The sequence below is a fragment of the Homo sapiens genome, chromosome 8 (assembly GCF_000001405.40).
Source record: "Homo sapiens chromosome 8, GRCh38.p14 Primary Assembly".
Taxonomy (NCBI): Eukaryota; Metazoa; Chordata; class Mammalia; order Primates; family Hominidae; genus Homo; species Homo sapiens.
Genome location: NC_000008.11, coordinates 46,802,668 through 46,874,756, shown reverse-complemented (window position 1 = coordinate 46,874,756; position 72,089 = coordinate 46,802,668). Strand labels below are relative to the sequence as shown.

The following is a 72,089-nucleotide window of genomic DNA, read 5'->3' as shown; positions in this document are numbered from 1 at the left end:
CCTCAAAGATGAGGAGATTGTGTCATATCACTGGGCCTCATACCCAGGTGTTGAGACTTTTTGGCTCAAATTCCTTTCCATGGGTGCATTGTTACATATTGCTAGGTAATAATCATAATAGTGTGACTCTTCTGCCTGGGCCCTGTCAATAGGGGATATTATCACACATCTCTTGGCCTCTAAGCTAGGTGATGTGTTTCTCCAGCCTGTGCCCTGCCCCTAGAAGGCATTTTGAAATATCGCTGAAACTAGTGTCTAGGTAATGTAACTCTTCTCTCCTGCCTGCGTCCTGCTTACTGAAGGAATTGTGACATACGGCTGAATGCAAAACCTAGGTGGTATGTTTCTTCTCTCTAGTAAAGAGTTTATATCTGTGCTGCATTCTGTTTCATTACTTTGGTGTTCTACCTTTATAACAGTACCAAAGTGCTTTGATTACTGAAGGTTTATTTATGTTTGTAAATTGTTAAATGTAATGTTTCCAATATTTTTTTTCTTTTTAAAGATTGTGAGGTTTTTCATGTTCCGTTGAAAAAGAGCATGCTCAAAAGTGTGTTGTTATCTGGGCATAGTGGCTCATGCCTGTAATCTCAGCATTTTGGGAGGCCAAGGAGGGTGCATGGCAAGGTCAGGAGACTGAGACCAACCTGGCCAATATGGTGAAACCTCATCTCTCCTACAATACAAAAACTTAGATTGGCATGGTGGTGCATGCCTGTAGTCCCAGCTACTCAGGAGGCTGAGGCAGGGGAATCACTTGAACCTGGTGTGCTGTTTAATTTTTGCATTTTGAATTTTTCAGCTTTTCTTCTGTTACTGATTTCTATTTCCATTCCTTATGGGTTATAAAAATTGTCTGTAAAATTTCAATTAAAATATTGTTAAGGCTTCTTTTGTGGTGTCACAGGTGGTCCATCTAGGAAAACGTTTTATGAGCTATTGAAAATAATGTGTATTCTGTTGTCTGTATACATTTGTTAGGTGTAATTATTGTACAGTGCATTCAAGTTTCTTGTTCCTGTATTGATATTCTATTGTGCTTTATTTATTACTGAAAGTGGGATATTGATGTATCCTTCCATTATTATATTGCTGTCTATTTTTGCCTCAGTTCTGTCAATGTTTGCTTTATGTGTTTGGGAAAAATGTCATATATTTGTAGGTTCTCAGTAAATGAACCCTCTTACTATAATTGAATATCCTACTTTTTCTTTTGTGAATTTTGACTTAAAGTAAATTACATGAAATAGGACTGTTTTAAATTATTGCCTCTTCTTCTCTCATCTGGTTAACGCTTGCATGGAAAGTATTTCTCATCCTACCATTTTCCATCTATATTTTTTATTAGATATGAAGTGAGTCTCTTGAAAACATGACATAGTTAGATCTTGATATAGGTCATGATATAGTTAGACTGTTATTTTCATTTTGAAGGATACTTTTGCTGGATATAGTATTCTTGCTTAGACTTTCTTTTTCGGTGTTTTAACTATGCCTTTCTACTCCTTTCTTGCCTGAAAGAATTATGTTCATACATTTACTGGTAACCTTGCAGAAGCTTGCACACAAATAACGCATCTCTTTTTTCTTCCTGCTTTCCACATTCTCTACTTCTCTGTGACTTTCAATACATTGCTTACATTGTGTCTTATTAGAAATCTCTTTGTGTTAATCTTAGTTGAAATTTGCTGAGCTCTTGATTTTCTTATATTTTTTTACTAATGTTGAAGTGCATATTATTCTTTTTTGTACTTATACTCCACAATTTTTATTTCTTTTTGTGGTTTTTATTTTATGGTTTGGTTTCATTTTTGTTATTTCATTTTGTTTTCTTTATTTCCATTTTACTCATTGAGCATCACTGAGATGGTAACTTTGGATTTTTAGGGTAATTTTTTTTTAATATGTATAGACTTTAATTCAAAATGTCTCAGGTAATTTTTAAATCTCCTTTTTTTATAATTGATTTCTGGATATTCATATTTATCTTTGATTGAGCCATATTTTCTTTATGTTTTGTATATGTTGTAATCTTAGGTTGCAATTTGTATAATAAAAAGCCACATATCAAAATCTTTATTAAGTGGCTTTTGTCTGTGGGAATATTATGCCAATTTTTTAGGCTAGAGATTCTTACAGTCTCTCAAGCCTGTTCTCTGGATGTTTTCTCTGGATTTGTGTATTTTTTAGTTAAAAAAAAGATTCCAAATGTTTTTTATTTTTCTTTTTCTCTTTCTTTTTTTTTTTTTTTTGAGTTGGAGTTTCACTCTTGTTGCCAAGGCTGGAGTGCAATGGCACAATCTTGGCCCACTGCAACCTCTAACTCCCAAGTTCAAGCAATTCTCCTGCCTCAGCCTCCCAAGTAGCTGGGATTACAGGCACCTGCCTCTACGCATGTAAAGTCATGATAGGATAAAGAATGGCTGTGGTGGGTAACTATGGAACACTTTTAATATACTACTATGTGGTTCTTGGCATTTTGCTCACTTAGGGTCCTGCAAAGGTTTATCTGGTTCTTAGACTTTTCACAAAGGCATTTTTATCAGTATATTTCTGTTAAGTTTATATGTCTATAAAGGAATTAGAGCCTGTGGTATTTTACTGTCACCTTCCTAATATGCTTTGTATAATTATATACTTGTAAAGTGTATTCACCTGAGTCCAGTGAAGGAGAAATTTTGTTGTTCTGTATTTCTTCAGCTGGCTTTTTCAGTTTACTGCAAAGATATTGCTGGAGTATGACATACAAGATTCATTTCAAAAAGCAATTCTGGTAAAATATGGAAGCTGTGACCTTAATAGTTTACATTTAAAGAATGACTACCAAAGTGTGAGTAATTGCAAGGGACAGAAAAGCAGTTATAATGGCCTTCCTCAATATTTGTCAACTACCCATAACAAAACCTGTCAATGTAATAAATATGTCAAAGCTTTTGAGTTGTGCTCAACCTTCCCTGAATGTAAGAAAATTTTTAGCAGAGAGAAATGCTACAAATGTGAAGAATGTGGCTAAGACTGTAGGTTGTTCTCAGATTTTACTATACAGAAGAGAATTCATACTGCAGACTGATGCTACAAATGTGAAGAATGTGGCAGTCTTTACAAATTTCTCAAACATAACTGAACATAAGAGAGTTAATCCTGGACAGAAACCCTACAAATGTGAAGAATGTGGCAAAACTTTACCCTCTCCTCAACCCTTATTAAACACAGGAGACATCATCCTGGAGACAGATCCTACAAATGTGAAGATTGTGACAAAGCCTTTAAGTGCTTCTCAAACATTACTAATCATAAGAGAATTCATACTGCAGAGAAAGCCTACAAATGTGAAGAATGTAACAAAGCCTATAGGTGGTTCTCAGACCTTACTAAACATAAGATAATTCATAGTGGAGAGAAACCCTACAAATGTAATGAATGTGGAAAAGCTTTTACATGGTTCTTGGCCCTTAGTAAACATAAGAGAATTCATACTGGAGAGAAACCTAACATCTGTGAAGAATGTGGCAAAGCCTTTACCCACTCCTCAACCCTTATTAACCAGAAGGGAATTCATATGGAAGAGAGACATTAAAAATGCAAAGAATGTGGCAAAACCTTTAAGTGCTTCTCAGACCTCACTAATCATAAGAGATTTCACAATGGAGAGAAACTCAGCAAATATGAAGAATGTGGCAAAGCATTGAGCTCATTCTCACACCTCATCAGACATCAGAGAATTCATACTGGAAAGAAGCTCCACAAGGGTTTAAAATGTGGAAAAGCCTTTAACAAGTCCTCATATTGTGTTCAACATCAGAGACTTAATACTGAACAAATGCAATATAAAGGTAATGACTGTTGAAGAACATTTAACTTAACATCTTGGGGGGTCTCTAAGAACTTGCTTTATAATCTGGATGCTTTTGTGTTGGGTGCATATATAGACTTTTACTATTATGGAATGCCCTTCTTTGTCTTTTTTAAAAAATCTATGTTGATTTAAAGTCTGTTTTGCCAGAAACTAGGATTGCAACCCCTGTTTTTTTCTGTTTTATATTTGCTTGGTAGGTTTTTTCTTTTTCCCTTTATTTTGAACTTATTTGAGGTGGGTGTCTCGATTACTGCCTACCATTAGATCTTGATTCTTTATTCAGCTTGCCACTCTTTTAACTGGGGCATTCAGCCCATTTACATTTAAGGTTAGTATTCAGATGTGTGGATTTGATTCTGTCACTACAAGTAATCTTAGCTGGCTACTTTGCGCAGTTGTTTACATGGTTGCTTTATAGTGTCTACAGTTGTACTTCACTGTCGTTTTGTAGTGAGTGGTAATAGTCTTTTTCTTATTTAATGCTTTCTTCAGAAGCTCTTGTGAGGCAGGTCTTGTGGTAACAGATCTCTTCAGTGTTTGCTAATCTGAATAGAATTATATTTATTTTTTAGTTGTGAAGCTTACTTTGGTCAGATATGACATTCTGGGTTGAAATTCTTTTTTTAAGAATGTTGAATATTGGCCCCTAATCTCTTTTGACTTGTCGGATTTCAGCTGAAAGGTTTGTTGTTTGTCTGATGGGCTATTTTTAGAGGTGACCTCCCCTTTCTCTCTAGCTGCCTTTAACACATTTTTTTCTTCCATTTTGACCTTGGAGAATCTCATGATTATATATCTTGGGGATGAACTTTTCATGGGGTATCTTACTGGGGTTCTCCACATTTCCTGCACTTGAATGTTGGCCTCTGTATCTAGGTTGGGAAAGTTCTCATGGATGATATCCTGAAATATGTATTTCAAGTTGTTTTCATTCTCCTCATCACTTTCAGGCACTCTCTTTAATCACAGATTTGGTTTCTTTACATAATCCCTTATTTAATAGAGGTTTTGTTCATTCCTGTCTATTCTTTTTTCACTATTCTTGTCTGTCTTATTTCAGAAATCCAGGCTTGAAGCTGTGAGATTCTTTCCTCTGCTTGGCCTATTCTGCTGTTAATACTTGTGATTACATTAAAAAGTTTTTGTATTGTGTTTTTCAGATCTATCAGGTTGGCCACATTTTTCTCCAGACTGGCTGTTTTTTTCTGACAGTTCCTGCAATTTTTTCCCTTCCTTGAATTGGGTTGCAACTTACTTTTGTAGCTCAATGAAGTTTATTTCTATCCATATTCTGAATTCTACTTCTGACATATTAGGTCTTGCTGGAAACATAATTTGGTCATTTGGGTTAAAGAAGTTACTCTGGCTTTTTGGGTTTTAAACATTTTTGCACTGATTTAATCTCATCTTTGTGGGCATATCTTTGAGGTTGCTGACCTTTGAATGGGGTTTTGGTTTTTTTTCATCCTATTCGATGCTCTTGAATATTTGATTGTGGTATAAGGTGGATTCAGCCAACTTGCTTTGTTCCTGGGAGATTTTTTTGTGTGTGGTGGTGGGGAAGCAATGCTCAGCTCACTACTCAGAGGCTGCATACTCTGGGGGACTTGTATTGAGCCCCAACTGTCTTCCATGGCTCCTTGATATTTGGAGTCTGCCACTGTGTAAGACTAAAGTGCCACCACTGCAGCAGAGTGCTAGTGGATATGGGGTTTCTGCCTGTCTTTGGGCATTCACCTCAGTGGCAGGAGCAAAGCAGCTGGGAGGGGAGTGGGGATACATGCTGGAGACTGTGCATTGTTGCACTAAAGGTGGTGTTGGCTTGGGGCAGGATGCTGGCTAGTGAAGATTTTGATGCTTTTTATGCCCTCCCAAGAAGGTGTCTGGAAGGATACCCCATTCTCCATAAAGTGTTAGGAAAAAGGTAGGGGTGGGGCTTTCTGGCTCTCTGCCCACCAAAGCTTCATCTCCATTGGCAGTCACTGAGGGTGGCAGGGGCATACTGCATTCCCATTTGCTGGTGGGGCAAGCAAATCCAAACCCTCCTTTGCAGACATGTGCCAGCAAAGTAATGTGGGGAGTTGCCATGATGCCAGGGCTTCCCCTTCAGTATGGGGAGGAAACATATGGGCTGGTGCAGTCATAGGGACTGCCTTGCTGGAGCACTTCAGGGATCAGGTGCGGCCCACCAGTGCAGATGCTATGGTATGGGCTCCCAGGGTACCTGAGACTGCCCTGTCAGCATCTGTAGCCAGACTGGGTCCCTGGGAGAGGCCAACAGACAAAGGAGTGCTCAGTTGGACCAGGTTCTTCTGATTTGCAAGACCATCCTGCAGAAATTAGGTCCAACAGTTCCCCTAGTGCTGAAGTCTCTTATGGGAGAAAGTTGAGCCTAGAGAAATGGCCATCACAGGCCACACTTAACTACAGATTCTCTTGTGCCAAACCCTCTGGGCACCACATGAGCTGGCTTGCTGCCCCACCTTTTTGCTTGTCTTCTGGGGGTTGCATCTCAGGGAGATGTAGGTCAGCAATCCCTCAGTGCAGTCAGCTCAGGAAGGAAGATCTGTGCTTTTGGCCAATTTAGGCATTCACTGTCTGGTGAGGAGCAATGGGTAGTTTGTGGGACCCATGGAGGATGGACTGGCCTCATCTCCTTGGGTAAACTGCACCTTGTTTGAGGTGTGAATAAGGCACTTAGGGTTTTGGATTTATCATTAGTCTGAGCATAGCAAGGACAGTTCTACTGCAGAGGCAGTGGCAGAAATATTTTCAGTTTCCCCTGGAAGCTCTGTCCAGGGAGTTGCTAAGTTTCTACTGGCTCAATACCTCTGGCCCAGGCCTGGAGAACCTGCCCAGTGAGAATATATGCGAGCAGGCACTCATGTAACAGTCTGGCCACTTTTCTGAAGGGCTGCTATAGTTTGCTAGGTGTCAACTGCAGTCTCTAGTCACCTCAGATTTTCCAGTACCTAAAGTGATCACCAGCAAATGCTGCAAAACAGCAGCAATGGCAGCATGCCCTTTTCCCTGGTAACTCCATCCTAGGGAGGTATAGGCTTGTTTCCAGGTCAAAAGCTCCTGTAGGAAGTAGCTGGAAACCCCTGTTGAAAGGTCTTACCCAGTGAAGAGAACATGATTAGGGATCCACTTAAGAAAGCAGCCTAGCCACATTTTTGTAGGACAGGTGTGCTGTGCAGAAGTACCACTTGCATCCCCAATTTATTTGGATTCTCCAAAGCCAGAAGGCTGGAACAGCTAAGTCACGAAAACAGCAAAAATGGCAGCTCCCTCTTGCTCTAGAAACTATATCCCAAAGAGGTTTCAAAATTCCATTGACCAAAGATGGAAAGGTGGTAACGGGACACCCTGGTTAAGAAGTATTTTTGAGTGAGCAGGAATGAGATTGGGAACCTGCTTTAACAGGCAGTCTGACCATGTCTTTTTAGAGCATGTGTACTGTGCTAGGAGATCCTTTCTGCCCCCAGTCAACTTGGACTCTTCAAAGCCTGAAGAAAGAGGAATAGGAAATTCCTCTTTCCTATGTACAGGTGTGTAACCTCCTGCTTTGCTGGACTTGTAGCTACGTTTTTGGAGAAGCCTGGAAAGCCAGAGTATCTAAGGCTCTTGAGTCTCTGCACAGGCCCGAGTGGCTGCTCTGCTGAGACTCCATGTAGCTCTGTGTGTTCAACTGAAGGCCTTGATGAAGTGGGTTCATGAGGGTATCTCCTCACCTGAGAGTTGCAAAGATCTGTGGGAGAATCATGGGTTCCCAGGGCCCACATGCACTCACTGCTTTACTGGGTGGGGAGGTTCCCTTGGCTCCATGTTGTTCCCAGGTGGCCTGTTGTCCTGCCTTGTTTTACTTCATTCTCCATAACTTAAGTTGTTTTTTAAATTAGTCCCAATGCAAGTAGCTGGATGTTTCATTTGAAGGTGCTGTATTTATGCATACTTTGCATTCCTCTTTATGAGAACTAGGGAGTCTAGCTGCTTCCAGTCAGCAATCTTGATCACTTTCCTCTAAAAGGAATCTACTTTTTTATATTGAAAGAGTTTAATATATTTTCAAACTCAAATATTGGCATAATTTACCTCTTGCATTTGATGCTATGTCTTCATTTCTAGAATTTATGGGAAAGAACATGGTCAATGCTTGTTGCACCAGAGTTATGAGAGGTTCTTCTACATTAGATGGACAGATTTACATACTTTCCTATAGAAGATTTAGAAAACTGAAATCTAAGATACCTGAAGACATTCTAAGTGGAAAGGCCACTTAGTGGTTGGTTTACAACAGTATCATAAGTGACAGGATGATAGGAGAGTGGAAAGTGATCAGCATAATATTCTGCATATAGTAAGAGAAACAATTTAAATTTTATAAGGAAAATAAATAATTTTTTTCTCCTAATATTTTGGCAACTATAAAAACATGCTTACAATGTTACTTTCATAGATACTATGACTATTAAGTGTGTTAATTTTTAAGATAAAATATTTGAGAATTATATTGCTCAACACGGCCAATAAAATGTTTTTAAGTTGCCTATTTAAAAAAATCTGTCAATTTTGATTGCATACCTAGCTATTTTTTTTAACATTGAGGATAAGCTGTAAAATAATTCATACAAATAATATAAACTATAATTTGTATATAAACTATAATTAAGTAAATAATTACTTAAATTATTTATTTAAGAAATCTAATTACATTTTAAATACATTTCTCTCACTTGTTAGTATTTGTGTAGCATATTATTTTTAAGATTTTGCCTCTAAAACAGGTAATAATTTGAACAAGAAAAACCCACAATTTGATGATTGGCATGAAAATAAATTTCAGGAAAATAAAAAGTTTTTAAGATTACCTAATTAAAATAATGTAAGGGATAAAAATGTTAATATTTATTTTCTACACATTATTGGGCAAAAGTAACCCTGAGATAGTAATGTGCACAAAATACTATTAATTGTATTCTTGAGACTGGCACTTAGAGAAACTCCACCACAGGCCCAGGATTCCCTAGACATTTCTTCTAGGAGAACATCCAATGGAAATTAAGCAGAAGGCCATGTCCACAAATATAAATGGATGTTCACTTCCTAGAGACCAATGGGTGGTGGTTGCAGAAAGAGTAGGGACTTCTTGGTGCTCCAGGAAGGCTCTATTCAGCACCACACTAGAAAAGGGGCCTGGAGCTCCACTGCATCCTCCTACCTGCAGGGGCCTCAGAGGGCCCTGGGAGAGTCCAGCCTCGGTGCTCTGTCCTTTCCCTGGCCCTTGAGTCCTGCCTCACCTGCTAGCTTTTTCCACAAACAATTCAGTATGGCAATGCCCAATGCAGCCCCACTAGAGGAAGGCAATCAAGAGTGTCAAGGCCCACACCCAACTTTGCACATTTAGTGACTTATTAACTAGTCAGTAAGTTAGAGCAGAATGTGCTGCTGTGACCCCCTGAGATCACATTTTAGGAGGAAACCTGGGTGGCACCTGCCTGAGGCTGTGCATTGGAGGAAGGATGGACAGGCCACCTGGGCTTCAGTGAGCATGTGCCCCTGGCCACCCCGGGGAGACATGGGCTTGGCAAGAGCAGGCAATAAGGGTGTCATACAGCAGATACGCTGAGCTGTCAGGTGGGCACAAAGGGGTAGGCATGGGGGGTCCCTGAGAGGGAGAACCTTCTCAGGGCCCTGAACCCAGCCCAGAGATGCCCCAGGATCTTGAAGCCCAGACTGTACCTAGAGCTGCATGGTGGGCACGGTGCAGTGGCCTATTAAAAGTGGGGTGAGTAGCCAGTCAATGAGGGGCTCTCATTGCCTATTTTCTGATCAGCAAATTGATCCCCCAAAGCCCCAAGCCAGGAAGGGCAAAAGCACTGGACTGAGGCATCATTTTTTTTTTCCACTGGCTCCCATAAGCCTCAGACCTCTTTGGGCTTGCTTGAGACCTCCTTGGGCTTGTCTTGAGGAAGAAGATCCCTCTTCCTTGCAAGCATAGGCACAGAAGCAACCAGACATGTGTGGAAGGCCAACCAACAGCCACATTTTTAGGCCCACCTGGGCCTCCTCACTCCTCTGGCATGTGAAAGCCAACTGGCATTCCGGAGTCCAGAATTCACATTTAGTTCCAGAACTAAGGAGTTCAGCACCTGGGACAGAGCAGAAGTGGGCCTGTTAATTCCTTGGCATAAGGTCCAAATCAGAGAACTGGCCTGACTGTGCTGCTGCAGCAAGGCAGTGGGTGTCCTGTTCGAAGCAGGTCCCACTCTCTTCCTGCCTTCAATTATTTCACTTGCAGCTTGTCATTTGTACCAGCTCTTTGTCTACCCCCACCAACATCCTGTGGTTTTTGAAATTCCTCTGAAGACTGCATGAGCCAAGCATTAAGGGTCACAGTGTTCTAGCCTACTCGATTTCACCTGTGAGCAGAAACAAGGCAGGAGAGTCTCATCATCTGGATTCTGGGCTCAGGATACATTATAATCTCCTTTGCAGACAGGGCCATGTCAGAAGAGTCACATCACCTCGGTACAGCCTCAAGTAATATGACACCATGTCCACTGCAGACAGGGTTGAAGAAAAAGGGGAGAGTCACAACACCTAGGTGCTGGGCTCAACAATATGTAATAATCCCCTCTTTTGGCAGACTCCAGAATAAAGAGGAGAGTTGCATTTACTAGGTTTTGCACTCAGTGATATGTCACAATTCCTTTTGTGGGCAGGACCTAAGCAGGAGAGGAGAGTCACATTTCGTAGATGCTACATCCAGCGATGTCACAATGTTCCTTGGGGGCAAAGCACAGTAAAAATAGACCAGTCACCTAGCTGACAGGCCAGATATATGTGATAATATCCCTTGTTGGAAGGTCCCAGGCAGAAGAATCACATTATCGTGATTCTGACCTAACGATATGTCACAATGTACACTTGGTATACAATTAAAGGAAGTTTTAACACCTGGGTACTAGGCCCAGTGACATGACACAATCTCCTCATCTTTGAGGGTGACACCTTTAACTGTTAGCTTGGTGTGTATGAAAGTCACAATTTCACTTGTGTGCTAGGCAATTGTATGAAGTCCTCTACAGCATCCGAGGGCTTTATGCAGCATGTATGAGAGTTGCAAGCTACTCTGAGGCCCCAGGCTCATATGGAGTCACAATTTTATATATTGACTTAAGCCTAGGTATGACAGTCAACATCTCTTATTTGGGCTGAGTTCAGGAATGAGACACATTTTATGCCTGTGAGCTGGCTCCAAAAATGAGTCAAGATCACACCTGTGGCCCGATGCACATATGAGAGTCAAAATTCCATCTTTGTACTGTTTTCACCTATTAGACTTACGAGGTATTGCAGCAGTGGGCTTTGTAAATGTGGGATGGTGAGAAATTTTACTTTCACCTGGGTGTGTAATTGAGAGTCACCATCTTAACTTTTTGCTGGGCCTTTTTATGGAACTCTCTGTGCCACCCAAGTAGTTTATATAACATGAATTAATGTTGTAAACTTCTGTAAGCTTTGCACAAATACGCAACCCAGGATTTTAACTACTACCTTAAGCCTAGAGATAAGAGGCAAAATATCTTCTATTGGCCTAATCCCAATATAAGTCAGACCATCAGGCCTGTGAACTGAAGCAAGGTATATATCATAATCCCATTTGTGGGCAAAAAATTAGGAAAAAGAGCAACATCACTTTAGGTGATCTGGCAAGCAACATGTCACCACGCCTTTCTAGGCAGAACCTAGGTAGGAGGGTCACAATAACTGGGTGCTGGACCCAGAAATATGACACAATTTCACATGTGGAAAAACTTAACCAAGGGATGAGAGCCAAAACACCTACAGAATGTGCTGAAGATATGTCAAAAATACTCTCTGTGGCTCTGGTACAGACAGACAGGATGATAGCCTTATCAGGGTGCTGGGCCCAACAGTATGCAATAATTCCCTTTATTCAGGACTCTTTCAGAAGAGTAATATCATCTGGGTGCAAAAGGTCGCAATTTCCCTTTGTGGGCATGGTTCAGAAAACAGAGTAGGGTCACATGACCTAAATGCTGGGCTCAGCAATATGTCACAATCTCACCATTTTAAAGACCAAGGCAGGAGAAGAGAATCATATCACTTAGGACCTGAGATCAAAGATATGTCCCCATGTACCAAGTAGGCAGAGCTCAGGTAGACAAGGAGAGTCATATCACCTAGGTGCTTCCCTAGAAATATGTCACAATTTAATTTGTGGGCAGAAAAAACAGGCAGAAGGGCCACATCACATGGGTTCTGGGTAATGAGATATGTCACAAGGCTCTCTTAGGACAGCACCCAGGCAAGAGAGTTACATCACCTAGGCATAGGTTCTTTGCTTATGTCACAATGCTCCATGTGAGTAGAGCCCAAGGAGGGAGTCACTTCACCTAGGAGATAGGCTCAGAGATTTGTCACATTGTTCTCTATGAAGCATAGCCCTGGCAAAAGAGTACCATCACCTGTGTGCCTGGCCTAGAAATATGTCACTGTCCAGACTGGCAGGGCCCAAGCAGGAGAGCCACATCACCTAGGTGATAGGTCCAGAGATATCTCAAAATGCTCTCCTTGCATGGCTCTGGCAAAAGAGTAACATCAGCTGTGTGCCTGGTCTTGCAATATGTCACAATCTTTCCTTTATTCATGGCCCGTTCCAGAGAGGAGAGTTACATCACCTATGAGATGGACAGAGAGATATGTCACAATAATTTTGGTGGGCATGGAGAAGGCGAGAATGTAACATCACCTGGGTGATAGATCCAGTGATATGTCACAATTCTTACTGAGATAAAAGCTCAGGCAGGAGAGTCACATCACTTTGAGGTTGGCCTAGGTAGATATCACAATTTTATATATGGAGTGGAAACATTCTTCAAAGTCAAATTACACAGGTGCTTGGAAAAGATTTATATCACAATCATACTGTCAGAAAATTCCAAAAATGAGATTTACAATACCACACCGATCTTGTTTTCATGAGTGACAGTTCGCTTCATCCATGTGAGATGATGACAGTCCTTACTGTCAGTTGGGTGTGCGTATAAGACTCAGAATTTTGCCCATGTGCTGAGCCCTACTTTGACTCTGTCTGTATAACCTAAAGACTTTGTAAAATATGTGAGTGCTGTAATCTTTTGTGACCTTTGTACAAGAAGGTGATCCAGAACATCACACATGTCCCTCAACCTAGCTATTAGAGTCAAAATATCCTCTATTTGCTGAGTCCACATGTAAGAGTCATTATCATGCCTGTGAGCTGTGCCTAGGTATATGTTACAATTCCTTCTGTGGTTATGAAGCAGGCAGAACACCACATCACCTAAATGCTGGGCTAGAAATATTCCAATATTCTCTTTGTAGGCAGGGTTCTGTCAGAAATGTCACATAACTTGTGTGCTTGGTCCTGGACTTGCCCCTTGGGGGCCGTGTCCAGGAAGGAGAGAAGAGTCATATCAACTAAATGATGGGCCCCAAAATATGTCACATTGTCTCCTGTGACAGAGCCCAGGCAAGAGAGTCATATCATTTGGATGCAGTGTTTTGAAATGCTACAATTACCAAAGGAAGCAGGGTATAGGCAGGAGAGAAGTCATGTAACCTAGATGATGGGTCCAGAAATATGTCACAATCTCACCTGAGGACATTGCTAAGATAGCACAGTCAAATCACCAAGGTGCTTGGCCCGGGTATTTGTCAGAATCTGATTTGTGGGCTATACCTAGGCAGAATTATTAAATCACTCAGGATTTGGGCAAAGGTATAGGTCACAATTACACTTGTGGAAAGGTTTAAGAAGAGTCACCATCCTGCACATGTCCTGGCTCCAGTCACATGAGTTGTAATTAGGCTTTTGTTATGGTCTCAGGTATATGGAACAATATCACCTGTGGCCAGAGTGAAGGCAAGAAATTCACATCACTTACATGGGTGCGCGTCCGTGAGATGTCACAATCCAACTTGTGGGCAGCACCCTGGCAGAAGTGTCACATCACCTGGATGCTGGTTTCAGTGATCCCCTTTGTGTGGGCAGGATTTTGGCAAAAGAGGAGGCTGCCTTTACCTAGGCAATTGGCCTAAATATATGTCATAATGGCCATTATATGCAGTACCAAGGCTGGAGAGTGACCTTACATTGGTGCTGGGCCCAGCAATATGTCACAATCTCCCTGTGGTCAGGGCACAGGCAAAAATGAAGAAACATCACCTAGGTGCTGAGCTGAGTGATATGTTACAATGCTTCCTGTTGGCAGAACCCAGAAAGGAAAATCACATCACCTGGGTGAAGTACACAGTTATGTGTCACAATGCCCTGTAACTGCAGGGCCAAGGCAGTATAAGGGAGTCACATAACTTATGTGATGGACCTAGATATAAGACACAATTCTCTTTGTAGGCTGGTTTCAGGCAAATAACTCACATCACCTGGGTGATGGTCCCAGTGACATATAAAAGTGCCCTTTGTAGGCAGAACCAAGGATTGTGTTTTATATTGCTTAGCTGCTTGGTCCACATATTGCACAATTTCATCTGTTGTCTGAGCCTAGAAAAGAGAGTGAAATTATTCATGTTCTGACAAAGTTACCTGTCCCATTCACACTCTCAAAAATGCTCAGAAATAAGTTTCACATCCCATACAAGTCCTGGTTTCTTGTATGTGAGTCAACACTTTCTATGAGTTGGGTCAAAAGAGAGGAGACATAGTCTCAACAATGAGCCAGATTCATGTGTAAGAGCCCCAATCCCCCTTGAAGATTGTGTTCTAGTCAGGGAGTCACAGCACCACAGTGTGCTGAATCATGGTTCAAATGTTACCAACCCACCTGTGAATTAGATCCATATATGAGAGTAATTATTTCAACCTTCGACTGCTTTTTATGTGTGAGATTTAGTACCTCATTCCTAGGCCCTGTACATGTGAGAGAATGACAATCTTGTCTGCTAGGTTTGTATACAAGAGTCACATTCTCTTTTCATTGCTGGCCTCTGTTACAACACTCTTTGTACCATTAAGGCTTTATATGATATACCTGAGTGTCATAATCCTTCATGAACTTTATACAGGTGAAAAATCCAGGACTATATTCATGGTCCTTAGACTGGCTGTGAGAGTCAAAGTGTCTCTACTGGCTGGGTCCAGGTATGAGAATTATTATTGTGCATGTGTGCTTAACCCAGGTATATTCACAATCTCACCTATGAGCAGGGACAAGACAGGAGAGTCATATCCACTGCATACTGAGTCAGTGATACAGTATAATCTAATTTGTAGGCTGGGCCAAGTCAGAAGAGTCACACCACCTGGGTACAGCCTCAAATAATATGTCACCAAGCAAACTATAGACAAGGAAGAAGAAATAGAGAAGAGTCACACTATCTAGGTGGTGGGCTCTGCAATATGTACCAACCCCTTCTCTTTGCAGAGTCTAGAATATGAAGGAGAGTCACATCACCTAGGTTTTGCAATCAGCTCTATGTCACAGCTCTATGTCTTTGATGAGCAGGAACCAGGCAGGAGAGAAGAGACACATTACCTAGATGTTAAGTCAAACAATATTTCACAATGTCTTCTGGGAGCAGGACAGAAGCCAGAGAGACAAATCACCTAGCTTATAGGCCCAAGGATATGTGATAATATCCCCTGTTGACAGGGTCCAGGCAGAAGAGTCACATTATTATGATTCAAAACCAGCGATATGTCACAATGCAGTCACCGGAAGGAATTTAAGCCAAAAAGTCTCAACATCTGGGTACTTGGCATAGTAATATGCCATTTTTTTTGTCTTTGAGGGTGACAGTGGGCTTTGGACATGTGGGATGGTCACAACTTTTGCTTTCACCTGGGTGTGTAATCAAGAGTCCCAATCTGAACTTTTTGCTGGTCTCTGTCATGAAACTCTCTGTACCACCCAAGCAGTTTAAACATTATGAGTTAGTGTTGTAAAGTTCTGTGAGTTTGATAAAAATATGCAACTTGGGACCTTACCTATTGCCCTAAGCGTAGAGATGAAAGGCAAAATATCTCCTATTGGCTGAATCCCAGTATAAGTCTGACCATCTATGTCATAGTCCCATTTGTGGGCAAAAAACTAGGCAGGAGGTTAACATCACTTGGGTGCTGTGCCAACCAATATGTCACAATGACTTCTGTAGGCAGGGTATAGGAATTACAGTCACATTAACTGGGTGCTGGACTCACCAATGTGACACCATTCCACATGTGGAAAAAAACCCAGCCAAGTTATGAGAGCCAAAACACCCATATAATGGACCCAGGTTATGTCAAAATACCTTCTTTGGCTCCAGCACAGGCATGAGAGTCAGAGTATCAGGATGCTGGGTCCAGCTATATGCCATAATTCTCTCTATATGCAGGACCCAGGCAAAACAGTAACACTATCTGTGTGCTGGACCCTGCAATAGGTCAAAATTTCTGTTTGTGGGCATGGTTTGAGAAAAAAAGGAATCAAATAACCTGAGTGCTGGGCTCAGCAATATGCCATAATCCCCCAATTGTAAAGATCAGGCAGAAGAAGAGAGTCACTTCACTTAGGTCATGGGCTCAGAGATATATCCCAATGTCCCCAGTAGGCAGGGCCCAGGCAGAAAAGGAGAGTCATCTCACAAAGGTGCTTCCCTAGTTATATGTCACAATCTAAGATGTGGGCAGAAACCAGGCAGAAGAGCCACATTTCTTGGGTATAGCCTCAAGTAATTTGTCACCATACCCTATGTAGAAAGGTTTAAAGAAAAAAAGAGAATCACACCACCTGGGTGCTGGCTCAGCAATATGTAGTAATTCCCTCTCTTGGCAGAGTCCAGGACAGAGAGGAGAATCATGTCACCTAGGTTCTGCACTCAGTGGTATCTCACAATTTCTTCAGTGGCAGGATCTCCTTCAGACAGGAGAGGAGAGCCACATTACATAGATGCTATATTTAGTGATATGTCACAGTGTCCCCTGTGGGCAGGGCACTGGCAGCAGAGATATATCAACTAGCCAATATGCCTGGACATATATGAAAATATCCCCTGTTTGCAGGGCCCAGGCAGAAGAGTCACATTATCATGATTCTGACCCAGTGATATGTAACAATGCGCTTACGGAAAGAAATTTAAACCAAAAAGTCTCAACACCAGGGTACTAGGTGAAGGGATATGACACAATCTCCTCATTGTGAAGGGTGACACCATTAATGGTTAGCTCATTGTGTATATGAGTGTCACAATATCATGTGTGTGCTGGCCATTGTATGACAGTCTCTACAACATCCGAGAACTTGATACAACATGCATGAGAGTTGGAAACCTCTCTGAGGCCTACATGCTTATATGGACTCATGATCTTACATATTGCCCTAATCCCAGGTATGACAGTCAACAGCTCTCCAATAGGCTGGTTTCAGAGATGAGACCATTATTAGCCTGTGAGCTGGGTCAGAAAATGAGCCACCATCCCACCTGTGGGCACATTCACTTATGAAAGTCACAATTCCAACTTTGTGCTGTATTCACTTATTAGACTCAGGACCTCAACAATGGGCATTGTAAGTGTAGGAAGGTAACAACTTTTACTGTCAACTGAGTGTGTAGTCGAGAGTCACAATCTTAACATTTTGCTGGGCTCCGTTATGAAACTCTGTACCACCCAATAAGTTTTTATGATATGAGTTAGTGTTGTAAACTTCAGTGAGCTTTGTATAAATATGCAATGAAGGACCTTACCTATTGACCTAAACCTAGTGGTGAGAGGCATAATATCTCCTATTGGCTGAACCCCAATAGAAGCTTGATCATCATGCCTTTGAACTGAAGCAAGGTATTTGTCATAATCCCATTTGTGGGCAGAAAACTAGGCAGAAGATTAACATCACTTAGGTGCTGTGACAAGCAATATGTCATGATGCCCTCTCTAAGCAGCGCCTAGGAAAGAGGGTCATATTAACTGGGGGCTGAAGCCAGCAATATGATACAACCACATGAGGAAGAAACCCAGTAAAGTGATGAGAGCTAAAACACCTACAAAATGGGACAAATTTATGTCAAAATACCTTCTGTAGCTCAGGCACAAGCAGGAGAGTCACATAATTAGGGTGCTGGGTCAAGCATTATGCCAAAATTCCACCTTCATGCATGACCTAGTCAGAAGAGTAACATCATCCAGGTGCTGGGCCTTAAAATATGGCAAAAGTCCTATTCGTGGCCGTTGTTCAGCAACAAGACAAGAGTCACATTACCTAAGTGCTGGGCTCATCAATATGTCACAATCATCCCATTGTAAAGGCCCAGACAGAAGAAGAGAGTCACATCACTTAGGTCATGGGCTCAGAGATATGGCCCAATGTCACCAGTAGGCAGGGCTCAGGCACAAAAAGAGAGTCCTATCCCCTAGGTGCTTCTTTACATATATGTCACAATTTATTATGTGGGCAGAAACCAGGCTGAGAGCCACATCACCTGGTCCTGGGTACTGAGATATTCACAAGTCCCCCTTAGAAAAGGATTCAGGCAAGAGAGTTACATCACCTAGGTGCAGGTTCTACCCTCATGTCACAATGCTCCATGTGGGCAGAGCCAAGCAGGAAGTCACATCAGCTAGGTGATGGACCCAGAGATATGTCACAAAGCCTTTCTGAAAGCATGGCCCTGGCAAAAGAGTACCATCACTTTTGTGCCTGGCCTAGCAATATGTCACTACCCAAGTGGGCAGGTCCCAAGCAGAAGAGCCATATCACCTACATGATAGGAACTGTGATATGTCAAAATGCCCTCTTTTTGGCCTGGCCCCGGCAAAAGAATATCATCACCTGTGTGCCTGGCCTGGGAATACATCACTATTTTGCCCTGTGTACAGAGCTATTCCATAGAGGAGAGCTACATCTTCTAACTGATGGACACAGTGATATGTCACAGTTATGTCTGTGGGCATGGTGCAGGCTAAAATGTAACATCACCTGGATGCTGGATCCAGTGATGTCACAATTCTTACTGAGAGCATGGTCCAGACAGAGAAGTCACAACACTTCAAGGTTGGCATAGGTAGATATAAAAATCCCATATGTAGAATAGAACCAGTCTGAAGAGTGAAATCACGCAGGTGCTTGGCATTGATTTATATCACAGTCACAATGGAATAAAATTCTAGGTTTTAGATGTACAATACCACACATGTCCTGTTTTCATGTAGGACAGTTGCCTTCATCCATTTGTGATTGTGAAAGTCTTTACTGTCAGGTAGGTGTGCATATGACTGTCACAATTTCCTCTGTGTGTTTGGCCCTGTTACGACACTCCCTATACAACCCAAAGGTGTTACAAAATAATTGTGAGTGTTGCAATCTTCTGTGACCTTCTTACCAGAAGGAGATCCTGGACATCACTCATGTTCCTAAACCTAGTTATAAGAGTCAAAATTTCTCCTATTTGCTGGGTCCACATACAAGACTCATTATCATGCCTGTTTGCGGTGCCTAGATATATTTCACCTTCTCCTCTGTGGTTACTGAACAGGCAGAACAACCACATTACTTAAATTCTAAGCCAGAAATATTCCAAAATTCTCTTTGTAGGCAAGGCCCTAACAGAAAATTCACAAAACTTGGTTGCTAGCTCTAGCTCTATGGCATAATGCCCCTTGTGGAGAGTGTCCAGGCAGGAGAGGAGAGTCATATCACCTAAATGATAGACCTAGAGATATGTCACAATGCCTTCTGTTGAAACGGCCCAGGCAAGAAACTCATGTCATTTGGATGCAGTGCTTAGAAATGCAACACTCTTCACTGGAAGCAGGGTTCAGGCAGGAGAAGAGAGTCACATAACCTAGATGATGGGTCCAGAGATATGTTATGATCCCTTCTGAGGACACTGTTAAGACATGAGAGTCAAATCACCAAGGTTCTTGACTCAGGTATATGTCCAAATATTATCTGTGGGCTATAACTAGGCTGGATTATTAAATCACTTTGGAGCTGGAAAAGGTATATGTGACAATAACACCTGTGGAAAGGTTCAGGGATGAGAGTTACCATCCTGCACATGTCCTGGCTCTAGGTAAAAGAGTCATTATTAGGCCATTGATCTGGTCTCAGGTATATTGCACAACATCACCTGTGGGTGGGGAGAAGAAAGGAAAGTCACATCACCTGAGTGGGTGCTGGTCCAGTGAAATGTCACAAGACTCTGGAAAAAGAGTCATATCACCTGGATGCTGGTTTCAGTGATATATCTAAATCCTCCCCATGGGCAGGGCTTAGGCAGGAGAGGAGACAAACTTTACCTAGGCAATTGGCCTGTATATATGTCACAAGGGTCCCTGTGTGCAGGATCAAGGCAGGAGAGTGACTTCATCTTGGTCCTGGGTTCAGCAATATGCCTCAATCTCTGTGCTGGTCAGGGCCCAGGCTAGAGAGAAGAAACACAATCTAGGTGCTGAGCCAAGTGATATGTTAAAGCTTCCTATTGACAGACTGGCCCCCCGCCAAAAAAAAAAGGGTCACATCACCTGGTTGCTCTACCCAATTTTGTGTCACGATTCACCATAAGTGCAGGGCCAAGGCAGTAGAAGGAAGTCACATCACTTATGTAATGGAGCTAGATAAAAGCCACAATGCTTTTGTAGGCAGGGTTCAGGCCAATATTTCACATCAGCTGGGCGCTGGTCTCAGTGATATGTAAAAGTGCCCTCGATTCCATTGCCAAATGAGGTGTTATACATTGCTTGGTTGCTTGGTGTACATATGTCACAATTTCAACTGTGCTCTGGGCCTAGAAAGAAGAGTCAAAACACTCAGACGCTGGGCAAAGTCATACTTCTCAATCACACACTCAAAAATGTTCAGAAATAAGTTTCACAGTCCAACAAAAGTCCTGGCTTCAGGTATGAGAGATAACACCTCCTATGAGTTGGGTCAAAATACAGGAGTCGCAATCTCAACAATAGGCAAGATCCATGTATAAAAGCCCCAATGCCCCTTGAAGATTGTGTTCCAGTAGGGGAGTAAAAGCAATACAGATTTGCTGAATCATGGTTCAAACGTCACCAAACCACCTGTGGATCAGATTAATGTATGAGAGTAACAACTTCACGCTTCAACTGCTTATGTGTGTGAGATTAAGTACCTCGTTCATAGGCTCTGCTCATATATGAGAATGACTATCATGTCAGTTGGATGTGCATCTAAGAATCACAATAGCACCTGGTTGCTGGTGCCTGTTATGACACTCTTTGTACCACTCAAGCTTTATATGATATGCCTGAGTAGCACACTTTTCTGTGAATTCTTACAGGTGGGAGAGCTAGGACTTTACCCATGGCCATAAGAATGGCTATGTGAGTCAAAATATATCCCCTGGCTGGGTCTAGTTATGTGAGTTATTATTGTGCATATGAGCTGAATCCAGGTATATGTCACAATTTCACTTTTGGACAGAGACAAGACAGAAAAGTCACATCATCTGGGTTGTGAGCCAGGGATACATTATAATCTTCTCTGTAGGCAGGACCCAGTCAGAAGAGTCATATCACCTGGGTACAGTCTCAAATAACAAGTCATCATGCCCATTGAACACAGGGTTGAAAAAATAGTGAATAGTCCCACCCCCTAGGTGCAGGGTCTGTCCTGCAGACCCTGACTCAATGACTGATAAATGAAGATACTGACACACAGATATTCTGCTTTGCCAGTTCTACTGAGCATCTGGGTCACTTACAGACTCCAAGCAGAGTGCTGTAAACATTTGCAGCCCTGACCAGCCAGTGAGACTCACATTTATTCAGGAATGTTTACTTGACAAAGGCTTGAGTCAATACTAAAGGGCAATTGGCATTGTGGACCTCCCAAGTAGTAGAAAGCAATTAAGCACCTATGGTGAAACAAACGTGAGTCTTAGGAAAACAAGTTAGTTAGATAAACTACTCTACATTCCTTGGTACTCACTTTAAGCTATTTACTTAAGGTAAGGATCAGGTTGCCTTCAGCCATAACCCTTACTAAAGCTATGCAAACTTCTCGGCCTTCCAGGAAGGCTTCTGGATATTACTATAACTATCTTTAATATTTTTCACACAAGCCTGATTGAACCCCCATGACTAGGTGCTGGGCTCAGCAATATGTTATAATGCTCTCTCTTGGCAGAGTCCAGGACAAACAGGGGAGTCATATCACCTAGGTTTTGCACTCAGTGTTATGTCACAATTTCTTCAGTGGGCAGGATCCAGGCAGGAGAGGAGAGTCACATTACCTAGATGCTATACCTAGCGATATGTCACAGTGTTACTTGTGGGCAGGGCACTGGCAGGAGAAACACATCATTTAGCTATTAGGCTCAGAGATATGTGATAATATCCCCTATTGACAGGGCCCAGGCAGAAGTGTCACATTATTATGATTCTGACCCAGCAACATGTAAAAATGCACCCATGAAAAGGAATTCCAGCCAAAAAATCTCAACAGCTGGGTACTAGGCCCAGTGATATGACACAATCTCTTCATCTTTAAGGGTGACAACTTTAACTTTTAGCTGAGTGTGTATTTTAGAGTCACAATCTCACTTGTGTGTTGGGCCAAAGTATTACACTCTCTACAACATCCAAGGGCATTATAAAGCCTGCGTGAGAGTTGCAAACCTCTCTGAGGCCTAAAAGCTCATATGGACTCACAGTCGTACATATTGCCTAAACCCAGGTTTGATAGTCAACATCTCACCTACAGGCAGGATTAAGGGAGAAGACCCATTATTGTAACTGTGGGCTGGGTCCAGAAATGAGTCACCATCCCACCTGTGTCCAGATCCACATATAAAAGTCACAATTAAAACTTTGAACTGTATTCCCTTGTTAGACTCAGGACCTCAACAGTGGGCTGCGTAAATGTGGGATGGTGACAACTTTTAATTTCACCTGGGTGTGTAATGAAGAGTTTCAATCTGAATGTTTGGCTGCCCCTGTTGAATCTCTCTACCAAGAAAGAGTTTATGCAATATAAGTTAGTGTTGTAAGCTTCTGTGAGCTTGGTACAAACATGGAACTCAGGACCTTACCTATCGACCTAAGCTTAAAGATGAGAGGCAAAATATTTTCTATTGGCTGAATCCCAGTATAAGTATAATCATCATGAGTTGGAACTGAAACATGGTATATGTCATAATTCCATTTGTGGGCAAAAAACTAGGCAGTAGGGTAACATCACTTAGGTGCTGTGCCAGGCGATATGTCACAATGCCTTCTCTAGGCAAGGCATAGGAAATTGGGTCACATTAACTGGATGCTGGGCCCAGCAATATGACACCATCCCACATGTGGAAAAAACACAGCCAAGTTATGAGAGCCAAAACACCTACATAATGGGCCCAAGATATGTCAAAATATTTTCGGCGGCTCCAGCACAGGCAGGAGAGTTACAACATAAGGGTGCTGGGCCCAGCAATATGTAATATGCCGTAATTTCTGCTTTATGCAGATCCCAGGCAGAAGAGTAACATCATCTGGGTGCTGGGCTCTGCAATAGGTCAAAATTCCTTTTTGGTGGGCATGATTTGGGAAAAAGAGGAGAGTCACATATTCTGAGTGCTTAGCAATGTGTCAAAATCTTCTTATTGTGAAGGCCCAGGCAGAAAAAGAGAGTCACATCACTTAAATCACGGGCACAGAGATGTCCCAATGTCCCCAGTAGGCAGGGCTCAGGCAGAAGAGGAGAGTCATATCACCCAGCTGCTTTCCTAGGAATATGTCACAGTGTAACATGTGGGAAGAAATGAGGCAGAAGAGCCACATCACTTGGGTGCTGGGTCCTGAGATATGTCAAAAGGCTCTCTTAGGACAGCACCCAGACAAGAGAGTTACATCAACTAGGTACAGGTTCTCTGTTTATGTCACAATGCTCCATGTGGGTAGGGCCCAAGGAGGGAGTCACTTGACTTAGGTGATAGGCCCAGAGATATATCATAATGTCCTCTATGAAGCATAGCCCTGGCAAAAGAGTACCCTCACCTGTGTGCCTGGCCTAGAAATATGTCACACTCCAGGTTGGCAGGGCCCAAGCAGGAGAGTCACTTACCCTAGGTCATAGGCCCAGAGATATGTCACAATGACCTATTTTGTCCATGACTCTGGCAAAAAAGTACCCTTACCTGTGTGCCTGGGCTTGCAATATGTCACTATCCTTCCTTTGTGTGGGGCCCATTCCAGAGAAGAGGGTTATATCACCTATATGTGGATACAGAAAGAGGTCACAATAATTTTAGTGGGCATGGCACAGGCAAGAATGTAACGTCAGCTGTGTGCTAGATCCAGTGATATGTCACAATTCTTACTGAGAGAAGGGCCCAGGCAGGAGAGTCACATCACCTTGAGATTGGCCTAGGTAGACATCACAATCCCATATATGTGCTGGAAAAACTCTGTAGGGTCAAATTACACAGTTGCTTGGAAAAAATTTGTATCACAATCGTACTGTCAGAAAATTCCAAAGATGAGATTCACAATACCACACTTGTTCTGTTTTCATGTGTCACAGTTGGCTTCATCCATGTGAAATGATGACAATCCTTACTGTCAGCTGGGTCTGGATACATGACTAACAATTTCACGTGTGTGCTGAGCCCTGCTTTGGCTCTGTCTGTATTACCGAAAGACTTTGTAAAATATGTGTGAGTGTTGTAATCTTTTGTGACCTTTGTACAGGAATGTGATCCAAGACATCATGCATGTATGTAAATCTGGTTATAAAAGTCAAAATATCCTCTATTGGCTGAATCCATATATAAGAGTCATTATCATGCCTGTGAGCTGTGCCTAGGCATATGTTACAATCCCCTCTGTGGTTATGAAGCAGGCAGGACAGCCACATCACCTAAATGCTGGGCCAGAAATATTCCAAAATCCTCTTTTTAGGCAGACCTGTCAGAAACGTCACATAACTTGTGTGCTAGGTCCAGCGCTGTGGCACAATGTCCCTTGTGGGCAGTGTCCAAGCAGGAGAGGAGAGTCTTATCCCCTAAATGATGGGCCCCAAAATATGTCACAATGCCTCCTGTTGACAGGGCCCAGGCAAGACAGTCATATCATTTGGATGCAGTGCTCAGAAATGCTGTAGTTACCAAGGAATCAGGGCACAGGCAGGAGGGGAGAGTCATGTAACCTAGAAAATGGGTCCAGAAATATGTTACAATCCCTCCAGAGGACATTGTTAAGATAACGCGGTCAAATCATCAAGGTGCTTGGCTCTGTTATTTGTCAAATTCTCATTTGTGGGCGATACCTAGGCAGAATAATTAATTCAGGAGCTGGGCAGAGGTATATGTCACAATTACACTTGTGGAAAAGTTGAACGATAAGACTCACCATCCTGTGCATATCGGGGCTCCAGACATACGTCTTGTTATTAGGCTTTTGATACGGTCTCAGTTATATGGCACAACATCACCTGTGGCCAGTGAGAAGGCATGAAAGTCACATGACCTACATGGTTGCGGGTCCAGTGAGATGTCACAATCCACCTAGTACGCAGGACCCTGGCAGAAGAGTCACATCACCTGAATGCTGATTTCAGTGACATATCAAAACCCCCTCTGTGGGCAGGACTTTGGCAAGAGAGGAAACTCACTTCACCTAGGCAATTGGCCTAGATACATGTCACAATGGCGCTTATGTGAAGTACCACGGCTGGAGAGTGACCTCACATTTTTGTTGGGCCCAGCAATAGATCACAATCTCCCTGTTATCAGGGCCCAGGCAAAAGCAAAGAAACATCACCTTGGTACTGAGCCAAGCGATTTATTACAATGCTTCCTTTTGGCAGAACCCAAAAAGGAGAATCACATCGTCTGTGTGCAGTACCTTGTTATGTGTCACAATGCACTGTAAGTGCAGGGCCAAGGCAGTAGAAGGGACTGACATCACTTACATGACGGGCCTAGGTATACGACACAACTCTCTTTGTAGACAGGTTTCAGGAAGATAATTAACATCACCTGGTTGATGGTCCCAGTGATATATAAAAGTGCCCTTTGTAGACAGAGCCAAGGAAGGTGTTATATATTGTTTAGGTGTTTGTTCCACATATTGCACAATTTCATCTGTGGTCTGGGCCTAAAAAAGAGTGTCAGATTATTCATGTGCTGGCAAAGTTACCTGTCCCAATCACACTTTCAGAAATGTTCAGAAATAATTTTCACATCCCACAAAAGTTCTGGTTTCATGTATGTGAGTCAACTCTTTCTATGAGTTGGGTCTGAGTAGAGGAGTCACGATCTCATCAATGGGCAAGATCCATGTATAAGATCCAAAATCCCACTTGAAGATTGTGTTCCAGTAGGGCAGTCACAGCATCACAGGTGTGCTGAATCATGGTTCAAATGTTACCAAACCACGTGTGAATCAGATCCATGTATGAGAGTAATTATTTCAACCTTCGACTGCTTTTTATTTGTGAGATTTAGACCCTATTCCTAGGTCCTGTTCATGTGTGAGAATGGTAATCGTGTCAGCTAGTTGTGCACACAAGAGTCACATTCTTATGTCATTGCTGGTCCCTGTTATGACAGTCTGTACCATTAAGGCTTTATATGCTATACCTGAGTGTTATAATCCTTTGTGAACTTTATACAAGTGAAAAACCCAGGACTTCACCAATGGCCGTGAGACTGACCATAAGAGTCAAAAATCTCTACTGGCTGGGTCCAGGTATGAGAGTTATTGTGCATGTGTGCTTAACCCAGGTATATGTCACAATTTTATGTGTGAGCAGGGACAAGACAGGAGAGTCACATTACCTGGGTATAGACTCAAATAGTAGGTCACCAAGCTGGCTATATACGGGGTAGAAGAAAAAGATGAGAGTCACTCCACCTAGGTGCTGGGCTCTGCAATATGTAATAATCCCCTCTCTTGGCAGAGTCTAGAATATGAAGGACAGTCACATCATTTAGGGTTTGCAATCAGCGGTAAGTCACAATTTCTTTGGTGAGCAGGACCCAGGCAGGAATGTAGAGTCACATTACCTAGATGTTAAGCCAAACAACATGTCACAATGTCCTCTGGGGACAGGGCACAGGCAGGAGACACAAATTACCTAGCTTATAAACCCAGAGATAAGTGATAATATCCATTGTTGGCAGAGACCTATCACCTACATGCTTCCCTAGGTATATGACACAATCTAACATGTGAAGAGAGCTACAACAAATAGGTGCAGGTTCTACCCATATGTCACATTGCTCCATGTGGGCAGGGTTCAAGCAGGGAATCACATCACCTAGGTGATAGTTCCAAAGACTTGTCACAATGTCCTCCTTGAGGCATGGCCCTGACAAAAGAGTACCATCACTTGTGAGCCTAGCCTAGTAATATGTCACTATTCAGGTAATTAGGACCCAAGCAGGAGAGCAACATCACCTAAGTGATAGGCCCAGAGATTTGTCACAATGCCCTCTTTAGGACACGGCCCTAGCAAAAGAGTACTGTTACCCGTGTGCCTGGCCCAGCCATATGTCACTATCTCCCACTGTGTGCAGGGCACATTCTATGAGGAGAGTTATGTCACCTTAGTGTTTGACACAGTGATATGTCACAGTGATTTCTGTGAGCATGGCTCAGGCAAAAATGTAACATGCCCTGGGTGCTGGATCTAGTGATATTTCATGATTCTCACTGAGAGCAGGGCCCAGGCAGGAGAGTCACATCACCTAGAAGTTGGCCCAGGTAGATATCACAATAACATATGCCAGCTCTAACCAGTCTGGAGAGTCAAATCACACAAGTGTTCAGCAACAATTTATATCACAATCACACTGGCAGAAAATTCCCAGGATGAGATGTACAATACCACAAATGTTCTGTTTTTATGAGTAACAGTTGGCTTCATATATGTGAGACAGTAACAGTTCTTACTGTTGGCTGGGTGTGCATATGAGACTCACAATTTCACCTTCCTGCTGGGTTCTGTTATGACACTCTGTGTACAAGCCAATGGCTTTATAAAATATCTGAGGCTGTTATAATGTTCTGTGACTTTTTTTTTTTTTTACCGGAAAGAGATTTAATCACTCGTGTTTCTAAAGCAAGTTATGAGAGTCAAAATTACTCCTATTTGTGGGGTTCACATATAAGAGTCGTTATCATGCCTGTGAGCTGTGCTAAGGTGTGTGTCACAATTTACTCTGTAGTAATGAAACAGGTATGACAGCCATGTCACCTAAATGCTGAGCCAGAATTTTCCAATATTCTCCTTGCAGGCAAGTTCCTGGCAGAAAAGTCACATAACTTTGGGGCTACGTCCAACTGTATGGCAAAATGCTCCTTGTGGGCAATATCCAGACAGAAGAGGAGACTCATATCACCCAGAGATATGTCACAATATCTCCTGTTGAAAGGACCAGGCAAGAGAGTCTTATCATTTGGATGCAGAGCTTGGAAATGCTACAGTCCCCAGTGGAAGCAGGGTCCAGGCAGGAGAGGAGAGTCAGGTAACCTAGAAAATGGGTCCAGAAACATGTTACAATCCTTCCTGAGGATATTGTTAAGACAGGAGAGTCAAATCACCAAGGGTCTCACTTGAGGTAAATGTCCAGACTTCATGTGTGGGCTACCCTAGGCAGGATTATTAAATCACTCAGGAGCTAGGAAAAGATATATGTCACAATAACACTGGTGGAAATTTCCAAGAATGGGGACACTATCTTGCATATGACCTGGCTCCAGGTTTAAGAGTCATGATTAGTCCTCTTATCTGGTCTCAGGTATATGGCACAATATCACCTGTGGGCAGAGAGCAAGCAGGAAGGTCACGTCACCTGGGTGGGTGCTTGTCCAGTGAGATGTCACAATCTTTCTTGTGGGCAGGACCCTGGAAGAAGAGTCACATCAACTGGATGCTGGTTTTTGTGATACATCAAAATTCCCCCTGGACAGGGCTTAGGAAGGTGAGGAGACTCACTTCACTTAAGCAATTGGCCTAGATGTGTGTCACAATGGCTGCTATGTGCAGGACCAAGGTATGAAAGTGACCTCGCCTTGGTACTGGGTTTAGCAATATGTCACAATCTCCCTTGTGGTCAGGGCAAGGCAAGAGAGGAGAAACATCATGTAGGTGCTCAGCCAAGCAACGTGTTACAAAGCTTCCTGTTGGCAGGACCCAAAACAGAGTGTCACATCACCTGGGTGCAGTACCAAGTTATGTGTAACCATGCACCATAAGTACATGGCCGAGGCTGTAGAAGGGAGTCACATCACTTACATGATGAACCTAGATATAAGCCACAGTGCTTTTTATAGGCAGGGAACAGGCAAAGAATTCACATCACTTGGGTGCTGGTCCCAGGTGATACATAAAAGTGCCCTTTGTAGGCAGGCCCAGTCACCTTTGCTTAGGTGTATAGTCCAAGTATGTTACAATTTCATTTGTGGTCATGGCCTAAAAAAGAGTCAAATTATTCAAGGGGATGGGCTAACTTTTACGTCCTAATCACACACTAGAAAATATTCAGAAATAAGTTTCACAGTCCCACACGAGTCCTGGCTTTGTGTATGTGAGTAACACCTCCTATGAGTGCGGTCAAAGAGAAGAGTTACAATCTCATCAATGGGCAAAATCCATGTATAAGATGCCCAATCCCACTGCAAGATTGTGTTCCAGTAGGGGAGTCACAGCCTCACAGGTGTGCTGAATTATGCATCACCAATACACCCATGGGTCAGATCCGTGTATGAGAGGAACAATTTCAATCTTTGAGAACTGTTTTTTTTTGTTTTTGTTTTTTTGTTTTTTTTAGTCAGATTCTCCCTCTGTCACTCAGGCTGGAGTGCAGTGGCACAATCTTGGCTCACTGTAACCCTTGCCTCCTGGGTTCAAGTGATTCTTCTGCCTCAGCCTCCCAAGTAGCTAGGACTACAGGCAAATGCAATGATGCCTAGCCAATTATTGTGTTTTTAGTAGAGATTGGGTTTCACCATATTTGTCATGCTGGCCTTGAACTCCTGACCTCAGATGATCCACCCACCTCAGCCTCCCAAAATGCTGGGATTACAGGCATGAGCCACAGTGCCTAGCCTTCAACTGCTCTTCTGTGTGACATTTAGTACCTTATTTGTATGTGTTCTTGTGAAAATGACAATCGTGTCAGCTAGATGTCCATCCAAGAGTCATGATCTCACCTGGTTGCTGTTCCCTGGTATGACATGCTGTACCACTCAGACTTTATATGGTATGCCTGAGTGTCATAATCATCTGTGAACTTTATACAATTATGAGACCTATTACTTTACTTATTGCCATAAGACTGGCTATGACAGTCAAAATATCTCTCCTTATATCACAATTTCACCCATGGGCAGAAATAAGGCAGAAGAGTCTCATTATCTGGATTCTGAGCTAAGATCCATTATAATCTCCTTTGCAGCCAGGGCCAAGTCAGAAGAGTCACATAACCTGGGTACAGCCTCAAGTAATATGGCACCATGTCCACTGCAGACAGGGTTGAAGAAAAAGGGGAGAGTCACACCACCTAGGTGCTGGGCTCAACAATATGTAATAATCCCTTCTTTTGGCAGACTCCAGAATAAAGAGCAGATTGCATTACCTAGGTTTTGCACTCAGTGGTATGTCACAATTCCTTTAGTGGGCAGGGCCTAGGCAGGAGAGGAGAGTACATTTCCTAGATGCTACGTCCAGCAATGTCACAATGTTCCTTGTGGGCAAAGCACAGGAAAAATAGAAAAATCACCTAGCTGATAGGTTCAGAAGTATGTGATAATATCCCTTTTTGACAGGGCCCAGGCAGAAGAGTCACTTTATTATGATTCTGACCCAACGATATGTCACAATGCACACTTGCGATACAATTAAAGGAAAAGTTTTAACACCTGGGTACTAGGCCCAGTGACATGACACAGTCTCCTCATCTTTGATGGTGACACCTTTAACTGATAGCTTGGTGTTTATATGAGAGTCACAATGTCATGCATATTAGGTAATTGCATGAAACCCTCTACAACATCCGAGGGCTTTATACGGCATGCATCAGAGTTGCAAACCACTCTGAGGCCCACACGTTCATATGGAGTCAAAATTTTATACATTGACTTAAACCTAGGTATGACAGTCAACATCTCTCATTTGGGCCAAGTTCAGGAATGAGACACATTTTATGCCTGTGAGATGGATCCAAAAATGAGTCACAATCGCACCTGTGGCCCGATGCACATATGAGAGTCAAAATTCCATCTTTGTACTGTTTTCACCTATTAGACTCAGTACTGCAACAGTGGGCTTTGTAAATGTGGGATGGTGACAGATTTTACTTTCACCTGGGTGTGTAATTGAGAGTCACAATCTTAACTTTTTGCCGGGCCTTGTTATGAAACTGTCTGTACCACCCAAGTTTATACATTATGAGTAAGTGTTGTAAACTTCTGTGAGCTTTGTACAAATATGCAACCCAGGATTTTACCTATTGTCCTAAGCTTAGGGATGACAGGCAAAATATCTTCTATTGGCTGAATCCCAATATAACTTGGACCATCATGGCTGTGAAATGAAGAAAGGTATATGTCATAATCCCATTTTTGGGCAAAAAATTAGGAAAAGAGTAACAACACTTAGGTGATGTGTCAAGTAATATGTCGCAATGCCCCCTCTAGGCAGAACCTAGAAAGGGGAGTCATATTAACTAGTTGCAGGACCCAGCAATATGACCCAATTCCAAATGTGGAAAAGCTTAGCCAAGGGATGAGAGCCAAAGTACCTACCAAATGGGCCGAAATTATGTCAAAATACTGTCTGTGGCTCTGGCACAGGAAGGACTGTAGCATCATCAGCAGCTGGGCCCACCAGTATGCAATAATTCCCTCTTTTTTCAGGACTCTATCAGAAGAGTAACATCATCTGGGTGCAATAGGTCAAAATTTCCCTTTGTGGGCATGGTTCACAAAAAAGAGTAGAGTCACATGACCTGAATGCTGGGCTCAGCAATATGTCACAATCCCACCATTTTAAAGGCCCAGGCAGAGGAAGAGAGGCATATCACTTAGGTCATGGGATCACAGATATGTCCCCATGTCCCCAGTAGGCAGAACTCAGGCAGATGAGGAGAGTCATATCACCTAGATGCTTCCCTAGAAATATGTCACAATTTAATATGTGGGCAGAAACTGGGCAGAAGAGCCATATCATTTGAGTGCTGGGTGTTGAGATATGTCACAAGGCTCTCTTAGGACAGCACCCAGGCAAGAGAGTTACATCACCTAGGTGCTGGTTCTCTCTTATGCCACAATGCTCCATGTGGGTAGGTCCCAAGGAGGGAGTCACCTCACCTAGGTGATAGGCCCAGGGTTATGTCACAATGTCCTCTATGAAGCAAAGCCCTGGCAAAAGAGTACCATCACCTGTGTGCCTGGCATAGAAATGTGTCACTCTCCAGGCTGGCAGGGCCCAAGTAGGAGAGCCACATAACCTAGATGATAGGCTGAGAGATATGTCAAAATGTCCTCCTTTGGGCATGGCTTTGGCAAAAGAGTACCCTCACCTGTGTGTCTGGCTTTGCAATATGTTACTATCATTCCTTTGTGCAGGACCCATTCCAGAGAGGAAAGTTACATCACCTATGAGGTGGACACAGAAATATGTTACAATAATTGTGGTAGGCATGGTGCAGGCAAGAATGTAGCATCACCTGAGTGTTAGATCCAGTGATATGTCACAATCCTTACTGAGAGAAGGGCCCAGCCAGGAGAGTCACATCACCTGGAGGTTGGCCTAGGTAGATATCACAGTCCCTTCTATGGGCTGGAACAAGTCTGGAGAGTCAAATTACACAGGTGCTTAGAAAAGATTTATACCGCACAATCATGCTGTCAGAAAATTCCAAAGATGAGATTTACAATACCATACATGTCTTGTTTTCATGTGTGACAGTTCGCTTCATCCATGTGAGATAACGACAGTCCTTACTGTCAGCTGGTTCTGCATAAAAGACTCACAATTTCGCCTGTGTGCTGAGCCCTACTTTTACTCTGTCTGTATAACCCAAAGACTTTGTAAAATATGTGAGAATGTTGTAATCTTTTGTAACCTTTTTACAAGAAGGTGACCTAGGACATCACACATGTCCCTAAACCTAGTTATAAGAGTCATAATATCCTCTGTTGGCTGAGTCCACATATGAGAGTCATTATCATGTCTGTGACCCATGCCTAGGTATATATTACGATTCCCTCTGTGATTATGAAGCAGGCAGAACAGCTACTTCAGGGCTAAATGGTGGGCTAGAAATATTCCAATATTCTCTTTGTAGGCAGGGTCCTGTCAGAAATGTCACATAACTTGTGCTCTTGGTCCAGCTCTGTGGCACAATGTCCTTTGTGGGCAGTGTCCAAGCAGGGAGAGGAGAGTCTTGTCATCCAAATGATGGGCCTCCAAATATGTCACAATGCCTCTTGTAGACAGGGCCCAGGCAACACAGTTATATCATTTGGATGCAGTGCTTAGAAATGCTACAATTACCAAAGGAAGCAGGGTACAGGCAGGAGATGAGAGTCATGTAACCTAGATGATGAGTCCAGAAATATGTTACAGTCCCCTCAGAGGACATTGTTAATATAGCACAGTCAAATCACCAAGGTGCTTTGCCTAAGTATCTGTCAAAATCTGATTTGAGGGATATACCCAGGTAGAATTTTTAAATCATTCAGGAGCTGAGCAAAGGTATATGTCACTAGTACACTTTTGCAAAGGTTTAAGAATAAGACTCACCATCCTGCACATGTCCTGGCTCCAGGCATATGAGTTGTAATTAGGCTTTTGTTAGGGTCTCAGGCATATGGAGCAATACCACCTGCAGCCAGAGAGAAGGCAAGAAAGTTACATCACCTATGTGTGTGCAGGTCCAGTGAGATGTCACAATCCACCTTGTGGGCAGGACCCTGGCAGAAGAATCACATCACCTGGATGCTGGTTTCAGTGACATATCAAACCGCTCTCTGTGGGAAGGACTTAAGCAGGAGAGGGGATTCACTTCTAGGCAATTTGCCTAGATATATGTCACAATGTCTGTTCTGTGCAGTACCAAGCCTGGAGAGTGACCTCACATTTGTGCTGAACCCAGCAATATGTCACAATACCCTGTGGTCAGAGCCCAGTCAAAAGCAAAGAAACATCACGTGCTGAGCCAAGTGATATGTTACAATGCTTCCTGTTGGCAGAACCCAAAAAGGAGAATCACATTACCTGTGTGAAGTGCCCAGTTGTGTGTCACAATGCACTGTAAGTGCAGGGCTAAGGCAGTAGAAGGGAGTGACATCACTTATGTGATAGACCTAGATTTAAGACACAATTCTCTTTGTAGGCAGGTTCTAGGCAGATAACTCACATCACCTGGATGATGGTCCCAGTGATATATAAAAGTACCCTTTGTAGGCTAAGCCAAGGAAGGTATTACATATTGCTTAGCTGCTTGTTCCACATATGGCACAATTTCATCTGTGTTCTGGGCCTAGAAAAGACAGTCAAATTATTCATGTGCTGGGCAAAGTTAACTGTCCCAATCACGCTCTCAGAAAGGCTCAGAAATAAGTTTCATATCCCACACAAATCCTGGTTTCCTGTATGTGAGTCAACACTTTCTGTGGTTTGGGTGGAAGTAGAGGAGTCACAATCTCAACAATGGGCAAGATCCATGTATAACTGCCCCAATCCCACTTGAAAATTGTGTTCCAGTAAAGAACTCACAGCACCACAGGTGTGCTGAATCATGGTTCAAATATTACCAATTCACCTGTGAATCAGATCCATGTATAAGAGTAATTATTTCAACTTTTGACTGCTTTTTATGTGTGAGATTTAGTACCTCATTCCTAGGCCCTGTTCATGTGTGAGCACGACAATCATGTCAGCCAGATGTGCATAGAAGAATCATATTCTCACTTAGTTGCTGGTCTCTGTTATGACACTCTTAACCCTTCATGAACTTTATACAAGTGAAAAACTGAGGACTTTACCCATGGCCACGAGACTGGCTATGAGTGTCAATTATTTCTACTTTCTGGATCTAGGTATGAGAGTTATTATTGTGCATGTGTGCTTAACCCAGGTATATGTCACAATTTCACCTGTGAGCAGGGACAAGCCAACAGAGTCACATCACCTGGGTGCTCAGCCAGTGATACAGTATAATCTCATTTGTAGGCTGGGTCTAGCCAGAAGAGTCACATCTCCTGGGTACAACCTCAAAGTATGTCACCAAGCCCACCATAGACAGGGAAGAAGAAGAGGAAAGTCACTCCACCTAGGTGCTGGGCTCTGCAATATGTAGTAATCCTCTCTCTTGGCAGAGTCTAGAATATGAAGGACAGTGACATCATTTAGGTTTTGCTATCAGTGGTATGTCACAATTTCTTTGGTGAGCAGGACCCAGGCAGGAGAGGAGGGTCATATTACCCTAGATGTTAAGTCAAACGATATTACACAATCTCCTCTGGGGGCAGAGGCAGGAGAGACAAATAACCCCCTTATAGGCCCAGATATATGTGATAATATCCCCTGTTGGCAGGGTCCAGGCAGAAGAGTCACATTATTACAATTCTAACTCGGTGATATGTCACAGTGCACCCATGGGAAGAAATTTAAGCCAAAAAGTCTCAACACCTGAGTACTAGGCCTTCATCTCCTGAATGAGGCAGCGACACCTACAGAATCCTCAGGCAATAACCCTGCCCCCTCATGCTAAAAAATAACCCAACTCTCTACGCTATTAAAATCAATCGTGAATACCACATCGTACTCAACTATTCATCGAACCAACATCAACTCTATTAATAATCCTAATAAGAAAGCCCCTCAAATGTCAATACTTTACCCTCATATTTCAGGATATTCCTCAATAGCCATAGCCATAGTATAACCAAAAACAATCATCATGCCCTCCAAATAAATCAAAAAGACTATTAACCCCACGAAACCCACACCAAAATTCAACAGTATATCACAACCCACAGCACCCCTAATAATTAGCCCTAGGGCTCCATAAATAAGAGAAAGTTTCAAAGAAAAACCTAAAAACCCTATAACCAGAGAATACTTAATAAAAATAAAGCATATGCCATTATTCCCACATGAACTATAAAAATGACTAATGATATGAAAAACCATTTTTGTACTACATTTATAAGAACACTAATGACCAATACCTGCAAAACACATCCACTAATACAAATTATTAGCTACTCATTTAATGATCTTCCCACACCACCTAACATTTCCACATGATGAAACTTCGGCTCTCTTCTTGGTGCCTGCCTAATTCTCCAGATCATCACAGGATTATTTTTGGCCATGCACTATACATCAGACACCTCAGCTGCCTTTTCTTCAGTCGCTCATATTGGCCAAGATGTAAACTAAGGCTGAATGGTCTGCTATTTTCATGCCAACGGGGCTTCAATATTTTTCATCTGCCTCTTCTTACATGTTGTTGAGGCTTATACTACGGTTCATTTCCATTCCTAGAAACCTGAAATATTGGCATTATCCTCCTATTCACGACTATAACAACAGCATTCATGGGCTACGTGCTCCCATGAGGCCAAATATCATTCTGAGGCCCTACAGGAATTACAAATCTACTATCAGTCATCTCATATATTGGAACTGACATTGTACAACGAATCTGAGGCAGATTCTCAGTTGACAAAGCCACCCTCACACGATTTTTCACCTTCCATTTCATCTTACCCTTCATCATTATAGTGCTCGCAACTGTTCTTTTATTCTTGCATGAAACAGAATCTAACAACCCTTCAGGGGTTTCATCAGATCCCGACAAAATCACTTTCCACCCCTACTGTACAACCAAAGATATTCTAGGTTTAATTTTTCTTCTCCTCCTTCTAATAACTCTAATACTATTTTTGCCTGATCTCCTGAGCAAACCTGATAATTACCCTTTAGCCAACCCCCTCAATACCCCACCCCACATTAAGCCAGAGTGGTACTTTTTGTTTGCATATGCAATATTGTGATCTATCCCTACAAATTAGGAAGCGCACTGGCCCTCGTATTCTCCATTCTCATTCTAGCAGTATTCCCATATTTCACAAGTCTAAACAACAAAGCATAATATTGCGGCCATTAAGTTAATGCCTATTATGAACCCTAGTGGCTGACCTGCTTACACTCACCTGAATCGGAGGGCAGCCAGTCCAATAATCTTTTATTGCCATCAGACAGACAGTATCTATCATGTACTTCTCTACCATCCTCACCCTTATACTGCTCACTACCCTAATTGAAAATAAATTACTTAAATGAAAATGCTCTTGCAGTATAATTGAATACTCTGGTCTTGTAAACGAGAAATGGAGAATCCCCTCCCCAGGACAACTCAGGGAAAAAGCATTCCCACTTCATCGTCAACAACCAAAGCTGAAATTCTAATTAAACTACTCCTTGAATTTTTTCACAGCACACACTTTAACTACTATGTCAATATTAATCAACTAGCACTAATACATTAGTGGTTTCATGTACTTTGTGCATTACTGTTAGCACCCATGAATTATATAGTACTATAATTGTTTACTTATACATAGTACATTGATACATGAAGATACATTACAAATCCAGTCCATATACATATAAGCATGTATTGACATTCCCTTAATCAACTGTGGTACATCTACTATTATTGACTGTACAATACAAGTCTAATCCATGCGAATATTGACCCGTACTAGATATCCTTAATATTACATAGTGCATACTTCGTTCATTGGACACAGCACATTTCAGTCAAGAAATCCCTTATCAACATGGATATCCCCTACTACATTCTGATCTCTTAATCCACCAACCTCCTTGAAATCATCATCCTGCTTGGGAGTACTAACCTCCTCGCTCTGGGCCCACAACACTTGGGGGTGACTGTTTTGAAACTATACCTGGCATCTGGTTCTTACTTCAGGACCATGAAACTAAAATCGCCCACACATTCCCCTTAAATAAGATATCTCGATGGACTAACGACTACCACCCTATTAACCAGTCACGGCAGCACTGTCACTCACCATCGCGGTGCTATCACTCACCATCGCGGACGCCCTGGTACCTGCCGAATCAGCTGTAGACGAACTCGGATTTGATTCCTGCCAAATCAATCGTAGAAGCTGAGCTTAAATTGAATATTCTGGGCTGGCATAATAACAATAAGTTGTGAATTAATTAATGCTTGAAGGACATAACAATTAATAGACACGTATGCTCACGTACGTATGCTCATGCACGTATGCTCACTTTCAAGAACTATTTCTGATTAAATTTGCAAACTCCTCCTCTCCCATCTCTGACTTTACCATCAACCAAGGTAAATGTACCCTTGCCAAACCCCAAAAACAAGACACTAAAATGCAACCCAGTCAGAGCCCCAAAATAATATTTTAACCATGAATACCCCAACAGCTACCCCTCGATTGATATAATTTTCCTAAAAATCTTAAGATTCCCCCCAAATCAAGCCTCCATTTTATATAATAAATGCAATAACTAAACTTCCACCCTAAAGTAATATAATACCTTGAGCATATTCCTGTAAAAGCGCTACCCCCTATATTGTACCCTAAATCGATTATATTCTAATTATGAGTAATCCTCTCAACCTCTTCCAATTCAACTGTAAAGACCCTGAATTCCAAGAACTGTAAATGGCTATTTATATTTATTTCTTTCCTTCTCATGTTCTAATTTTAGACTTAAGTATTTATACAGTTAATGTAGCTTAATTATTTCAAAGCAAGACACCACTAAAAATGTCTAGATGGGTCTGCACAACACCATGAACAAATAGGTTTGGCCCTGTCCTTTCTTTTTCTTATTTTTAATTTTTTAATTTTTTTATTATTATACTTTAAGTTTTAGGGTACATGTGCACAATGTGCAGGTTTGTTACCTATGTATACATGTGCCATGTTGGTGTGCTGCACCCATTAACTCGTCATTTAGCATTAGCTATATCTCTTAATGCTATCCCTACTCCGTACCCCCACCCCACAACAGTCCCCAGTGTGTGATATTCCCCTTCCTGTGTCCATGTGTTCTCATTGTTCAATTCCCACCTATAAGTGAGAATATGCAGTGTTTGGTTTTTTGTCCTTGCGATAGTTTCCTGAGAATGATGGTTTCCAGCTTCAGCCATGTCCCTACAAAGGACATGAGCTCATCATTTTAAATGGCTGCATAGTATTCCATGGTGTATATGTGCCACATTTTCTTAATCCAGTCTATCATTGTTGGACATTTGGGTTGGTTCCAAGTCTTTGCTATTGTGAATGGTGCTGCAATAAACATACATGTGCATGTGTCTTTATAGCAGCATGATTTATAATCCTTTGGGTATATACCCAGTAATGGGATGGCTGGGTCAAATGGTATTATCTAGTTCTAGATCCCTGAGGAATCGTCACACTGACTTTCACAATGGTTGAACTAGTTTACAGTCCCACCAACAGTGTAAAAGTGTTCCTATTTCTCCACATCCTTTCCAGCACCTGTTGTTTCCTGACTTTTGAATGATCGCCATTCTAATTGGTGTGAGATGGCATCTCATTGTGGTTTTGATTTGCATTTCTCTGATGGCCAGTGATGGTGAGCATTTTTTATGTGTTTTTTGGCTGCATAAATGTCTTCTTTTGAGAAGTGTCTGTTCATATCCTTTGCCCACTTTTTGATGGGGTTGTTTGTATTTTTATTGTAAATTTGTTTGAGTTCATTGTAGATTCTGGATATTAGCCCTTTGTCAGATGAGTAGGTTGCAAAAATTTTCTCCCATTCTGTAGGTTGCCTGCTCACTCTGATGGTGGTTTCTTGTGCTGTGCAGAAGCTCTTTAGTTTAATTAGATCCCATTTGTCAATTTTGGCTTTTGTTGCCATTGCTTTTGGTGTTTTAGTCATGAAGTCCTTGCCCATGCCTATGTCCTGAATGGTAATGCCTAGGTTTTCTTCTAGGGTTTTTATGGTTTTAGGTCTAACATTTAAGTCTTTAATCCATCTTGAATTAATTTTTGTATAAGGTGCAAGGAAGGGATCCACTTTCAGCTTTCTATGTATGGGTAGCCAGTTCTCCCAGCACCATTTATTAAATAGGGAATCCTTTCCCCATTGCTTGTTTTTCTCAGGTTTGTCAAAGATCAGATAGTTGTAGATATGTGGTGTTATTTCTGAGGTCTCTGTTCTGTTCCATTGGTCTATATCTCTGTTTTGGTACCAGTACCATGCTGTTTTGGTTACTGTAGCCTTGTAGTATCATTTGAAGTCAGGTAGCGTGATGCCTCCAGCTTTGTACTTTTGGCATAGGATTGACTTGGCAATGTGGGCTCTTTTTTGGTTCCATATAAACTTTCAAGTAGTTTTTTCCAATTCTGTGAAGAAAGTCATTGGTAGCTTGATGGGGATGGCATTGAATCTATAAATTACCTTGGGCTGTATGGCCATTTTCATGATATTGATTCTTCCTACCCATGAGCATGGAATGTTCTTCCATTTGTTTGTATCCTCTTGTATTTCATTGAGCAGTGGTTTTTAGTTCTCCTTGAAGATGTCCTTCACATCCCTTGTAAGTTGCATTCCTAGGTATTTTATTCTCTTTGAAGCAATTGTGAATGGGAGTTCACTCACGATTTGGCTCTCTGTTTGTCTGTTATTGGTGTATAAGAATGCTTGTGATTTTTGCACATTGATTTTGTATCCTGAGACTGCTGAAATTGCTTATCAGCTTAAGGAGATTTTGGGCTGAGATGATGGGGTTTTCTAGATATACAATCATGTCATCTGCAAACAGGGACAATTTGACTTCCTCTTTTCCTAAGTGAATGCCCTTTATTTCCTTCTCCTGCCTGATTTCCCTGGCCAGAACTTCCAGCACTATGTTGAATAGGAGTGGTGAGAGAGGGCATCCCTGTCTTCTGCCAGTTTTCAAAGGGAATGCTTCCAGTTTTTGCCCATTCAGTATGATATTGGCTGTGGGTTTGTCACAGATAGCTCTTATTATTTTGTGATACGTCCCATCAATACCTAACTTATTGAGAGTTTTTAGCATGAAGCGTTGTTGAATTTTGTCATAGGCCTTTTCTGCATCTATTGAGATAATCATGGGGTTTTTGTCTTTGGTTCCGTTTATATGCTGGATTATGTTTATTGATTTGTGTGTGTTGAACCAGCCTTGCATCCCAGGGATGAAGCCCACTTGATCATGGTGGATAGGCTTTTTGATGTGTTGCTGGATTTGGTCTGCCAGTATTTTATTGAGGATTTTTGCATCAATGTTCATCAAGGATATTGGTCTAAAATTGTCTTTTTTTATTGTGTCTCTGCCAGGCTTTGGTATCAGGATGATGCTGGCCTCATAAAATGAGTTAGGTAGGATTCCCTCTTTTTCTATTGATTGGAATAGTTTTGGAAAAATGGTGCCAGCTCCTCCTTATACCTCTGGTAGAATTTGGTTGTGAATGCATCTGGTCCTGGACTTTTTTTGGTTGGTAAGCTATTAATTATTGCCTCAATTTCAGAGCCTGTTATTGGTATTTTCAGAGATTCAACTTCTTCCTGGTTTAGTCTTGGGAGAGTGTATGTGTCGAGGAATTTATTCATTTCTTCTAGATTTTCTAGTTTATTTGCATAGAGATGTTTATAGTATTCTCTCATGGTAGTTTGTATTTCTATGCGATCAGTGGTGATATCTCCTTTGTCATTTTTTATTGCATCTATTGGATTCTTCTCTCTTTTCTTCTTTATTAGTCTTGCTAAGTGTCTTTCAATTTTGTTGATCTTTTCAAAAAACCAGCTCCTGGATTCATTGATTTTTTGAAGGGTTTTTTGTGTTTCTAATTCCTTCAGTTCTACTCTGATCTTAGTTATTTCTTGCCTTCTGCTAGCTTTTGAATGTGTTTGCTCTTGCTTCTCTAGTTCTTTTAATTGTGATATTAGGGTGTCAATTTTAGATCTTTCCTGCTTTCTCTTGTGGGCATTTAGTTCTATAAATTTCCCTCTACACACTGCTTTGAATGTGTCCCAGAGATTCTGGTATGTTGTGTCTTTGTTCTCATTGGTTTCAAAGAACATCTTTATTTCTGCCTTCATTTCATTATTTACCCAGTAGTCATTCAGGAGCAGGTTGTTCAATTTCCATTTAGTTGAGCGGTTTTGAGTGAGTTCTTTAATCCTGAGTTCTAGTTTGATTGCACTGTGTTCTGAGAGAGAGTTTGTCATAATTTGTGTTCTTTTAAATTTGCTGAGGAGTGCTTTACTTCCAACTATGTGGTCAATTTTGGAATAGGTGTGGTGTTGTGCTGAAAAGAATGTATATTCTGTTGATTTGGGGTGGAGAGTCCTGTAGATGTCTATTAGGTCCACTTGGTGCAGAGCTGAATTCAATTCCTGGATATCCTTGTTAACTTTCTGTCTCATTGATCTGTCTATTGTTGACAGTGGGGTGTTAAAGTCTCCCATTATTGTTGTGTGGGAGTCTAAGTCACTTTGTATGTCACTAAGGACTTGCTTTATGAATCTGGGTGCTCCTGTGTTGGGTGCATATATATTTAAGATAGTTCTTCTTGTTGAATTGATCCCTTTACCTTTATGTCATGGCCTTCTTTGTCTCTTTTGATCTTTGTTGGTTTAAAGTCTGTTTTGTCTGAGACTAGGATTGAAACCCATGCCTTTTTTTGTTTTCCATTTGCTTGGTAGATCTTCCTCCATCCCTTTATTTTGAGCCTATGTGTGTCTCTGCATGTGAGATGGGTTTCCTGAAAACAGCACACTAATGGGTCTTGACTCTTTATCCAATTTGCCAGTCTGTGTCTTTTAATTGGAGCATGTAACCCATTTACATTTAAGGTTATTATGGTTATGTGTGAATTTGATCCCGTCATTATGATGTTACCTGGTTATTTTGCTCATTAGTTGATGCAGTTTCTTCCTAGCCTCAATGGTCTTTACAATTTGGCATGTTTTTGCAGTGGCTGGTACTGTTTGTTCCTTTCCATGTTTAGTGCTTCCTTCAGGAGCTCTTTTAGGGCAGGCCTGGTGTTGACAAAATCTTTCAGCATTTGCTTTACTGTGAAGTATTTTATTTCTCCTTCACTTATGAAGCTTAGTTTGGCTGGATATGAAATTCTGGGTTGAAAATTCTTTTCTTTAAGAATGTTGAATATTGGCCCTCACTCTCTTCTGGATCATAGAGTTTGTGCCAAAATACCAGGAGTTAGTCTTTTGGGCTTCCCTTTGTGGGTAACCCGACCTTTCTCTCTGGCTGCCCTTAACATTTTTTCCTTCATTTCATCTTTGGTGAATCTGACAATTATGTGTCTTGGAGTTCCTCTTCTCAAGGAGTATCTTTGTGGTGTTCTCTGTATTTCCTGAATTTGAGTGTTGGCCTGCCTTGCTAGATTGGGGAAGTTCTCCTGAATAATATCCTGCAGAGTGTTTTCCAACTTGGTTCCATTCTCCCCGTCACTTTCAGGTACACCAATTAGATGTAGACTTGGTGTTTTCACATAGTCCCATATTTCTTGGAGACTTTGTTCGTTTCTTTTTATTCTTTTTTCTCTAAACTTCTCTTCATGCTTCATTTCATTCATTTGATCTTCCATCACTGATACCTTTCTTCTGGTTGATCGCATCAGTTACTGAGGCTTGTGCATTCATGACGTAGTTCTCGTGCCGTGGTTTTCAGCTACATGAAAATATGGAGCACTTCACGAATTTGCGTGTCATCCTTGCTCAGGGGCCATGCTAATCTTCTCTGTATGTTTCCAGTTTTAGCATATGTGCTGCCGAAGTGAGCATGGTCCTGGCCTTTCTATTAGCTCTTAGTAAGATTACACATGCAAGCATCCCCACCCCAGTGAAAATGCCTTTTAGATCACCCGGAACAAAAGGAGCAAGTATCAAGCATGCACAAATGCAGCTCAAAACACTTTACTCAACCACACCCCCATGGGAAAAAGCACTGATAAATATTTAGTAATAAGTGAGACTTTAATCTATAGTGATATCTAGCATTGGTCAATTTCATGCCAGCCACCGCAGCCATACGATTAACCCAAGCTAATTGAACTTGGTGAAAACAGTGCTTAAGGTCTGCCCTCAATAAAGCTAAACTCCGTCTAAGTTGTAAAAAACTCCAGCTGAAATAAAATATACTATGAATGTGCCTTTAATATCCTGAAGATGCAACAGCTAAGACCCAAACTGGGATTAGATACCCCACTATGCTTACCCCTAAACTCTAATAGTTACATTTAAAAAAAAATTTGCCAGAATACTACCAGCAACAGCTAAAAACTCAAAGGATTTGATGCTGCTTATATCCCTCTAGAGGATCCTGTTCTATAATTAATAAACCCCAATATACCTCACCACCTCTTGCCCAGCCTATATACCACCATCTTCAGCAAACCCTAAAGTGGTTATAGAGTAAGCACAAGTGTACACATAAAAACGTTAGGTCAAGGTGTAGCTCATGAGGTGGCAAGAAGTAGACTACATTTTGTATACCCAGAAAATCTCACAACAACCTTTATGAAATCGAAGGGCTCAAGGAGGATTTAGCAGTAAACCAAGATCAGAGTGCTTGGTTGAATAAAGCCATGAAGCATGCACACCCCTCCCATCACTCTCCTCAAATATTATTCTAGAAATTACTAAAAACTCTCTATGCACATATAGAGGAGATAGGTTGTAACATGGTAAACATACTGGAAAGTGTGCTTGGATAAACCAAAGTACAGCTTAACTTAAAGCATCTGGCTTACATCCAGAAGATTTTGTCACGACCTGATCACTTTGAGCCAACTCTAAACCCAAACTTCACTAAAAATATTATCAAACCATCTTAAACCAACCATTTACCTTAGAAAAAGCTATAGGTGATAGAAATTTTCACCCTGGCATAATAGACATAATACCCTAAGGGAAAGATGAAAGAACTGAATACAGCATTAAAAAGCAAAGACAAACCCTTATACCTTCTGCATAATGTATTAACCAGAAATAACTTTACACAGAGAACCATAACCAAGTCCCCCAAAACCAGACGAGCTACTCAGTAACAGCTAAAACAGCACACCCATCTATGTAGCAAAATAGTGGGAAGATTCATGAGTAGTGGTGACAAGCCTACCAAGCCTGGTAACAGCTGATTGTTTTCAACTTTAAACTTACCCACAGACTTACTTAATCTCCCTGTAACTTTAAGTGTTAGTCTAAAGAGGGACAGCTCTTTAGACATTAGGAAACAACTGTCCTACAGGGAATAAAAAATATCACCACCATAGTTGGCATATATGGCCCAAAAGCAGCCACCAATTAAGAAAGCGTTCAAGCTCAACATCTAATTATCTAAAATTCTAATCATCCTACTGAACTCCTAACATCACATTGGACTAATCTATTACTTAATAGAACCAGTAATGTTAATATAAGTAACATGAAGATATTCTCCATTGCATAAGCTTATATCAGACCCCAATAATCCACTGACAGTTAACAGCCTAATATTAATAAGCAATATAATAAACACCCTATTATTTATACTGTTAATCCAACACAGGTATGCTCTAAGGAAAGATTACAAAAACTAAAAGGAACTCTGCAAGTCTTACCCTGCCTGTTTACCAAAAACATCACCTCTAGCATTACGAGTATTAGAGGCACTGCCTGCCCAGTGACATATGTTCAATGGCCGCAGTATCCTGACAGTGCAAAGGTAGAATAATCACTTGTTCCGCAAATAGGGACTTGTATGAATGGCCACATGAGTGTTCAGCTGTCTCTCACTTTTAATTAATGAAATTGACCTATCTGTGAAGAGGTGGATATAAACAAATAAGATGAGAAGACCCTATGGAGCTTTAATTCATTATTGCAAATAAAAACTCAAAAAAGCTGACAGGCTCTAGCATACTATCCCTGCATTAAAATTTTTAGTTGGGTTGACCTTGGAGCATAATTCAATCTCCGAACAACCCAAACTAAGATGGCACTAGTCTAAGCGAGTTGACACACATTGACCCAGTAATTTGATCAACAGAATAAGTTACCCTAGCGATAACAGCACAATCCTATTCTGGAGTCCATATTGACAATAGGGTTTATGACCTCGATGTTGGATCAGGGCATCCTAATGGTGTAGCCGCTATTAAGGGTTCACTTGTTCAAGGATTCAAGTCCTCCGTGATATGAGTTCAGACCAGAGTAACCCAGGTCGGTTTCTATCTATTTAACATTTCTCCTAGTATGAAAGGGTAAGAGAAATAGGGCCAACTTCATAAAGCACCCTCACTGCATAGATGATGTTATCTCAGTCTAACAACTCACCACACACCCTGCTCAAAAACAGGGTTTGTTAAGATGGCATAGCCCAGCAATTGCATAAAACTTAAGACTTTATAATTAGAAGTTCAACACCTCTTCTTAACAATATGCCTATAATTAAACTTCTACTAATTATTCCCACTCTAATCACTATAACATTCCTTACACTAATTGAACAAAAAATCTTAGGCTATATACAACTACACAAAGGACCTAACACTGTAGGTCCCTAAAGACTACTTCAACCATTCGTTGATGCAATAAAACTTCTCACCAAGGAACTGTTACGGCTCTCAACATCTACTATTACCCTTTATATTATTGCTACAACCCTTACCCTTTCTCCTCTTGTGGACTCCCCTTCCTATATGTGGACTCCCCTTCCTATACCAGATCTTCTAATTCCACACCAAACATAGGAAATATGTTCAACAAAAGAATTACTTTGATAGACTAAACAATGGAGGTTAAAATCCTCTTATTTCTAGAACTATGGGAATTGAACCTACCCCTGAGAACCCAAAATTCTCTGTGCTACTTATTACACCATGTCGTAAAGTAAGTTCAGCTAAATAAGCTATCAGACCCATACCCTGAAAAAATTGGTTATACCCTTCCCTTACTAACTAATCCATTAGCTTAACTTATTATCTCCTTTACTATTGTCACAGGAACTCTTAGCACAATGCTAGGCTCATACTGATTTCTCATCTGAACAGGACTAGGAATAAATATACTAGTTCTTACCCCAATCTTAATTAAAAAATTAATCCCCGCTCTAAAGAAGCATCCACCAAATATTTCCTTACACAAGCAACCACATCTATAATTCTCATGATAGGTATCCTTTCCACTAACCTGTCCTGCAGACAATGAACAATAATAAACACTATTAATAAATTTTCATCATTAATAATAATAACAGCCCTAGTAATAAAACTAGGAATAGCCCCTTTTCACTTCTGAATCCCAGCAAAAACCAAAGGAAGCTCTCTAATATCTGGCATACTTCTCCTCACATGACAAAAACTAGCCTGTATCTTGATTATGTTTCAAATTTTCCATCAATAAACATGAATATTCTCCTATCTATCACAATCTTATTCATTATAGTGGGTGGTTGGGGAGGACTTAATCAAAAACAACTTCATAAATTCCTAGCCTACTCCTCAATTACTCACATAGGTAGAATAATAGCAGTACTAATTTATAACCCAAATATTACCATTCTAAACCTGATTATTTACTTTTAACAACTACTGCATTTCTAATACACAACCTAAGTAAAAGCACTAAGTGATTATACAAGAAGATATGCCAAATCTCCTTGTCTTTGAGGGTGACACTATTAACTGTGAGCTGGGGGTGTGTATGAGAGTCACAATCTCACGTGTTTCCTGGGCCATTGTGTGATACTCTACAACATTTGAAGGCTTTATACAGCATTTATGACAGTTGCAAACCTCTCTGAGGCCTACATGCTTGTATGGATTCACGATCTTACATGTTGCCCTAAGCCCAGGTATAATAGTCAACATCTCTTCTGTAGGCTGAGTTCAAAACTGAGTTCCATTATTATGCCTGTCAGCTGGATCCAGAAATGAGTCACCATCCCACCTGTGGCCAGAGCCACATATGAAGGTCACAATTCCAACTTTGTACTGTATTCACTTTTTAGACTCAGTACCTTAACATTGGTCTTTGGATATGTGGGATGTTGACAACATTTGCTTTCACCTGGATATGTAATCAAGAGTCCCAATCTTAATTTTTGCTGGTCCCTGTCATGAAACCCTCTGTACCACAAAGGGGTTTATGCATCATGAGTTAGTTTTGTAAAGTTCTGTGAGTTTGGTACAAATATGCAACCCAGGACAGGACCTTACTTATTGCCCTAGGCCTAGTGATGAAAGTCAAACTATCTCCTATTGTTTGAATCCCAATATGGGTTTGACAATCATCCCTCTGAACTGAAGTAAGGTATATGTCGTAGTCCCATTTGTGGCCAAAAAATAGGCAGGAGGATAATATCACTTAGGTGCTGTGACAAGCAACATGTCACAATGCCCTCTGTAGCCAGGATATAAGAATTAGGGCCACATTAACTGGGTGCTGGACTCACCAGTATGACACTATTCCACATGTGGAAAAAACCCAGCCAAGTTATAGAGCCAAAAGGCCTATATAATAGGCCCAGGATATGTCAAAATGCCTTCTGTGGTTCTGGGACAGGCATGAGAGTCACTTTATTATGGGGATGGGCCCAGCAATATGCCGCAATTCTCTCTATATGCAGGACCCAGGCAAACAAGTAACATTATCTGGATTCTGGGCCCTGCAATAGATGAAAATTTCTGTTTGTGTGCATGGTTCAAAAAAAAAAAAGAGAGTCAAATACCTGAGTGCTGGGTTCAGCAATATGTCACAATCCCTCCCTTGTAAAGACCAGGCCAGAGAAGAGAGTCACTTCACTTAGGTCATGAACTCAGAGATATATCCCAGTGTCCCCAGTAGGGAGGGCCCAGGCAGAAAAGGAGAGTCACATCACCTAGGTGCTTCCTTAATTATATGTCACAATCTTACATGGGGGCAGAAACCAGACAGAAGAGCCACATCACCTGGGTACAGCCTCAAGTAATGTGTCACCATGACCAATGAAGACAGGTTTGAAGATAAAAAGACAATCACATCACCTGGCTGCTGAGCTCATCAATATGTAAAAATTCCCTCTCTTGGCAGGGTCCAGGACAAACAGCAGAGTCATGTCACCAATGCTTTGTACTCAGTGGTATGTCACAATTTCTTCAGTGGGCAGGATCCAGGCAGGAGAGGAAAGTCACATTATCCAGGTGCTGTATCTAGCAATATGTGACAGTGTCCCCTGTGGGCAAGGCACTGGCAGGAGAGACATATCACCTAGCCAATAGGCCTGGACATATGTGAAAATATCTCTTGTTTTCAAGACCCAGGCAGAAGAGTCACATCATCATGATTCTGACCCAGTGATATGTAACAATGCCCTTATGGAAGGGAATTTAAACCAAAAAGTCTCAAGCCTGTGGTACTAGGCAGAGGGATATGACACAATCTCCTCATCTTTAAGGGTGACACCATTAACAGCTAGGTAGTTGTGTATATTAGAGTCAAAATCTCATGTGTGCTCTGGCAATTGTATGACACTCTCTACAACATCTGAGAACTTTATACAACATGAATGAGAGTTACAAACCTCTCTGAGGCCTACATGTTTATATGGACTCACGATGTTACATATTGCTCTAAACCTAGGTATGATAGTCAACAGCTCTCCCATAGGATGGCCTCAGGAATGAGACTGCTATTACTCCTGTGAACTGGGACCAGAAATGAGTCACCATCCCATCTGTGGCCAGAATCACTTATGAAAGTCACAATTCCAACTTTGTGCTGTATTCACTTGTTAGACTCAGGAACTCAACAATGGGCATTGTAAATGTAGGATGGTAACAACTTTTACCTCATCTGGGTGTGTAGCTGAGAGGCACAATCTTAACTTTTTCCTGGGCACTGTTATGAAACTCTCTGTACCACCTAAGAAGTTTATACATTATGAGTTAGTGTTGTAAACTTCTGCGAGCTTTGCACAAATATGCAATGGAGGACCTTACCTATTGACCTAAACCTAGTGGTGACAGGCAAAATATCTCCTATTGGCTGAATCCCTAAAGAAACTTGATCATCATGCCTTTGAACTGAAGCAAGGTATATGTCATAATCCCATTTGTGGGCAAAAAACTAGGCAGAAGGTTAACATTGCTTAGGTGATTTGCCAAGCAATATGTCACAATGCCCCCTCTAGGCAGCACCTAGGAAAGAGGGTCACATTAATTGGGGGCTGGAGCCAACAATATGATACAACCACACGTGGAAGAAACCCAGCAAAGTGATGAGAGCCAAAACACATACAGAATGGGCCAAAGATATGTCAAAATACCTTCTGTGGCCCTGGCACAGGCAGGAGAGACACATCATTAGGGTGCTAGGCTGAAGAATTGCTATAATTCCCTCTTTATGCAGGACTTAGGCAGAAGAGTTACATCATCTGGGTGCTGGGCCCTGAAATACGGCATAGGTCCTGTTCGTGGGCAATGTTCAGCAACAACATGAGAGTCGTATTACCTAAATGTTGGGCTCATGAATACAATACATCACAATCATCCCATTGTAAAGGCCCAGAGAGAAGAAGAGAGTCACATCACTTAGGTCATGGGCTCAGAGAGATATGGCCCAATGTTACCAGTAGGCAGGGCTCAGGCACAAAAAGAGAGTCATATCACCTGGGTGCTTCTTTAGATATATGTCACAGTTGAATATGTGGGCAGAAACCAGGCTGAAGAAACCAGGCTGGAGACCCACCTGGTCCTGGGTACTGAGACATTCACCAGTCCCCTTTAGAAAAGGACCCAGGCAAGAGAGTTATGTCACCTATGTGCAGGTGCCGCCCTTATGTCACAATGCTCCATGTGGGCAGGGTCAAGCAGAAAGTCATATCACCTGGGTGATAGGACCAGCAAAACATTACAAAGCCTTCCTTAAAGCGTGGCCCAGGCAAAAGAATACCATCACCTTTGTGCCTGACCTAGCAACATGTCACTATTCCAGTGTGTAGGCCCCAAGCAGAAGAGCCATATTACCTACATGACAGGCCCTGTGATATGTCACAATGCCCTCTTTGGGGCATGGTCCTGGCAAAAGAGTATCATCACCTGTCTCCCTGGCCTAGGAATATGTCACTATCCTGCCCTATGTGTAGAGCCAATTTCAGAGAAAAGAGTTATGTCTTCTAAGTGATGGACACAGTGATATGTTAGAATGATGTCTGAGGGCATGGTGCAGGCAAGAATGAACATCACCTGGATGCTGGATCCAGTGATGTCACAATTCTTCCTGAGAGCAGGGCCCAAGCAGAAGAGACACATCACTTCAAGGTTGGACCAGGTAGATATCAAAATCCCATATGTAGGCTGGAAATGGTCTGAAGAATGAAATCACACAAGTGCTTGGCAAAGATTTATATCACAATTGAGAGAATAAAATTGTAGGGATTAGATTTATGATACCACACATGTCCTGTTTTCATGTAGGACAGTTGCCTTCATCCATCTGTGATGGTGAAAGTCCTTACAGTCGACTGGCTGTGCATACAAGACTCACAGTTTCTTCTGTGTGCTAGGCCCTGTTATAACACTCTCTGTAAAACTGAAGGTTGTTATAAAATATGTGTGAGTGTTGTAATCTTCTGTGACCTTTGCACCTTTGCACCTTTGCACCAGAAGGAGATCCTGGACATCACTCATGTCCCTAAACCTAGTTATAAGAGTCAACATTTCTCCTATTGTCTGGGTCCACATATGAGAGTCATTATCATGCCTATTAGCTGTGCCTAGGTATATGTCACCCTCCTCTCTGTGATTATGAAACAGGCAGGACAACCACATGACCTAAATCCTAAGCCAGTAATAGTACAATATTCTCTTTGTAGGCAGGGCCCTAACAGAAAAGTCACAAAATTTGGGTGCTAGACCCAGCTCTATGGCATAATGCTCCCTGTGGAGAGTGTCCAGGCAGGAGAGGAGAGTCATATCACCTAAATGATGGGCCCAGGGATATGCCACATTGCCTCCTGTTGAAAGGGCCCAGGCAAGAGAGTCATGTCAATTGGATGCTGTGTTTAGAAATGCTACACTCTTCACTGGAAGCAGGGTTCAGGCAGGAGAGGAGAGTCACATAACCTAGAGGATGTGTCCAGAGAGATGTTACTACCCCTTCTGAGGACACTGTTAAGACACGAGAGTCGAATCACCAAGTCTCTTCGCCCAGGTATATGTCTAAATTTCTTCTGTGGGCTATAACTAGGTAGGATTATTAAATCACTCAGGAGCTTGGCAAAGGTATATTTGACAATAACACCTGTGGAAAGGTTCAGGGATGAGAGTTACCATCCCGTGTATTTCATGGCTCCAGGTACAAGAGTCGTTATTAGGCCTTTGATCTGGCCTCAGGTATATGCATAATATCATATGTAGGCAAGGAGAAGAAAGGAGTCACATCACCTGAGTGGGTGCTGGTCCAGTGAAATGTCACAATCCTCCTTGTGGGCAGGACTCTGGTGAAGAGTCACATCACTTGGGTGCTGGTTTTAGTGATATATCTAAATCTTCCCCGTGGGCAGGGCTTAGGCAGGAAAGGAGACAAACTTCACCTAGGCAATTGGCCTGGATATATGTCACAATGGCCCCTGTGTGCAGGACCAAGGCAGGAGGGTGACCTTACCTTGGGTACAGCAATATGTCACAATCTCTCTGGTTGTCAGGGCCCAGGCAAGACAGAAGAAACATCAGCTAGGTGCTGAGCCAAGTGATATGTTACAAAGCTTCCTATTGGCAGAACCACCCCCACCTCAAAAAAAAAAAAAAGAATCACATCACCTGTGTACACTATCCATTTATGTGTCACAATGCAACATAAGTGCAGGGCCAAGGCAGTAGAAGGAAGTGACATTACTTATATGATGGAGCTAAAAAAAAGCCACAATGCACTTTATAGGAAGGGATCAGGCCAAGATTTCCCATCAGCTGGGTGCTGGTATCAGTGATAATAAACAATGCCCTTTGTCAGATTGCCAAAGAAGGTGTTATACATTGCTTAGGTGCTCGCTGCATGTATGTCACAATTTCAACAGTGTTCTGGGCCTAAAAAGAAGAGTGAAAACACTCAGATGTTGGGCAAAGTCATACTTCTCAATCACACACTTGAAAATGTTCAGAAATAAGTTTCACAGTCTCACACAAGTCCTGGCTTTGGGTATGGGAGTTAATGCCTCCTAAGAGTTGGGTCGAAGTACAGGAGTCACAGTCTCAGCAAAGGGCAAGATCCACATATAAGAGTCCCAATCCCACTTGAAGATTTTTCCAGTAGAAGAGTCAAAGCCCCACAGGACTGCTGAATCGTGGTTCAAACATCACCAAACCACCTGTGGCCTAGATTCATGTATGACAATAACAGTTTCAAGCTTCTTCAACTGCTTATGTGTGTGAGATTTAGTATCTCATTTGTAGGCTCTGTTCATGTGTGAGAATGACAATTGTGTCAGCTGGGTGTGGTTCCAAGAGTCACAATAGCACCTGGTTGCTGGTGCCTATTATGACACTCTTTTTACCACTCAGGCTTTATATAACATGCCTGAGTAGTATACTTTTCTGTGAATTCTTACAGGTGGGAGATCTGTACTTTACTCACTGCCAAAGGACTGGCTATGAGAGTCAAAATATATCCCCTGGCTGGGTCTAGGTATGAGAGTTATTATTGTGCATATGAGCTGTATCCAGGTATATGTCACAAATTCACCTTTGGACAGAGACAAGGCAGAAGAGTCACATCACGCTGGTGCTGAGCCAGGGATACATTATAATCTCCATTGTAGGCAGAACCAAGTCAGAAGAGTCATATCACCTGGGTACAGTCTCAAATAACATGTCATCATGCTCACTGCATACAGGGTTGAAAAAATAGTGGATAGTCACATTCCCTAGGTGATGGGCTCAGCAATATGTTATAATTCCCTCTCTTGGCAGAGTCTGGGACAAATAGGGGAGTCACATCACCTAGGCTTTGCACTCAGTGTTATATCACAATTTCTTCAGTGGGCAGAATCCATGCTAGAGGGGAGAGTCACATTACCCAGATGCTATATCTAGCAATATGTCACAGTGTCCCCTGTGGGCAGGGCACTGGCAGGAGAGACACATCACCTAGTTGATAGGCCCAGAGACATGTGATAATGTCTCCTGTTGGCTGGATCCAAGCAGAAGAGTCACATTATTATTATTCTAACCCAGCAATATTTCGCAATGCTCCCATGGGAAATACTTTAAACCAAAAAGTCTCAACACCGGGGTAGTAGGCCTAGTGATATGACACAATCTCCTCATCTTTTGGAGTGACACCTTTAACTGTTAGCCTTGTGTGCATATAAGAGTCACCATCTCACTTGTGTTTTGGGTCATCGTATGGCACACTCTACAACATTCAAAGGCTTTATGCAACATGAATGAGACTTGCAAAAATCTCTGAGGCCTACATGCTTGTATTGACACACAATCTTACATATTGCCCTAAACCCAGTTATGATAGACAATCTCTCTCTTATAGGCTGGATTCAGACAAGAGATCCATTATTATGCCTGAGATCTGGGTCCAGAAATGAGTCACTATCTCACCTGTAGCAAGATCCATATATGAAATTCACAATTCCATCTTTGTACTTTATTTGCTTGTTAGACTCAGGACTTCTACAGTGGGCTTTGTAAATGTGGGATGGTGACAACTTTTGCTGTCGCCTGCATGTGTAATCAAGAGTCTCGATCTTAACCTCTTGCTGGGCCCTGTTGTGAAACTCTGTACCATCCAAAGAGTATATAGAATATGAGTTAGTGTTGTAACCTTCTGTGAGCTTTGTACAAATATGTAACTGATAACCTTATTTATTGCCCTAAGCATAATGATGAGAGGCAAATTATCTACTATTGGTAGTACCCAAATTTAAGTTTAATGATCATTCCCATGAACTGAAGCAATGTACATTTCATAATACCGTTTGTAGGAAAGAAACTTGGCAGGAGGATAGCACAACTTAGGTGCTGTGCCAAGCAATATGTCACAATGCCCTCTCTAGGAAGGATCTAGAAATCAGGGCTGCATTACCTGGGTGCTGGACCCAGCAATATGACACAATCCCAAATGTGGAAAAAAAAAAAAACCAGAAAAATGATGAGAGCCAAAACACCTACAGAATAGGTCCAAAATATGTAAAAATACTTTCTGTTCCTCTGGTACAGGCAGGAGAGTTACACCATCAGGGTGGGAAGCCTAGCAATATGCCATAATTATCTTTATGCAGGACCCAGGCAGAAGAGGAACATCATCTGGGTGCTGGGCCCTGCAATACATCAAAATTACTTTTCATGGGCATGGTTCAGGAAAAAAAGTAGAGTCATATTACCTAAGTATTGGGCTTAGCAATATGCCATGTCACCCTGTTGTAAAGGTTCTGGCAGAAGAAAAGTGTCACATCACTTAGGACACAACCTCAGATATCTGGCCCAATGTCCCAAATAGGCAGGAGTCAGGCAGAAGAGAAGACTCGCATCACCTAGGTGATTCCCTAGCTACATGACACAACCTAATATGTGGGGTGAAAGCAGGCAGAAGAGCCACATCACCTTGATGCTGGGTTTTGAAGTATGTCACAAGGCTCCCTTAGGACAGGAACCAGGCAAGAGAGTTACAACAAATAGATGCAGGTTCTACTCTTATGTCACAATGCTCCATGTGGGCAGGGCCCAAGCAGGGAGTCACATCACCTAGGTGATAGACCCAGAGATATGTCACAATGTGCTCCTTGAGGCATGGCCCTACTGAAAGACTACCATCATCTGTGTGCCTAGACTAGCAATATGTCACTATCCAGGTAAGCAGGACCCAAGCCGGACAGCAACATCACCTTGGTGATAAGCTCAGTGATATGTCATAGTACCCTCTTTAGGACATGTCCCTAGCAAAAGAGTAGCATCACCTGTGTGCCTGGCCCAGCAATATGTCATTATCCCCCACAGTGTTCAGGGCCCATTCTAATGAGGAGAGTTATGTCACCTAAGTGGTGGACACAGTGATATGTCACAGTGATATCTGTGGGCATGGCTCAGGCAAAAATGTAACATGATCTGGGTGCTGGATCTAGTGATATGTTATGATTGTTACTGACAGCAGGGCCCAGGCAGGAGAGTCACATCACCTCGAGGTTGGTCCAGGTAGATATCACAATAACATATGCCGGATCTAACCAGTCTGGAGAGTCAAATCACGCAGGTGCTTGGCAAAGATATATATCACAATCACACTGGCAGAAAATTCCCAGGATGAGATGTACAATACCATGCATGTCCTGTTTTCATGAGTGACAGTTGGCTTCATATATGTGAGACAATCACAGTCCTTACTGTCAGCTAGGTGTGCATTTTAGACTCAAAATTTTACCTTTCTGCTGGGTTCTGTTATGACACTCTCTGTACAAACCAAGGGCTTTATAAAATATCTGAGGCTATCAAAATCTTCTTTGCCTTTTTTTTTTTACCAGAAAGAGATTTAATCACTAGTGTTTCTAAAGCAAGTTATGAGAGTAAAAATTACTCCTGTTTGTGGAGTCCACATATGAGAGTCATTATCATGCCTGTGAACTGTTCCTAGGCATATGTCACAATTTACTCTGTAGTAATGAAACAGGCATGACAGCCAAGTCACCTAAATGCTGAGCCAGAAATTTTCCAATATTATCCTTTTAGATATTTTCCTGGCAGAAAAGTTGCATAACTTGGGGTTACACCTAGATGTATGGCACCGTGCCCCTTGTGGGCAGTGTCCAGGCAGAAGAGGAGACTCATATCACCTAAATGATATGCACAGAGATATGTCACGATGTCTTCTGTTAGCCTGAAATGACCAGGCAAGAGAGTCATATCTTTTGGATAAAGTGCTTAGAAATGTTACAATCCCCAGTGGAAGCAGGGTCCAGGCAGGAGAGGAGAGTCAGGCAACTAGATGATGGGTCCAGATACATGTTACAATCCTTCCTGAGGATATTGTTAAGACAGGAGAGTCAAATCACCAAGGCGCTCAGCTGAGGCAAATGTCCAAATCTCATTTGTGGGCTACACCTGGGCCGGATTATTAAATCACTCAGGAGCTGGGTGAAGGTATAGGTCACAAAAACACTGGTGGAAGGTTCCAGGAATTGGAGTCACCATCTTGCATATGACTTGGCTCCAGGTTTAAGAGTCATGATTAGTCCTCTTATCTGGTCTCAGGTATATGGCACAATATCACCTGTGGGCAGAGAGCAAGCAGGAAGATCACATCACCTGGGTGGGTGTTTGTCCAGTAAGATGTCACAATCTTTCTTGTGGGCAGGACCCTGGAAGAAGAGTCACAGCACCTGGATGCTGGTTTTAGTGATTTATCAAAATCCCCCTGTGGGCAGGGCTTAGGAAGTTAAGGAGACTCATTTCACCTGGGCAATTGGCCTAGATGTATGTCACAATGGCCACTATGTCCAAAACCAAGGTATGAAAGGGACCTCACCTTGGAGCTGGGTTTAACAATATGTCACAATCTCCCCTGTGGTCAGGGCAAGGTAGGAGAGGAGAAACATCTCCAAGATGCTGAGTCAAATGATATGTTACAAAACTTCCTGTTGGCAGAACACAAAATGGACAGTCACATCACCTGGGTGCAGTACCCAGTTATGTGTCATAATGAACTATAAGTGCAGGAGCAAGGCAGTAGAAGGGAGTCACATCACTTACATGATGGACCTAGGTATAAGCCACAGTGCCTTTACTAGTCAGGGATCAGGCAAAGAATTCATATCACTTGGGTGCTGGTGCCAGTCACATGTAAAAGTGCCCTTTGTGGGCAGGCCCAGGCATTTTTACTTAGGTGTATGGTCCATGTATGTCACAATGTCATCTGTGGTCATGTCCTAAAAAGGAGAGTCAAATCACTGAAGAGGTGTGCTCACTTTTATGTCCTAATCACACAGAAGTAAATATTCCGAAGTAAGTTCCACAGTCCCACACAAGTCCTGGTTTCGTGAATGTGGGTCAACACCTCCTGTGAGTTGGGTTGAAGCAGAGGAGTCACAATCTCAACAATGGGCTAAATCAATGTATAAGATGCCCAATCCCACTTGAAGATTGTGTTCCAGTGGGGGAGTCACAGCCTCACAGGTGTGCTGAATCATGCTTCACCAAACCACCTGTGGGTCAGATCTGTGTATGAGAGGAACAATTTCAACCTTCATTTGCTCTTTTGTGTGAGATTTACTGCCTTATTTGTAGGTCCTGTTACTGTGAGAGAATGACATTAGGGTCAGCTGGGTGTGCACCCAAGAGTCAATCGCACCTGGTTGCTGTTCCCTGTTATGACACTCTTTGTACCACTCAGGTTTTATATTACATTCCTGAGTGTCATAATCCTCTGTGAACTTTATACAATTAGGAGACCCATTACTTTACTTATGGCCATGAGGCTGGCATCATGAGTCAAAATATCTCTCCTTTCTGGGTCCAGGTATTATGGTTATGTTCATGCATGTGAGCTGAACTCAGGTATGTCACAAATTCACCTGTGGGGAGAAACAAGGCAGGAGAGTCTCATCACCTGGATTCTGAATTCGGGATGTATTATAATCTCCTTCGCAGGCAGGGCCAGGTCAGAAGAGTCACATCACCTTGGTATAGCCTCAAGAAACATGGTGCCATGTCTTCTGTAGACAGGGTTGAAGAAAAAGAGGAGAGTCACACAACCTAGGTACTAGGGTACTAGGCCCAGTGATATGACACAATCTTCTCATCATTGAGGGTGACACTTTTAATTGTTAGCTTGGTGTGCATATAAGTCACAATGTGATATGTGTGCTTGGCCATCGTATGACACCCTCTACAACATCTGAGGGCTTTATACAGCATGCATGAGAGTTGCAAACTACTCTGAGGTCCACATGCTCATATGGACTCACAACCTTATATATTGCCTTAATCCCAGGTATAATAGTCAACATCTCTCATTTATGCTGAGTTCAAGAATGTACCCATTTTTATACCTGTGAGCTGGGTCCAAAAATGAGTCACGATCGCACCTGTAGTCAGATCCACATGTGAGAGTCACGATTCCATCATTGTACTCTTTTCACTTGTTAGACCTAGTACCTCAACAGTGGGCTTTGTAAATATGGGATGGTGACAGCTTTTACTTTCACCTGGGTGTGTAATTGAGAGTGACAATCTTAACTTTGTACTGGGCCTTGTTATGAAGCTCTCTCAGGGAGTTTATACAATATGAGTTAGTGTTATAAACTTCTGTGAACTTTCTATAAATATGCAACCCAGGATTTTACCTATTAACTTAAGCCTAGCAATGAGAGGCAAAATATCCTCCATTGGCTGAATCCCAATATAAGTTTGACCATCATACCTGTGAACTGAAGGAAGGTATATGTCATAATCCCATTTTTGGGCAAAAAACTAGGAAAAAGTAACATCACTTAGGTGATGTGGCAAACATGTCACAATGCCCTCTCTAGGCAGAATCTAGGAAGGAGTGTCACATTCACTGGGTGCTGGACCCAGCAATATGACACAATTTCACATGTGGAAAAACTTAGCCAAGGGAGGAGAACAAAAAACACCTACAGAATAAGCTGAAGATATGTCAAAATACTCTCTGTGGCTGTGCCACAGGCAGGACCATAGCATCATCAGTGTGCTGGGCCTACCAGTATGCAATAATCCCCTCTTTATTCAGGACTCTAGCAGAAGAGTAACATCATCTGGGTGCAATAGGTCAACATTTCCCTTTGTGGGCATGGTTCAGAAAAAAGATTGGAGTCACATTACCTAAATGCTGGGCTCAGCAGTATGTCACAATCCCACCATTTTAAAGGCCCAGGCAGGGGAAGAGAGTCATATCACTTAGGTCACGGGCTCAGAGATATGTCCCAATATCCCCAGTAGGCAGGACTCTGGCAGAAAAGGAGAGTCACATCACCTAGGTGCTTCCTTAGTTATACATCACAATCTAACACATGGGTAGGAACCAGATAGAAGAGCCACATCACCTGGGTGATGGGTCCTGAGCTATGTTGCAAGGCTCACTTAGGACAGAACCAAGGCAAAAGAGTTATATCACCTTTGTGCAGGTTTAACTTTTATGTCACAATACTCTATGTGGGTGAGGCCCAAGCATTGAGTCATATCACCTAGGAGATAGGTCCAGTGATATGTCACAATCCTTACTGAGGGACGGGCCCAGGCAGGAGAATCACATCATCTAGAGGCAGGCCCATGTAGCGATCACAATCCCATATATGGGCTGGAGAGTCAAATCCCATAGATGCTTGGCAAATATTTATATCACAATCACATTGGCAGAATATTCCAGAGATGAGATTTACAATACCACACATGTCCTGATTTCATGAGTGACAGCTTCATATATGTGAGATGTGACAGCACTTACTGTCTGCTGGGTGTGCATATGAGACTCACAATTTCACTTTTCTGCTGGGTTCTGTTATTACACCCTCTGTACAAGCCAAAGGCTTTATAAAATATCTGAGGCTGTTTTAATCTTCTGTGACCTTTTTATCAGAAAGAGATCTAAGATATCACTTGTGTTTCTAAAGCAAGTTACAAGAGTCAAAATTACTCCTATTTGTGGGGTCCACATATGAGAGTCATTATCATGCCTGTGAGCTGTGCCTAGGTATACGTCAAAATTTACTTTGTGGTAATGAAACAGGCATGACAGCCACATAACCTAAGTGCTGAGGCAGAAATGTTCCAATATTCTCCTTGTAGGCAAGTTCCTGGCAGAAAAGTCGCATAACTTCAGGGCTATGCCCAACTGTATGGCACAATGCCCCTTGTAGGAAGTGTCCAGGCAGAAGAGGAGAGTCATATCACCTAAATAATAGGCACAGAGATATGTCACAATGCCTCCTGATGAAAGGGCCAGTCACATATCATTTCTGATTATAGTCATTTTAACTGAAGTGGTTTGGTATCTTACTGTGGCTTTGATTTGCATTTTTCTAATAATTAATGTTGAAAAAAATGTAAAAAATGTATATTCTGTTGATTTGGGGTGGAGAGTTCTGTAGATGTCTATTAGGTCCGCCTGGTGCAGAGCTGAGTTCAATTCCTGGGTATCCTTGTTAACTTTCTGTCTCGTTGATCTGTTTCATGTTGACAGTAGGGTGTTAAAGTCTCCCATTATTATTGTGTGGGAGTCTAAGTCTCTTTGTAGGTCACTCAGGACTTGCTTTATGAATCTGGGTGCTCCTGTATTAGGTGCATATATATTTAGGATAGTTAGCTCTTCTTGTTGAATTGATCCCTTTAGCATTATGTAATGGCCTTCTTTGTCTCTTTTGATCTTTATTGGTTTAAAATCTGTGTTATCAGAGACTAGGATTGCAACCCCAGCTTTTTTTTGCTTTCCATTTGCTTGGTAGATCTTCCTCCATCCTTTTATTTTGAGCCTATATGTGTCTCTGTACGTGAGATGGGTTTCCTGAATACAGCACACTAATGGGTCTTGACTCTTTATCCAATTTGCCAGTCTGTGTCTTTTAATTGGAGCATTTAGTCCATTTACTTTTAAAGTTAATATTGTTATGTGTGAATTTGATCCTGTCATTATGATGTTAGCTGGTTATTTTGCTCATTAGTTGATGCAGTTTCTTCCTAGCCTCAATGGTCTTTGCAATTTGGCATGATTTTGCAGTGGCTGGTACCGGTTGTTCCTTTCCATGTTTAGTGCTTTCTTCAGGAGCTCTTTTAAGGCAGGCCTGGTGGTGACAAAATCTCTCAGCATTTGCTTGTCTGTAAAGTATTTTATTTCTCCTTCACTTATGAAGCTTAGTTTGGCTGGATATGAAATTCCGGGTTGAAAATTCTTTTCTTCAATGTTGAGCATCTTTGCATGTACTTGGCCATTTGTATGTCTTCTTAGGAGAAATGTCATTTAAGGTCTCTTGCCTATTACTAAATTGTGTGTTATTTTTGCTGTTAAATTTGTTATATATTTTGTATGTTTATCCATTGTCATATGTATATTTTGCAAATATATTTGCCCACACTGTAGGTTGTCTTTTCACTCTGTTAATTTATTTTTGCTATGTAAATTTTTTTCAGATTCTGGTAATTTCACTTGTCTCCTTTTGCTTTTGTTGCCTGTGCTTTTGAGGTCTTATTAAAATTTTTTTTCTGTCCTATTTGGTAAAGAATTTATGTTTTATTCAAATAGTTTTATAAATTTGAGTTTTACATTTAAATCTTCTATTTATTTTTAATTAAGTTGTTTTAATATGGTAACAGTGAGGCACTTAGTTGTATTCATTTAAATAATCAATTTTCCTAGCACAATTCATTGAAAAGATTGACTTTTCTTAAATGTGTGTTTCAAATAACTTAAAAATTACTTGGCTCTAGGTTTATAAATTTATTACTGGGATCACTGGATACTTTGGTCCATGTGTCCATTTTCTATGCCAGTATCATGCTCTTTTGCTTGCTATAGCTTTGCAGTATATTTTGAAGTCAGGTAGTTTGATGCTTTCAACTTTGTTCTTTTTCCGCAAGCTTACTTTGGCTATTTGGGGAGTTTTTTTTTTTTTTGTTCCCTATAAATTTTAGGCCTGTTTTTTCCATTTCTGTGAAAAAAATGTCATTAGTATTTTTAAAGAATTTGTATTGAATCTGTAGATTACCTTGAGTAGCATAGCTATTTTAACAATGTTTTTTATAACTCATGAGCAAAAAATATCTCTCAAATTTTTCATGTTTTAGTTTCTTCATCAGTTTTTTTTTTTTGAGATGGAGTCTCGCTCTGTTGCCCAGGCTGGAGTGCAGTGGAGCTATCTCAGCTCACTGCAAGCTCTGCCTCCTCGGTTCAAGCAATTCTCTGTCTCAGCCTCCCATGTAACTGGGACTACAGGAACCTGCCACCACGCCTGGCTAATTTTTTTGTATTTTTAGTAGAGGCGGGGTTTCACCACGTTAGCCAGGATGGTCTCGATCTCCTGACCTCATGATCCATGCCTTGGCCTCCCAAAGTGCTGAGATTATAGGCGTGAGCCACTGTGCCTGGACCTTCATCAGTTTTATAACTTATAGTGTAGACTGTGTTTATCTTTTTAATTAAGTTAACTACTAAACTCCTTTATTTTTTATTCTAGATGCAGAAAAAGTATTTGGAAAAATTTAACATGCCTTTGTGATTAAAACAACTGAACAAATTACGTATAGAAGGTCTGTGTCTCAACACAGTTAAGGCAAAATATGACAAATCAATAGCTGATATCACACTGAACAAGAAAAGAAGAAAGCTTTTTATTTAAGACCTGGAACAAGACAATGATGTCTGCTTTTACTTTTATTTAACAGAGTACTGGAAGTCCCAGCCAGATTATTTATGCAAGAGAAAGAAATAAAAGACATCCAAATAAAAAAGGAGAAATTCCAATTGTCTTTGCAGATCACATAATTGTCTTTATAGTAAAACTTAAATACTACACTAAAAATGGAGAACTAATAAAGAAATTCAGTAAAGTGGCAGAATATGAAATTAACATAAAAAATTAGTAGGAGCACTTTTACATGCCAAGAACAAGCCACCTGAAAAAGAAATTCAAGAAAAAAATTATTTACAACAACTATAAATAATAAATCTTACTTCATTTTAAGTTCATGCTTGTGGTAAGGTTCAGCTTTATTTTTTATCATTTGGATATTCAGTATTCTCCAACCCGTTTGTTAAAGAGACTGTTCTTTTCTCATTTTGAGTGATAGAGACAGGAGATAGCCAAAGGACCTTTTCCCACTTTGAGTGTTAGAGACAAGAGACAGTCAAGGGTCCTGGGCGAAACTCCTCTTTTAAGCCTAAAGCAGCCTGAAGGCTGAAAAATTGGACTCCCGGTTTAGGATGAAGCCAGCCCTTTCCTGACTGTTTCTCTCTGAATAACGCCCACCTGTGCACTGGGAAAAGGAGGTGGAGCCATGGAAATTCACACCTTTTGGCAGGGGAGGAGCCTGGACTATTCAGTTGCTATGTGGTTACCTGGTGTTCATCAATCTGTGAGGTGGTGGCCTGTTAACAGGAGTCTGTCTCACTTTGCTGACAGTTTTTCTTTTCTTTTTCCTTTTTGCCCAATAAACTTTACTCCTCAACCTTCAGTGTGTTCGTTAGCCTATTTGTTCCTGGTTATGTTACAAGATCCTGGTTTTAGCTGAATTAAGGAGAAAGTTCTACAACATTTTGGTGTCTAGATGTGGGGCTTGAGGAAGGGTAAGAGGTAAACTAAAAACTCTTTTTCTCTTCTGTTTGTATGCCTTTTCATCCTTGGACTTCTCCCAAGGGTAGAGGAAACTGTGCACCACCCCACTCTAACAGCCCTAAGCACATGCGGGATAGACAGGTGAATGGCGGCTCCTCACCCCCATCTCCTATGGGCTGGAAAATGGCAGGCATTTGTGGTATCTTCCCCTTCATCGGCCAAGGGACCCAGCCTCATCCAACAGCAATTAAGTTTTTCTCTCTGTTGAAGGAACCCATTTGCATAAGAATGAAAATTTTTTTCCCTGCCCTACACCTAAGCCTTATTTTTTTCCTTTACCCTGTCAGCAGTTTACTTTTAATCAAAAGGCTATTTTTTTTCTTCTTAGAAAATGTTTTGCTGGGCTAGGATCCCAACGATCACTGCTTATATTCTTTGTAGAGTTTTCACTGTGAAAGGGTATTTGTGAGGTTGGTCTGGAGCTGTGGCCAATCTGGTGTGCTTTGTATGCCATTCTCTATGGTTGTTAGGACATTTTGCTGCAGGCCTCCATCTTGTTTTATGTTTTTAGGAGCATGATCTGTAACCACGTGGCAATGTTTTGTTTTGGCCTCTGCCATTTTACAATGGTGGCCCAGGTTTAATCCTGGCTTAGGCAATAAGTCCCTTCTGATTTTATATCAGCATGTAACCTTTGAGATTTTCTGATTTTCTTTCCCTTCACAAACTGCCCTAAATTGTTTTTTCCTCTGAGCACCTGGTAAGTTAACTTTGGTAAAGTTTGAATGCCAGAAATACTGGCTGCTTGGTGCTGCTAGAGTCAGGTAATAAGGAATTTAAAAGACTTTCTTAAAGAGTGCTCAACTTAATTAAAAGTGGATACCCAAATTATAGCTATATTTAAAAGATCTTTATATTTTTCTCTTCTGGGATCTTGTTTTGCTAGGAAAAGGTTTTTTCTCAGCCAACTGATTTTTTTCCTTCATTTTGTCTTGCCACTCTAGTACATGCATGAGAGGCCAGTAATTCAATCAGGAAATTGGCAAATAATAAATCTTATGGTTACTGAGTTTTCTTCTGCCTGTCTGTAGTTATATATGTGTTATGTGTGTGATGTCTATAAAACAGAGCTCTAATAAATTGACTTAAAGAATGGTAAGAACTTGGATCAAATATTTTTTGAAGGGAAGATAAAAACTGTGTACGTGTTAGTTCACATGACTTTTAATCTTTGAGAAATAAAAACAACCTAAAAGATTATCCGCAAAACACAAATGTGATCAATAGATGAGTAGGTGGACTTAATTATGCAGGTCAGATACTAGGTTTGCTAAATGTCTTAAGGTTATAAACTATTTTTTGGTTTTTGAGAACAGCTCAACTTTGCCTCACAATTGGTAAGGCCTGAGGACACATGGAATTAACCACACCCTTAATTATGCTGAAAGGAGTCAAACCCTTGGCTGCACCTAGCACATAATTACAACAATTTACCTGGTTTCACATTAAAGTTAAAATTGCTAGAAGTTACCATTATAACATGTAATTGAAGCCACTGGAAGTAGATTTACATACAAGGTGTGCAATAACAGTAAAATGTGTTTTTAATAAATGATTATAAGAAGGGATGAAAATATAAATTTTTGCCTAGGGTCAAACAATTGTTTTGAATTAGATAAGATAAAGCTAACAGTTCAAACAAGTTGTGGAAGGATTGTTAAAATAAATCTTGCCAAAGAAATTCTGTGTGTGAACATTAATTAAATTCAGAAATCTATTATGTGGGTTTTTTGTATATTGAGCATTGAAATAAAAGCACAAGATCCTCATAAGGCACTAATCTGTTCTTTAGCAAAATTTGTAAATAATTTTAAAAGGTTTTTGCTTTCTACATTTTTAAGTCATCATTTCAGTTAAATAAGTAATTTATGGGAGTCTGGAATTTTATTTCATAATATCAAGTGTTTTAAACCCCTAACATTTAACATCCTTCTGAAAATCAAACTTCAGTTACAAAATTGTCTTTTATAACTACTGGCTGTTAGATGCTAAAGAGGGCCCCTGGAGTACCCACAAGAGAGGTAAATAGGGTTATATGACATGTTTAGTTACATGGAATTGCCAAAATGGTGTTCAATATTCTTTAGGTAATATTTTGGTGAATAATACTAATATAAGTTCCAAAATTGTATGGGATTTCTAAAATTCTAATGTCTGAAGTATAAGCTATCAACCACAATTAGGTTATTATGTTAAGTTATTGTAAACCAACAGAAATAAGCAAAATTATTTGTCAATCATGTTTCTGACTGTAACTACTCTGGACATTTTGTTATACACAGACAATTGTTGCCTTGTTTTGATTTTTTCAAAAAATGGTTTTTAATCAGGTATAAAACTTTGACAGGTGATCTCAAATGCAGGCTTCTGATAACATTGGAGCTTGTGACACTGGAATACAGGAAAAACATACAGGACTCATGAAGAGCTAAAATGTTCATGAATACCAAACAAAACAAGAGTTAACTGAATGCAGTTGACTAATAGAAATCCAAAGTAATCTTTCTGACTTTTGCTTGTAACATTACTGATCCCTGTATTGTTTACCAGAGTGAAGGAAACTTATCTTGAGATAGTGACAGCCTTTAATATGTGAGTAATGTGTACTCCTGTGAACAAAATTTGAAGAATGTATGTCTCTCTCTGCCTGGCTTCTCCAGAATTTGAAAAATAGTTGTGAGTATTCTTAACTTACGGCAATATAGCTATTTGTATCAGTGCAATAATAATCCACTTTCCTTTGCAACAGGACACAATTGGAGAAACTGGTTGTTTTACCAAGGCCTTAACTGAAAGGGTATGTTTCCCTTTGAGGAGTCAAGCTCAACTTGCAGAGCCAATCAAAGCCCCCTGGGAAGACTGGCCTCATACCTCATCTACACAGTCCTTCTCTATGGTTTCTGATCAGTGGTAAGTAAAGAATGACACTCTCTGACAAGCCCAGGAGCTTCAGGTTAATCGTGGGACCATAAGAGGAGAGGATCACACAACTCATAAGTATTTGGTGGTACAAACCCATGGCTAGGCTTGACTTTAGAAAGTCTGAAATTTCTGAAATTTCTTGTGGAACAGAGTTCCATCAAAGCCAATGTCAAAGACCTATGTAGAAATAATTATTCTTGCTGCACTTTATACAAATAATCAGGCCAAGTATAAGACTAAAGTTTATTTCACAAACAACTCAGTCCTATCATGATTTGTTTTTAACAGAAAAGAGGACGGAATAAAGATTATGTTTCAAAACTTATACATTTGTCATTAAATTCTAAACTCATTAGTTGGGCATTTTTGCCTACATTTTAGACCAACCCTGCTTATTTCTGTGAACCAACTAGCAATCCTCAACTGCAGCTCAGAAGAAACAAAAAGAGATGGGTAATGTAAAAATCTGGATTAATATTCTAGTTCTGGGCAATTATCCTGCAAATCCTGTAGAGTGATGGGAATAAATAGGGTGCCCACCCAAATCTTAGCAAGCATAACTATAGCCACTAGTCTTCTGGGTGTGTCACAAGACATTCTTTTCTCTCCCTTGTGGAAAGAGGACTCAATTTCACAGCTTCATCTTAGCATTCAGCTCATGATAAGGAGTCCATGCAATCCCCTGAGACACATTTTTGTCCCAACCTCAGTTCCAAGTTTCAGGTTGAAGCCCTAGGAAAGAATCCTGGATCTGAGAAATCCAGAGGCAGATGACAATGGAGGTTAAAAGGCACGGTGAAGGTGAGCATGACTAATTCCAGCTGATTAAGACAAGCCTCCTATTTCATGAGTGAAGAATATGCTAGTATCCATGTCATAAATGAGGTCTAGTGAACTCCAGAACTACTGACAGCAGGAGAGATAGGGCATATATTAGTAACAGCAGATATATTCACCCCCTATGCCTCCCTGTTAACATGGGTTAAAGCTGCTTGACACCCATGGGTGGCACCCTGTCACAATCACTAGGACTCAGGGATACAAGGAATGAAGGGAGAAAGAGAACATTTTTTTCCTATCCCACAACATGCAGTGGGTATTTGCTAGGAAGAGAAAGGAACCAGGGACATCTGGTCCCCTCTCTCTTTCTAAATGAGTAGCCATTCATCTTCAGTCTATAGCCCTTTTGAAGGCATCCTGAGCCCTTGGGACTCCTTTGAACAAATGCTTCCTTTTTTTGGGTTTTGTTTGTTTGTTTGTTTGTTTGTTGTTTGTTTTTTTCCAGTTGTGCTTTTGGCCTCCCTCTCCCTATGTAAACTGGTAAAAGACCTTGGAATTTTTTACCCATCCTTGCCACCTTCCCCTTGTTTCATTTTAGTACATGTTTTTCAATAACCCAGTTTGATTCTTCTCACCTTCAGGCTACCAAACTTTAAACAGTCACACAACCAGAGCCTCAGACAATGGTCCCTTTCACTGGGGACACTTAGATAGGCATCTTAAGGAGATCTGACTGCCATTTTTCCAAAACAGTACCCCCTTTCAGCAGGAAGCACTTAGAAGTGGTTTTTGTCCTCATCCTTATCCTTATTGTAATAGCAGTTAGATGTACTTCTTTAGAGGGGGAAATAACAGAGTTAGGAAACAGCCAAGGGCCTTGGGTAAAACCCCACCTTCAAGCCTAAAACAGCGTGAAGGCTGAAAAATCATACTGCTGTCCCAGATGAAGCCTGCCTCTTTCCAACTGATTCTCTCTGAATATTGTCCACCTGCACACTGGGGGAAGGTAGTGGATCCATGGAAAGTTCACCCCTTGTGCAGGGAGGAGGTGCCTGGCTTCTTCAGTTCTTCTTTGATGGTCTGCTGTTTACCAGTCTGGGACTTGGGGCCTGTAAACAGGATTCCCACTCACTTTGTTGAGAGGTTTTTTTTTTTTTCCCAATCAACTGTACTCCTCATCCTTCAGAGTGTCCCTGAGCCTAATTTTTCCTAGTCATGTGACAAGAACCCAATTTTGCTGAAGGAGAAAGTTCTGCAACATGAGGATTTGGAACCGTCATTTAGGATAAGCTGAGTATATGCATGTGGGTTTCTTTCTGGATTCTCTTATCTGTTTCAACATTTATTTTTCTGTCTTTATGCCAGCACCACACTGTTTTGATTACTGTAACTTTGTAATATGTTTTGAAATAAAAAAGAATTATGCCTCTGAGTTTATTCTTTTTTTCAGGTTGTTTGGCTACTTTTGCTTTTTTGAGTATTTATAGAAGTTATAGGGCAATATTCGGTGGCTCACTCCTGTGATCCCAGAACATGGGAAGCCAAGGCAGTTGGATTGCTGGAGCCCAGGAGTTTGAGGCCAGCCTGGGAAATATAGAGAAACCCTGTCTCAACAAAAAATACAAAAACTTTCTGGGCATGATGGCATGCAACTGCAGTGCCAGCTACTTGTGAGGCTGAGGTGGGAGGATCAATAGAGCTTGAGAGGTCAAGGCTACAGTGAGCCATGATTATGACACTGCATTCTAGCTTGGGTGACACAGCTAAATATTGACTCAAACATTTTAGAGTATTTTAGTACTTCTGCAATAAGAACCACTGGTTTTGTGAAAGAGATCTGATTGATCTGTAGATCATTTCGAATACTATTAACATCTAAAGAAACTTGCATGTTCTAACTCTTGAAAAATAGTATGCTCAAGAATTTGTCTAGTTTTCATATATATGCAGACATGCTAGTTTTCTTTTGGTTTTTAAATTCCAGTTATATTTTATTGTAGTCCGAAATAATACTTTTTGTGATTACCATCTGATTAAACATGCTAAAACTTGCATTCTATCCTAGCAGTTTGCCTATCTAAGAAAACGTGCCATATGTAATTAGAAATATTATTTATTATGCTATTGTTGGGTGAAGTGTTTTGTAGATTATCCCCAGGTCTTATTTTTCTTTATAACCTTTTATTTCTCTGTATATTTGTCTTTATCTTTATTTTGTTACTATTTATTTTTTATTTACTTTCATTTTTTCTATTAATTTTCTATTTTAATTTTTCTTATTACATTCTCTTCATTTCAAATTTTCTCCAATTTGTATCTTGTTTGTAACTTTTTATTTAATTTCTTTTTGTTTCTTTTATTTCCATTAATATCCCTTCATATTATTTTATTTTCTTTCTCCATATTTACCTTTATTTTTTATTTTCAGTTTTTTCTCCTCATTCTTAAAAATTTTCTTATTTTGTTGCACTGCAAATTATTTCATTTCTTTTATTTCTCTTAATTTTATAGTATTTATTAAGTTCATCTTCATTTTATTTATTTTCACTGATCTTAATTACATTTCTCTTTATTTTTCTCTATTTTATTTCAGTTTATGTGTCCTTACTATTTTTAATTACTTTAAATTTATTTTTAAATTTTATTTTACTTCTCTTGATTTCATTTTTTCACTTTATTTTTCTATATTTTGTTTTGTAAAAAAGAATAAATGTGCTATTTTAGATTGGCCCAGCCACAGTGGTTAAGACTCCTGTTTGCTGAGGCTCTCTGCCAGCCACTCTACTTCAGGAGTCTCCAATCTAGGATATAGTCAGGACCTCCTAGCAGGATTGCTAAGATCCCTGGGCAGAGCTTTCATTGTTACAGGCCCACGTAGCATTCAGTGTCACAGGCCATTTCTGCTGCTTTCAGAAGCCCCCTGCAAGCCTCAGTGTTGCTATGCCGAGGCCCTGACTGCCTCTTTATTTGTGTCCCAATGGATCCCCCACACATAATGCAGGGCACTGACTCTTCTTCCTTCTTTCACAGGACAGGCTCCACACCCACTCCACTGCACCAGAGCATGCCTAGACCATATGTGTGTCTTTTTGTTGTAAAAAAAAAAAATGTTTTTGTGTGTTTGTTTTTGAGACAGAATCTTGCTATGTCACCCAGGCTGGAGTGCAGTGGCATGAACTCAGCTGACTGCAACCTCTGCCTCCTGGACTTGAGCAATTCTCCTGCCTCAGCCTTCCAAGTAGCTGGGATTGTAGGTGTGTGCCACCAAGCCCGGCTGATTTTTTATTTTATTTTATTTTTAGTAGAGACGGAGTTTCACCATGTTGGCCAGGCTGGTTTCTTTTTTTATTTTATTTTATTTTATTATTGTTATACTTTAAGTTTTAGGGTACATGTGCACAATGTGCAGGTTAGTTACATATGTATACATGTGCCATGCTGGTGTGCTGCACCCATTAACTCATAATTTAGCATTAGGTATATCTCCTAATGCTATCCCTCCCCCACCCCCACCCCACAACAGTCCCCAGAGTGTGATGTTCCCCTTCCTGTGTCCATGTGTTCTCATTGTTCAATTCCCACCTATGAGTGAGAATATGAGGTGTTTGGTTTTTTGTTCTTGCGATAGTTTACTGAGAATGATGATTTCCAATGTCATCCATGTCCCTACAAAGGACATGAACTCATCATTTTTTATGGCTGCATACTATTCCATGGTGTATATGTGCCACATTTTCTTAATCCGGTCGATCATTATTGGACATTTGGGTTGGTTCCAAGTCTTTGCTATTGTGAATGGTGCCGCAATAAACATACGTGTGCATGTGTCTTTATAGCAGCATGATTTATAGACCTTTGGGTATATACCCAGTAATGGGATGGCTGGGTCAAATGGTATTTCTAGTTCTAGATCCCTGAGGAATCACCACACTGACTTCCACAAGGGTTGAACTAGTTTACAGTCCCACCAACAGTGTAAAAGTGTTCCTATTTCTCCACATCCTCTCCAGCACTTGTTGTTTCCTGACTTCTTAATGATTGCCATTCTAACTGGTATGAGATGGTATCTCATTGTGGTTTTGATTTGCATTTCTCTGATGGCCAGTGATGGTGAGCATTTTTTTATGTGTTTTTTGGCTGCATAAATGTCTCCTTTTGA

General features: G+C 41.2%; 3 long non-coding RNA genes and 7 pseudogenes across 3 annotated transcripts; 6 read left to right on the top strand and 4 right to left on the bottom strand.

The window, feature by feature from the left end:
• On the top strand, nucleotides 2,698-3,948 carry LOC728587 (zinc finger protein 736 pseudogene; annotated as a pseudogene).
• Nucleotides 3,949-18,971: 15,023 nt separating this feature from the next.
• LINC00293 (long intergenic non-protein coding RNA 293) lies at nucleotides 18,972-33,871 on the bottom strand. The gene is made up of 12 exons (NR_027012.1): nucleotides 33,822-33,871; nucleotides 33,631-33,712; nucleotides 32,405-32,480; nucleotides 31,331-31,407; nucleotides 28,676-28,728; nucleotides 26,657-26,781; nucleotides 25,856-25,973; nucleotides 25,227-25,308; nucleotides 24,014-24,089; nucleotides 20,388-20,650; nucleotides 20,163-20,287; nucleotides 18,972-19,993 (listed from the first exon to the last, which is right to left on the bottom strand). It is a non-coding gene; the product is annotated as a long intergenic non-protein coding RNA 293 (long non-coding RNA).
• Nucleotides 35,552-35,969, bottom strand: MTND6P20 (MT-ND6 pseudogene 20; annotated as a pseudogene).
• MTCYBP20 (MT-CYB pseudogene 20) lies at nucleotides 36,051-37,179 on the top strand (annotated as a pseudogene).
• RNU6-656P (RNA, U6 small nuclear 656, pseudogene) lies at nucleotides 43,601-43,707 on the bottom strand (annotated as a pseudogene).
• On the top strand, nucleotides 46,267-46,341 carry NMTRL-TAA6-1 (nuclear-encoded mitochondrial tRNA-Leu (TAA) 6-1; annotated as a pseudogene).
• On the top strand, nucleotides 46,344-46,640 carry MTND1P7 (MT-ND1 pseudogene 7; annotated as a pseudogene).
• On the top strand, nucleotides 46,863-47,529 carry MTND2P38 (MT-ND2 pseudogene 38; annotated as a pseudogene).
• LOC124901942 (uncharacterized) lies at nucleotides 55,661-64,067 on the top strand. Its single transcript, XR_007060903.1, has 2 exons — nucleotides 55,661-55,744; nucleotides 63,071-64,067. It is a non-coding gene; the product is annotated as an uncharacterized LOC124901942 (long non-coding RNA).
• LOC105375812 (uncharacterized) lies at nucleotides 56,232-58,594 on the bottom strand. The gene is made up of 3 exons (XR_928835.1): nucleotides 58,492-58,594; nucleotides 57,412-57,520; nucleotides 56,232-57,156 (listed from the first exon to the last, which is right to left on the bottom strand). It is a non-coding gene; the product is annotated as an uncharacterized LOC105375812 (long non-coding RNA).
• Nucleotides 64,068-72,089: the final 8,022 nt, after the last annotated feature.